Raw genomic sequence first — 72,089 nt, 5'->3', positions numbered from 1 at the left:
AAGCTGAATTAAGACTTTAATTTTAAAATAGTGACAGAATTCGTCGACCATCCTCAATCTTCGACCAGATCGGTGGCTAAAGGTTTTGGAGTTTCTCAAAGAAAAGTAATAAAACCATTGAAAAGTAACACATTCTATCCATATAAAATACATATTCACCAACAGTTAAATGAAGTCAATCGAGACCGGAGACTACAATTTTGAGAAAAAATTGAGGAACTAATATCATATTTAACCTGAAACTGTCAATAACCTATGTTTCTCGGATGAAAGTGCCCGTTTGCTTAATGGATTCGTAAACAAGCATAATTGTAGGTACTGGTACACTGAAAATCCACACATTATGCATGAAAGTGCTACCCAGTGCCCCCGATACATTCAACCTGTGGGTAGGAATATTACGTGACCACATTATTGGACCTATTTGTTCCAAAAGAATTGACAGGTTTAATGATCTTGAAAAGTTAAGAGAGCGAGTCATTACTTCCATCAAAAGAATCGTTTTAGAAAATGAAAATGAGTTCAATCTCAACGAAATGATATTCCAGCAGGATGGGCCCCGCCCCATTATCATCGGGACGTACGAGCGTTTGTTGAACAAAACTTCTCTGATATGTGAATAGGAAGAGCGGGTCAATCGAATGGCCTGCACGATCTCCAGATATGACCCCGTTGGACTTTTCCTTGTGGGGGCACTTGACGTCTGTATTGTACATAACTCCTTTAAGGACCCATGGGGAATTACAGAACCGGATAAAAGATGAATGCAGACGAAAGACCCAAGAACAGCTGAGGAATGTCAGACGGTCCTTCGAGGACAGGCTATTCTACTTTCTTGTGGGGGCACTTACCTTATGTAGTGTACATAACTCTTTTGAAGACCCTTGAAGACTTACAGAACCGAATAGAAGATGAATGCAGACGAATGACTCCAGAACAGCTGAGGAATGTCATACGGTCCTTCGAGGACAGGCTATTCTACTTTCTTGTGGGGGCACTTAACGTATGTAGTGTACATAACTCCTTTGAAGACCCTTGAGGAGTTACAGAACCGGATAGAAGATGAATGCAGACGAATGACCCCAGAACAGCTGAGGAATGCCATACGGTCCTTCGAGGACAGGCTATTCTACTTTCTTGTGGGGGCACTTAACGTATGTAGTGTACAATGTACATAACTCCTTTGAAGACCCTTGAGGAGTTACAGAACCGGATAGAAGATGAATGCAGACGAATGACCCCAGAACAGCTGAGGAATGTCAGACGGTCCTTCGAGGACAGGCTATTCTACTTTCTTGTGGGGGCACTTAACGTATGTAGTGTACATAACTCCTTTGAAGACCCTTGAGGAGTTACAGAACCGGATAGAAGATGAATGCAGACGAATGACCCCAGAACAGCTGAGGAATGTCATACGGTCCTCCGAGGACAGGCTATTCTACTATTACAGGATGTTGAAGGACACCAGTCCGAACATTTACTAAACTGAAGGTATGCTTGGAGATATAAATACTTTTTCATGCGAAAGCAATAGTTATCCTTATTAATTAATTGTTGCAAAAGTTGGTTTATTTTATAATTTTACACCAATATTTTTTTTTATTTGACTTGAAAACCAAACAATTACTGTATTTATTTAGTATTGGCAATACATAGTTATTATACATAATCTGATAATTATTTTAAAAATATGAATATTATTTCTAAACCTAAAAAGGAAGTACATAATGGAATATAGCGTCGTTTTGGTAACAACGACCTGAGTTCAACTAGTGTATTGTAACGCAACACCTGTTGTATTTGAGTTTGAGTATTTAAACCTTTACTTTTAAAAACGCAATATTATTGCATTAAAATCAAAGATGGCGGCTGAAAATGTCCAATTTTTCAAAAGGAGAAAATATGTCCCGAAAATCTTGAGTGGTAGATTCCTGTCTTTTTCTAGCAAATTATTGTGAATATGAGCATATTTTAACATTAGGATATAAAAAAATTGGTTCAATAATTCATTTTTGAAAATTTGTTATAACTGTTCAACAGATCAATATTTTGAAAAGGGGATTGAGGCATTGTACTCAGTTCAAATTCAAGTGTGAAATCATGGGTCACAACCCTACCTTTACGCAACAAAAAACTTCGTCTCCAATGTGGTGGGTCCGAGATTGCGGCTAAAAATTGATTCCCAGTCAAAATGAAGTACTTACTATTCTTTAATGATCTGACGGTTGATATATTAGGAAATGTAGAAAAAAGTAGGGTAATTAATAGTTCTAAAAGTAGCTAGATATAGTAGTAGATATAGATACAGAAATTAAACGATTTTTTTAGGAATGTAAATATTAAAATGAAAAGTATTGTGATGGGAGGTGACTTTAGTATTGATGTTTTGAAGGAAGGTAAAAAGAAAAATGATTTTTTTGAATATTTTAAATATGAAAGGTTTATATTACACAGTCAATTTTCCCACTAGGGTAACTGAAACAGGAAAATCAGCTATTGATAATTTATCGCTCACATAGATTACAAAAGTTATAAAGTAGAATATTTTATCACTGCCTTGCCTGATCACGATGGGCAAATTTTCAAGTTTTTAATACCTTAAGTTACTACTTCTAAGAATTCAAAACTAACTATGGATAGTAGAAAATATAGCCAGGAAATTATGAAAATGTTTCTTGATGATCTTGCAAACGAATACCTTGATGTTTCTTGCTGTATCTTAGACCTGTGGAGGAAAATTTACGTATTTCTATGATATTTTAAAATATTACTTTAATTCACACTTTCAGAAAACTAAAATAGTTGAGTATGATAATTACAACCAATGGATTGACGATGAAGTTATTTATAAGCGAAGAAAAATAATTGATCAATACCATACTTGTAGATGCAACAAAAGTAATGTAGCATTGAAAAAGAATATTGAAGAGAACAAGACACAGTACAAACTAATGATTCGAATTAAGAAAAAATGTATTTTAACAATATAATTAAATGCTCTACTAATTTTAACAAAACTATATAGAGTATGGTGAATAAGGAAATTAAAAACAAAAGAGACAGGCAATTCTCAAATATTATACTAGAGCACAATGGTAGGAAGATTGTGGACCCTGATATTTTCAAATGTTTTGAATGATAACTTTGCTGATATGGTGGAAACTCAGGTTATTCTAAATTTAGAAACATACCCAATTAGGACTACAACAAATTCACACTATTCAGAAACCAAGTAAAATTGCAGAGCAATAGATGAGCAGATACTTAATAAATTGATTGATTCGTTGAAACCAAATTGGTCATCAGGATATGATAATATACCAATCAAAATTTTAAAAGAAGCTAAATCTGTTCTGTTAAAGCCATGTACATGTAATTAATTCATCCCCAATAACTGGTATATATCCTACTCAATAACAAATTTCCAAGATAATTGCTGTTTTTAAGAAGGGGAAACACAAGAAAGCCCCGAATTATAGGCCGTTAGCTTTACAACCGTCACTCTCTAAACTTTTTGAAAAAAGTATGCTTTATCAGTTGTTGGAATATTTTGAAGAAAATAATATATTATACTAAGATCATCATGGTTATAGAAAAGATAAGTCCACCATAACAGCATTGATATCTTTTATTGAAGATATTTTAGAGAATTTGGATGAATGCAACTGTATTATTTGTGCTTTTTAGACATTTCTAAAGCCTTTGATAGTGTTCACCATCCTACCTTAATAAGTAAGCTAAAAACATATGGTATTTTTGGTATTGAATTTAACTGGATAAGGTCTTATTTGGAAAAAAAGGCAGTGTAAGATTTATTGAGAAGCAAAATGTGTATAATATAAAATCCAAATTAAGGCAGGTAAAATATTCGATTCCTCAAGGATCGCTTCTTACACCGTTCCTATTCTTATGTTATCCGGGAGGTATGCAGGAACATATATCCAATAAAATTCAGAATATCAAACTACGTTTATATGCAGATGATATCATTATGTCAATTCATGACGAAAATACAAATAGTATAGAATCCAAAATAGAAGATGCCATTTCAATTTTTAACACTTTTCTCAAAGATAGAAATATTTTACCAAATAAAAACAAACTACTTTGGTTAAATTTTCTTATTTTCTTTAACAAATTTTAAAAAATATATTTTTTTAACAATTTTGAGAATAACACCAAGTTTTTAGGTCTTATAGTTGACAAAACGTTAACATGGTTCAAACATGTTGATCATATTTGTAATAAATAACCTCTAGAATATGTATAATTAAAAGACTTCCACCATTTTGCAATGAACGAACCCTTAAGAAAGTTTACTATGCCCATATTCACTCCCATGAATCCCATAGAATTGAAATTTATGGGGGCCCGAGTAATCGAAATTCAAAAAGAGTTTTATTACTACAGATGGAAGCTATAAGACAGTAAAAAATGCTAAATTTAGAAAGAACCTCCAGCAAAAGTTATTTAAAACAATACTTCAAAGAATTGGAAATTTTAACAGTTCCGTGTTTATATATTTATAAAACAAATCTTTATGTAAAGAATTATGAATCAAAATTATAGCGACAACAGAATATCCACAATTACAATACTAGATAAACAAAAATTCACAATTAAAAATCATAAAAAAGAAAAATTGTATAAAAATTTTATTAAAATCATATTGGCATTCAATTTATCCATTAACTCCCAGATGGCATAAGGGAGGAGCAGAGCACAAATAAATTTTAAAATGAACTGAAAACATTCTTATAGCAAATTCTTTTTACAGTCTGGATGACTTTTTTTTACTTGAGGTAATCTATTTATCTATTTTTTTACTGCTGTTATATCATATTTTTTTACTTAAGTAATATGCTTGTTTTACATAAAAAAAAAACAACATAATGATGATGCATTTCTCTACGATGTATCTGAACGTTCTGAATAAAAAATTGATTGATTGATTGATTGATTTTGGTAGAATACGACAAATAATTCAACTGTCAGTTCTTATATTTATCAGTTTCTAATTTTTTACAAATTTTGTATAAAATGCCTTTGCCACAACCGTAGTCTCAGAGCTTGTTCGTTGACAGCTCAATCTACATCGGTCCTCAGAGAGCGTTCCTCTCATAATTCATTTATTTAATTTTCAAGCTTCTAAAAGTATGTAGTTATTTTAGGTTAAAAGTTTGTTATATCAGATCTCGTCCAGGAATACAAACACCTACAACTGTTACGTACTTTTTTTTAATCTCTCATTTAATCTGTAAATAATTTTCAAATATGTGATTGAATTTACATTTCCAACGTGTAATTAAATTATGTGCCCTAATCATTATACTGAAAATTGTTTTTTTTACATTTAATTAAAGCAAAGTCTCAATGCATGATTCATAAGACGTTTATATTATATAGGTACTAATCTTCACTACTGTAAACGACAGGAACAAATTTAATGTTTGGTAAAAAATAAAACCTTTGTTGCAATAAAGCGAAAATAAAGAGTACCGTACAATTATAAAATAAAAGTGCACAATATTACGTGAACAAGTTTTGCCTCTAAGGAATCTGGCGTAAGCTATAATTCTGCGGATGTATTTAAATCTCTAAAGAAGAAAATATAAAGTAAACTGTTTTTGTCCTACAGAAACTAAATAAATTACCATTTTTGTATAATAATAAGTTGGCATTCTTTTCTCTAAAATGAACTCTCAATTTATGTTCATTGGTAAATACTTGCAAGAAATGTCAAGACTGTCCCAATACAATGTAGAGGTCCGGTGGGAAATACACACTCAAGATGTTTCAGTGGTCGTAGTGGAACATTGAACTGCCGAGGCATTGTCAATGTTAAACAACTGTAGAGAAATTGTTACTTTGACTGAGATTTTAAGGTAGTCTTAGGTTGGTTTCTCTTATTGTGGAAGAACCTTTAAATAGTATTAAAATCGTATTTGTGGATCTTTTGTGGTAAAGTCTTTATTTGTGGGGAAAGTCTGTTTGTTGATTAAGATGATCTTTTAGAAAAAGCAGATTTTATGATAAGATGCCAAAAACACGTTTATTGAAAATTTTTAATTCCCTATCAAACGATATTAAGTGCAAAAAGATCGAATAAGAAATATGGGAAATATTATGACGTTTAGTTGTAAAATGGGGAAGAATAAGGCAGAAGCTAGTCAGGTTTGCCCCATTTTACAACTTAAAATCGTAATATTTCCGCTATTTCTTATTTGATCCTTTTGCACTTGGTACCGTTTGATAGGTAATTAAAAATGCTAAATAAAAAAGTTCTTGACATTTTTTCACAAAAGTCGTTTTGTGTGGTTAAGGTTATAAAAAAATGGCCTCCATTAAAAAATTTTAAGTTGAATCGAATGTTTTTTTTTTTTCTAACATGGGTCTCCTTTACCTTAACATACATATCGAGTTTCATCAAGATTGGTCCAAAAAAATTCAAAGATAAAAATGTTTAAGTAGGAAAATATAAAAAAAATGACTGATCTGGTTAACAAAGCGGTTTTGGAACAAATGTTATTTTTGATTTTCTCTTTATCTTGACCCAAGGAATCAATACTTAAATTATGGCCCCATCTTTTTTGTACACCCTGTATAAGGATAGATAGATGGATAGGTATGGTTTTAATATTTCATATTGAATTTTAAGTAAAATGCAAAACAATTCAGCTTCTGTTTGAATTTTGGAAAACATTATATTCTACAGGTCCAAGGCTAATTGTTTGTCTTTTAAAAAATTATAAAAATACTGTTGATAGATCCTTATTTAAAAGAGATAATTTTGGCAATTACAGAAACTAATGTTTTCTACTTTGCAATACCCTTTATAATCCTGCAATAGTTGTATGTTTGATAACTATGTTAGCTAACACTATGGCTGTCAGTGAAAGTTAGATTGACCTGTCATCTATGTATGTAAGTCGATTGTATGTGTAATAAGTCAGGCAGAACAGATGTCAGTTATAACTGAAATGTTTACTTTATATTATAATATTCAAAATACTTATCTTAAATTATATTACTGGCTATATATGAAATAAAATAAATGAAATCACCATCATGCTAATTTAGGCAAAAAGGACAAACAGAAACAAGTTGAAAATAACGTTTAGAGTAAGCATACTCATTAAAAACTATGAATATAAAATTCGTCCTGAAACTCTCTTGGCTTTATGAAATTTGAGCATCAATCCTACGGGTCATACAGCTTTTATAGGCAACAGAGATTGAAAACAGATACTGGAAGTATGTGGATGGCACATACGAGCAACATGCAGCGATATTTGCTCAATCGTTCTGCTCTTTGATATCTAAACGGAAGAAAAATATGGCCATAACCAAATAACTAAATTCCAAACACTATTTATTGTTATCGTTACAGGGTTTATGTTAATTGAATCCAACCAGTTAGTACCCTACATTAAAAACCCTCAACTCTTGAACGCATGACATCTATTACAGGTTTTATGTAAATTAAACTCGCACCGGTCATAAAACCGTCACGCAGGTCTGACAAAGCTAATGGCTAATGGCTGCTGTGTGAAGAGAGTCGTCCATTCAAATTAGTCACTGGCTTTTTTCATCAGCTGCTTTGTTGGTTTTCATAATAAATGCGTGTAATAAATTCATCGTATGTTATCGGGAAAATGTAAACAAAACAATCGTATGCGTATTTGTATAAGTACCACACGGGACCCAGCTTTGCTCGGAGGGGTTTAATATGAGCGAGAATTAAACAATAAAAAGTATAAATTTATGATTTGCAATATATTTTGGTTTTTCACTAAAAACAATAATAGTTTATAAATAAATTACATGTAATAAAAGGAATTTAAATACAACATTTAATCATACTCAAGAATTGGTGCTATTTATGCAACATTTCTTTTATTAATCTTTTAATCGAAAATAATTAAAACCACTTTAAATAAATTAACATTAATTTCACAGTCGTCGAAAAATACCAAAATAAAAATTTCAGAATTTGAAAACAACATGTCAAAAGAAATAGTTTGTGAAATGGCTCTCTTAAATTTGCATATCTATCAATCTAATTATGGTGTTATTTTAGTAACACCCTTAAATTAAAATGGCTTGACGAGATTATGACAGTTCCTTACCAATTTTATTCGTGCAAGCGAATTAAAACCATGCACTGATTATAGTCTCAGATTTTACTTATGGTTTGTGTAAATTTTATTGCGTTAATTTCTCTTTGCTACAGTCTTGAAATTTGGCACAGTATTTTTCTTTTATTGTAACTGTTTCTTTTATAGAATCTGTAAAAAATGCAGGATGATGGTTTGGTCCACGCTCTGGTTTTCTCAAACTAATATTACTACCCATGTAGAATTTTATGATCGCACACTCCATTTGAGGACCTGTTAGCCGATAATGCTGGTTTGTGGTTTAGTTCTCGCACTGATTTTTTAAAACTGATTTACCTAGGTCAAATTTTACTATCGCAGATAGCTAAATAAGGGAATTGCCTTCATGCTATTTGTCTCCAATATTTCACTAACTTTGTTTAAGACATAAGGCAAACGAGCGGTTAGCAAACCGGCGAACTTAAAGTTGGGGAGACCATTTAAAAAGGTACGTTATTAGCTCGCTTTATCGTCCGCCACCACGTGGAACACGATTATAAAAAAAAAGCTGAGCTTTAAAAACAACCTTAAGTAATTAAGTAAAGTCAAATAAAATGTCATTACAAAAGGTCCAGTGCTATGACTAATAAGTTTACGATCACGTCATTTCCTTTCAAACAATAAACGTTGGACTATATACGACCTAGAAACTTCTGTGACAGTCCTTTAAAAGATAATATACCAGGTTTACCACCCACTCTGCTCTTTGCCTGGAGGTGGTTTGTTAAAGTTCCTATGTTTCATGCAATATCTAAAGGAGAGAGTTAAACAAGAACCTGGTAGTTTAAGTCTTTAGAGGGAATATCTGTTTTAGATTATATTACATTGTTACCTATGTTTGCTTGTAATATTTTCTGTAGATTGTATGAAAACCATTTTGGGAAAGGCATTGGTTTTAACTGATTGTTCTCTCAACATTTTATGATTAAATAAATTTTAATATTACAAGAATATTACAACTTGATAAGAAGCTCATGCCATAAATATACAAATTTAAAACATTCACTCCATACATTCTGCTTCATAGACCAGTATTAGTTTAGATTTTGATGATACTCTTTGCATCATACAATCCAATTAAGATACTGTACTTACATTAGCCCAGTCAATAAATGTTTTTTATCGCAACTAAATGGTGGAAAGCTGGATTTTTTATATGTGATAGAACCACATGAGAGGTGTATTTTCCCAAAAGTCCCCACTTCTACCCCTTGAGCTTTTCCCCCCACCCCCCTCCAAACATAGAAATTGCAGTGATTTACTTAATTGATCATAATTCGAATTTTATGTAAGCTATCGAGCTGCAATTTGTTTTATTTTATTTCTGATTAGTTTTCCTACAACTTTTGTATTTATAACATTTTTCTAAAACCAATACTTAGGGAGATATAAAATTTAAACTTCGTTAAAAGCTTTGTTTCAGAGTGCAAAATCTTGTTTTTCTCTATGTATACTTTTAAATATAAATAATACGCAAATATGGTTCAAACAAAAGTTTTAGTACGTTTTTCAAGGTTTACAAATATATTATTGGTTAGTCATCTAGGTGACCGGGTGAAATGCTGAGCGTCGGCAAAGTGAGCGCATGCGCGCTAGTTGAACACCTCTGCGCTGCGTCATCGCATCTAGCCCAGCCAATAAACGTACCAACTGCCTTTTTTCGTCGCAAAATAGTGGAAAGCTGAGTTTGTTATATGTGATAGAACCACTTAAGACGTGTAATTTGCAAAAAGTTTCTGAATCTCCCCCCCACCCCCTCCAACCCCCTCCAAACCTGGAAATATCGGTTAGCACTTAACTTAATATCGGAAAGCACTTAACTTTACTGGATATAATTCAAATTCTACGCATGCCATTTAGTGTAATTTGGTCAGCATCCGCGCAGCCCCGCCCGTCGATACATAGACCGGCACCGCTAAGTTCTCAACGGTTTTATATAAATTCTAAGACTTCCTAATTTGTAGCCTACATTACTACGAAAACAATCTGTTTCCAAGCTAAACCGTGACTAAATTAATCACCTCACGGTCAGTAAAATTTTTTCGTCGACTCACTAATCCTTGATACAAACTGCGTCCTATCGTTGATATGTCCCTCTCTTCACGCTTCCCGCTAGCAAATAAAATATGGCTGCTCTGCAATGAGTTGTAAGCCTGTGTTAAAATAATATCACGAACAACGTAGAAAACTGTCGGTAGTATTTATAAGCCATTTTTAATCATGGTAAGGAACACAAATTAAAACCAGTCAATGTTAAAACTAACTTTTTTATTTTAAAACACTTAATAAGCGCCTTCATCTTTATTAGCGATGTTAAACGTTTGCATAATGTATACCAAAAACCAATAAAGAACTATTATGCTGACTAATTTTTTGGATAACATGAAAACAATAAAATATTAGAGAACAGAACCTCGCCAAGATTCACAGTATAGAGTCTCTAAAAATTATTGATCTGGACCACGTATTAGTGCCGTAAAGCAGATTCGTAATATATTGCTGCCAATTTTTACGAAAAAAACCTCAATTTGATTGACACATCTACACAATATGTTAAGAAATTTGAATAATCTGCCTGTATGTATCCCGTAAATAGTCTTGCCTGCATGTATGGGGACACAAATAGTTTTTTACTTACTTATTTATAAATTTTGGATATATGACTTATTACATAAATTAATTGGAAAGTAAATAAAAGAAAATACGTATAATAGTCTAACACTTAAAACATTAATTTACACTTATAATGTTACTGACAATACTGTAAATATACATAAAAGATGGTAAGTGGTCGTCGATTTCGATTCGACACTCCAATCATCCTCAGACCCATAGGCGAATTGGATCATCTCATCATTGGGTTCAGTATGTTTCTTACCCAGCTTTATGTAATGTAATATATGTATCCATGGCAATAGGTTTAGCCATTGACAGAAATAATTAAATACATTATTATTTTAAATGATAAACGAGTTAAAACCAACAATAAATTTAAGAAATGTACAAATGATTAAGTTTCATCTAATTAGTATTTTTTTCAGTTTACTATTTAGATCTTTACTGACCGCGAGGCGCAGTTAGTATAAATCTTGCGGAGAACAAAGCGAGTCCCATTGGTGGTAGATAATGGAAAGCACATTGTAACGTAAGGAAGAGCAAAGAGTATGTTTATAGTGATTTTTAAAGTGTTTATAAAGACCTAGTGTTCTATACCTCAATCTATCAAACTTTCGTTGGTCAAATATGAAGAAATCAAGTATTAAAAGTTTTGCAAGTATGACAAGTAAGTAGGTAGAGATTAATTTACCTGAACCAAAACTGGTTATAAAAAAATTATTGGGTTCCATCTAAATAATAATTGTTTTTACTGTTAACGGTTAAGCTTGGATACAGATTGTTTTGGTAGTAAACTAAAAAGTACAAGGTCATAGCATTTGTATAAAACCTTTGAGAACTTAGCGATGTCGGTGCCTATGACGCGACGCATCGACGGGCGGTGCTGCGCTGCGCGGAAGCCTGCACCCGGTGTCTTTGCCGACAATGCCGACGCCCCACACTACATCAGATTTTTTCAGATGACTAATCAAATATATATTTATAAACCTTAAGAAACATACTTAAGTTTTTGTTTGAAACATTTTGCGTATTTTATTTGGGAAAAAATATAAAGAGGGTAAAACAAAATTGTGTACTCTTAAACATAAACATTGTAAAAAAGTTTAAATGTTATATCTCTGTGGATATAGTTTTATAAGAAAATCTTTAGTACAACAGTTGTAGATAAACTAATTATAAAAAATATAAACCAAATTTCACTACGATGGCATGCGTAGAATTTGAATTATATCCAGTATAACAGTATATTATACAGTGAGCGACTGTAATTTCCAGGTTTTGAGGGGGTTTTTTGGGGGGGGGAGGTTGGGGGGGGGAGGTTGGGGGGGGGAGGTTGGGGGGGGGAGGTTGGGGGGGGGAGAATCGGGAACTTTTAGAAAATACACGTCTTAAGTGGTTCCATCACATATAACAAACTCAGCTTTCCACTATTTAGCGACGAAAAAAGGCAGTTGGTGCGTTTATTGGCTGGGCTAGATGCGATGACGCAGCGCAGAGGTGTTCAACTAGCGCGCACGCGCTCACTTTGCCGACGCTCAGCTCTTCACCCGGTCACCTAGATGACTAACCAATAATATATTTGTAAACCTTGAAAAACGTACTAAAACTTTTGTTTGAACCATATTTGCGTATTATTTATATTAAAAAGTATACATAGAGAAAAACAAGATTTTGCACTCTGAAACAAAGCTTTTAACGAAGTTTAAATTTTATATCTCCCTAAGTATTGGTTTTAGAAAAATGTTATAAATACAAAAGTTGTAGGAAAACTAATCAGAAATAAAATAAAACAAATTGCAGCTCGATGGCTTACATAAAATTCGAATTATGATCAATTAAGTAAATCACTGCAATTTCTATGTTTGGAGGGGGGTGGGGGGGAAAGCTCAAGGGGTAGAAGCGGGGACTTTTGGGAAAATACGCCTCTCATGTGGTTCTATCACATATAAAAAATCCAGCTTTCCACCATTTAGTTGCGAAAAAGGCTGTTTTATTGCATTCATTGACTGGGCTACATCCTTTGTAAAAGCTTTCTTGGAAAGGTTAAGTTTTTAAGTTTTTGTGATCTCAATATCAATACTGGATGTTGTACTGGATGCTCCTCCTTTGTTGGGTTAAAAATTTATGGGGTTGGCTCTTGGCAGGAGCGTTGTGGATTGGTTGTGTTTGCTAAGGATGACATGACTGACTATTCGACGAGGAGGCTGGTGACGGCTCTGGGGTGGGTGCAGGGGCTGAGGAAGAAACTACTCGACGAGGAGGCTGGTGACAGCTCTGGGGTGGGTGCAGGGGCTGAGGAAGAAACTACTCGACGAGGAGGCTGGTGACAGCTCTGAGGTGGGTGCAGGGGCTGAGGAAGAAACTACTCGAGGAGGAGGCTGGTGACAGCTCTGAGATGGGTGCAGGGGCGTCCGGTCGCGAGGAATACTGCCTGAGCAATCAGGTAGGTCAGGGCACCAGAACAGCCGACAACAAGAAGGGTCAAGAGTGGGTGGTCTCTGAAATTGTATTTTATTTCCTCTTGATTCAAGTTACAATTTGTTCTACATTCAGTAGCTAGATTTAAATGAGGGTACTTGAAAGTCCATAGGTCAACCAGTCACCAATAGAAAGATATACAAATACAAAGATTGTTAGGTACGATTCTTAAATTACCATACATTCTATGCCCAGTAATATCATTTATTATTATGGAGTATAAAGAGGCTTCACTAATAAAGTTTATCATACTTGAAACCTTTTAAAAATATAAAGTGCAAGGAAGGCCCGTATTCCCCCATGTATTTTTATATACAGTACTTATTTAGGCAAAATAAACAGTACTGAAACTGAATCAGCTGTTACCTTACAACAAACAGCAAACCACTTGATGTCAGAACGTAGCTATATAGTAACTGCTTTTCGGTTTCCAAAATTCTTATGATCACAGTAGTACAGTTAACTGAAAAAATGAAAATTCATAAACCATATGAAAAATAATATAAACTAAAGACAAAATACAGAATTACAAATACAAATACAAAATTAATCATCCAGCTGTAAATGTCTATGGCCAACCAAATTTGAGTAAACAAGAAAAATCTGTTGGCAAACTTTGTGTGAGGTTTTCTCATTTTGGCGTTTCATGTAGCATTTTTGGATATATATATGTAGCGTTTTTTGCAGTGAGAATGAAACCTTGTACCAGACACGTTCTGTAGAATATTTCTTCAGTTGGTGATCATCTTACAATTCCAAAGCTAATAGTGGAACCAGCTAAGTATAAACCATAGGTGAACTTACCTTTCTTTTCATTTTTTGAATTGAAAAAAGTAAAAAAACGACCACCCTCTTACCAAGTGTCGTATCGAATTTCCACTGACAGGCTAACTGTAGTCATTGGTTAATTTTACTAAGATTGAAGCCAGAGACATTTTTACATTGATTCTTTTAAGTCCTGACTCGCCAAGTCCTGATAAAGTAACTGGTGGTAAATTCAAGACGAAGTATGTCCCAATGGTGCGTTTTATCAACTTATCGACAAACTGTCACTATTAAACCCACACATCCACCCCGGGCTGTGAGATATAGGTACCGTCGGGTGACATCTAGGAATATTGAGTGAGGATATACTTGTGTGTATGTTGAACAACACCCGTGCATGAATGTAAACGACGTTAAACCTAATTTTATGACAAAAATACGTCCATTCTTATGTAAGAGGTATAGCAAGTTTTATAGTAGATTATAACCCTGTTTGATAGCGTTACTTCTGTAACTTAATGGTCCCCTTCTTGATAACCACCTTTTAATAATCCAGAAACTGAAAAAATCTACTTTTAGTCAATAAGTGCTTACTTTACATGTTATGTTATGAATGCCGAGACATGGACGCTTAACATGCATCTATGTAAAACATTTTAGTACATTAAGGTTGGATGACAACTTCTTTATTCTACAGAGTAAATAAAGGGTCAAGACCCCCCCCCTAATATTTTTCCAAGTAAATACACAGAGATATCCTTTTGGTAGTCGAGCAATCTTAGCAGGAAGTTTTATTTTATGATTTTGAAAATTTTGAGTGTCCCCCTAAGAGGGGGTATTGGGGGGGGGGCAAAAATTAGTAGTAGGGGGGCAACTCAAATATTTTAAATGTAAACCCCCTTAAAGTGACACCTCATTTTGAAGTGCTTTAAGAAAAACTAGAGGTCACTATCTCATCTCTATCCAAAATGGTAGCCCGTCAAATGTTGTGGAAAATCAATGGAAATATTGGTTCGTAATGGTAATATTGGCTACCAATTTGGATAGAGAAGAGATAGCGAACTCTGGATTTCACAATTCTTTAAGTTTTTGTAAACACTTAAAAATAAAGGTGTCACTTGATGGGAGTTTACATTCAAAAATGTTTAGTTGCTTCCAAACCCCTCCCCTTTTGGGGGGACACCCAAAGATTTTAAATGTAAACCCCCATTTAGTGACACTTCGTTTTTTCAGTTTGCAAAAACTTAAAGAATGGTGAAAACCATAGTTTACCACAATAATATTTTAAAATTATTTTATGTACCAGGTGCATTCTCTTTAAGATGAGCTATACAACAGCTTTATTCCCAACAAATTACCTGATTAATTTATAGGTTTTCTCATCTGAGATGATCGCTAAAGTAAAATAAAAATCATCTACTACGTTTACATCCATTGCGTTCAAGTACGTCAACATGAGTGAAGTTCAATCATATTTAATTTTCAATTAATTACTTTTTTTGATTTTATTTCAAGGTTTTAAAGGGATGGATGTGTATGAGAAATGGTAATATGATTAATGAAGCAACTGTTACCTATGATTTAGAAACGTTTTTGGGGATTTACTTTTCTTTTATCCTAAGTCTATTTGTAGCATGTTATTTTAAAGTAGAATCGCAAAACAAAATCTTGTAATATAATGGATTACGTGTGATGAATTAAATTGTTTCAAAATAATTCTGGCTCAGTTGGCTGTGTAAGACAGCATTATACAGGGTGGAACGAAGTTAGTGTTAAAAAATTTTATCTGTTAAACTACTAAGTATTTGTGACAAAATGGCACCAATTTAAGTTTCCATACCCTCACAGGTAGAGAATAACGGACAATTTAAGATTTTTTCAAAATATTTGTATTTGCTTACATAAAATAGCCATAAGTGCACTAAACATTGTTTTTATTCCAAATTCATTGTCATTTTTAGAATTCTCGTTAAATTTCCAATATTAATAGTACAAATTCATTGGGATAAAACATCTGTATAAGCCCTTATTTGGCAATGGAAGTTTCAATTTGTGATTTTTTAGAAAAAAGTAATAACTTTTTCCAAGGTTTTTCTATACTACACTGGACTCTAGAGAGTGTCAATTATTACTAAAAACTTTGACAGTTAATAACCTTTAAAATGATGTATAAACATCTACTGTTCGTTTGATTTGTCGTTCTCAAATTTAAGAGTTTTTCTTGAAAAACACGGAACGGCTAATGTTTAATTTCCTGTAAAAAAACATGTATTGGCTTCAATGATATGGCAGCAGCTGCTTTAAAAATCATGTTTAAATGGACATTATTGCAATTTTCAGAATCCTTGTAAAATTCCTAATATATTGAGGTATTGTTAGGATTAACGCCTTATGAACCTATGTTTTGTGATGTATCTTCATTTAGGGTTTTTTCTTTTTTATTGGCATAACTTAAATATCGTTTACGGTGTTAGTTCTATGGTACATTCAACCTATGTGCGAGATTGACTTAATGCAAAATACACAACTTGAACAATGATAACAATGATAAAGATGGGTCATATGGTGTGATATGCTGGCATGCCAGGTCGCCAGACTTTAAGTCCACTGGACTTGTTTTGTGTGGCTATGTGGAGTACTTGGTCTCCTCATCTTTAGTGGAAGATAATAAGGAAATTTAAAACTGGATAATGAATGCAGATGTGCTTGTCAGAGGAACGTTGTATTTTAATGTTACTGTTGGTGCCACTTGCAAAAAACTTGGCTGTATATCAGGGAAAGTAAAGGAGATTTTGAAAAAAAATTAAACTCAAGTAGTTGGCATCAAATAGAAGGCAACTATTAAAACGTTAAGGAAGTAAGGAACAGTTATTTAAGTTTCGAATATTGTGTGTTTTAGAATTAACTTTTATATTTTGTGTAAATAAGTTAAACTACGTATTTCTGAGGTTTTAACAATAATTTTAGTAAAGAAATAAATCACTTGGCTGATTTTCATTAGCATGTGTATAAGCACTACAATCTAATTGCTATACTTTACTTAGATTAATTTTGGGTTTTCGGTGAACATATTGACAACATTGTAAATTGTAGTATCTACATAATTTTAGAGGTTACTCCATTTATTTGCTTATGCTTAGAAAATAATCTTAAGTTAAATGTACTATGTGTAACTTTAAACAATATTCAATGTATTCAAAAAATTGAAATAAATAAAAGTTTAACATGTTTTCACAAAACATACGTTTATATGGATGTTAATCCTAATAGATCTTTAATATTCTTATAATAAATCTCACAAGGATTATAAAAATTACAATAAACCCAATTCAAATATAATTGTTATTGCAGCTATTGCCATATTATTTAAGCAAATACATGTTATTTTAAAGGGAGGCGATTTTGCCCATTCCGTGTTTTTTAAGAGAAACTCTTAAATTTGAGATCGACAAATCAAACGAACAGTAGATGTTTATACATCATTTTAAAGGTTATTAATTACAGAAGTTTTTAGTAATATTTGACACTCTCTAGGGTCCAGTGTAGTATAGAAACACTTTGGAGAAATGTATTACTTTTTTCTAAAAAATCACAAATTCAAACTTCCACTGCCAAATAAGGGCTTATGCAGATGTCTCATCTCAGTGAATTTGTACTATTAATATTGGAAAATTGAAGAGGATTCTAAAAATGACAATGGATTTAGAATAAAAACAATTTTTAGTGCACTTATGGCCATTTTATGTAAGCAGTTACAAATATTTTGAAAAATACTTAAATTGTCTGTTATTCCCTACCTGTGAGGATATGGAAACTTAAATTGGTACCATTTTGTCACCAATACTTAGTAGTTAAACACATAAAATTTTTTAACACTAACTTCGTTCCACCCTGTATATCTCGTATAGGCATCTGAGGTTTATCGATTTTAACGAATTTCCCTATAGGGAAGTAGCTATTACCGTAGGTCTCATGGTAACACTTAGGCCCGGGACCGATATACTTTTTCATTTTGATGTCCCCAGAGGTCAAAAACACCATTCGTTAAAATTTTTATATAAGTATATATATATATGTATGTATATATATATGTATATATATATGTATATATACATATATGTATATATATATGTATATATATATATATGTATGTATATATGTATATATATATGTATATATATATATATATATATATATGTGTGTCCGTGAACACGATAACTTGAGTAATTTTTATCCGATTTTGATGAAATTTGGTTTAAAGGTGTAAGGCGGGATAAACTTGAATGAGTTCGCGATCCAGCATGATCGGACCATGGGAACAGGGTTTTATGGGGTAAAAATTGGTTTTTCTCACTTTTGACCCTCAAAACACAAAATTTTCCAATTTTCCTCTAATCCATCTTAAAGAGCTTAAAAAAACAAACAATTCAGTATATCAAAGTGTTTTTGTACGGTTATTGGTTACGGAGAAAACTAAAAAAATTGTCAATTTAAAATTCCCATGTTATTCTTATGGAGAATATTGTAAAATGTTGTAGTTTGCTTGTTTATGGATATCTTTTGATCAAACTTGGCAAATATATTCATTTTATACTAAGCAATAATTATTTTACTTACTTAAAACATACACTTTATTAGTTTCCTTGTAGCAGCAAACCTACTCGTAGCTAAGGTACTCGTTAATGTTATTTAAATAGATCAATTGAAAATCAATTCAGCCAAATTGAAATTCGCTAAGACGACAGGTTTGCTGCGGCGGGGGTATTTATGTATTGTTTTGTCTTGTTTTTAGTTTAAATATGACAAGTAACTATGTTTAGCTGAACTAAAACACAACTATGCTAACTTATTTAAATACTGATATTGACTTATGGTTGAGAGACACCTTGTATAAGACACCATAAGCAAACATTACATAGTAAATTTACTAAAAGATTACCCTTTTTAGATATATTTTTACATATGCTAAAACAGAATTATGGTACTATTTAGATAAGATTAAATAATATTTTTAACTAATATCTTAGTTAAAGGTCTTTTGCATTTATATTTAGAAAAAGATCGAAACAAAGAAAACACTAAATGTACATGACAATACGTTTACATTTCATAGTAAGTTGACTATAAATTTGATTTCATTCTTTAAATTATATTTTACATAATACTGAAAAAACAATATGTTGCAATTTAGGTTACATTAAACATTTGAATACCAAAACGCGTTTTTAATGTACATAAATAAAAAAAAAAAACTATAAAACAGCGTAAAAAATAAATTTAGTATGTAAAATGGAACTTTCCTAAAGTTTATACCCATCGAAGGTCATAAATTTCGTCTCTAGCACTAATGGCTTGAATAGCGGAAATAGATAAATTAATCATACAACCTAAGGTAGCCATAAGCAACGGAAGTCAAGGATATTTCCGGAAATGCCAACGTAGATCCAGTAACGACTCAGTAACGATATGATCAGTTGCAGATTTTATCTTCTCTAATGTAGTCTAATAACCACTAGCATGGAAATGATACTAGTTAATATACTTGTTAATTTTCTACTCTTTTCCTCTTTTTTTGGACAATAATTCGTAATAATGTTGCTTTTTCGTATGCTAACCTAATACTAAGAAGTTAAAATGTTCTACATTTATGAAACCCTTTACCAAGAAAAGTCTATAAATTATTTCGTCAGATTAACGATTTAACTAATTTTGTAGTAAACGTTTTAAATTTCAATTATTTAAAAAACTTGGATTTAAGAATATCCTTTAATACTGAGTTTACACTTGTTTCAAAACTACTAGAATAACATACTTTCTCTGTAGCTTCTCTGATGATAGAGTTAATTATTTCTTTGCCTAAAGCTTTAATCGTCAAGTTTACAAAGAAGAGTACTACAATCGTGGGTGGAAGTCTTTAAATTAGAGAAGTTTGGCGATATAAGTGATTTAACGTTTATGGTAGGATATAACACCACGAGTTGAAGTAATGTGCATAGCTTTAGCACATTCTATGAAAATTCAAAGAATAATAAACTTTGGTCTCGTTTTATACATTTACTATTCTCAAAAACTTTAAACAGGGTGTTTCCAAATTGTCTGGACATATGTTGTGTACTTGATCATTGTACAAACATAAAATGCCATATAAGTATGGGTCTAAAATGTCTAGATTTCTGTATGTCGGTCCGTTGGCATTTTAAAAGATTTTTTTCTATCTTGGGCTTTTATCAAGATAGAAATTTCAAAAGTGCTATAAATGTGCAGTTTAGGGTAAAAAAGGTTAAAAGAGCTTTAGCATTACACATTAAATGGCCGCCATATTAAAATTGTGTGAGATATCGAAATAAAATTGTTTAGCTCTTTTTACCTTCTTAACTACTCATTTATAACCGTTTTAACATTTCTAACTTGAAAATGCCTCAAATATTAAATAATAAAAAAAATCACAAACAGATCGACAGAACTAGGCATATTAGAACGATACTTATGTGACATTTTATGTTTGTCTTTGCCTGAAGAACAATTCCACAAATGGAAACAGAATTTGGAAACACGCTATATTATATTATTGCCCCTTGGGCAGTTAGGAACATGGAGTAAGGAAACTGTACTATTTGACTATGAAAAACCTGAACCAAGAGACAGAAATATAACTTCTTTTATCGTTGATTCATAAAATCATCCATATTTAAAGGGTAACTTTTTCTAAACTCAATGGGTATCAGAAGTCAACCTAACGAATTTATCTGACGCAGTTTGGAACCTATTATTAATCAGTGGTTGTGTACAAAACTGAAAAGCGAGGCAAATAAATACAGCTTAAACAACCAATTACACACAGGGAAATAAATCAACGGTTTGATGCGAGAATTCCAGTGACGCGTGTTAGATTTATATCCGGGATTATTTTATTATTTACAAAGCCGATATATCCTAAATTTCTGTTGAACTTTTTTGAAAATAAGATAAAAAACGACCTTAGGGATGACAACTAGAACTAAAAGAGGTGTGTGCTTTTTTTACCAATATCAACGTTCCATTTATTATGAATGATAGTCCCTACATATCGCGGCATAATTATATGCACTACATTTGTCTATACGTATACAAATGCAACTAAATTAAAAATGTAATTTGAAATCCTTTTGACATTGTGGTTGAAAAATAATATGTTCCTAACATAAATTCAATGGTCACAAATTGTCATAGTAAAGCTTTACGATGTTGAAGAAGTTGAACAAAGTGTACATCATTGAAAATGGCGTCCGCAAAAGTAATATTTTGTTAAAGGTAAAAAATTTGAATTTTAATGTAGTCGTAAATTATAAACCAATGTATGAAATATTACTAAAAGAATCCGCGTCCATTAACATCTTACTTGATGAAAAATATAGATTTCTGTGAGTGATGTTTGAATACCTATATAGTTACTTATAACTTTCCTTGTCCTTAGACAATATTAATTGAAATAATTAGATGCAGTCAGTTGATTGCGTCAACTTGATAAATTAATATAAAGGTTGAGATATTGATGGAGCAGATTAGAGTTAAATGGAGATTCCTTGTCAGATGAGTGAAGCTGTCAAATTAACGTCAAACACATTAAGCTGTGTTTTCTAAATTTGTCGGTCGATTCTATTTGTTTGCCTGAGAATATATAAATAATTTTTGTGTGTAATAGTTTCTTTGAATCAACCAACATAATTTTATGACCTTATAATAGCCTTGGTAAATACAGTAATTAAGGTACTAATATAATTTGTGATTTGGTATGCGTAAGATATATTCTTCTTGTATCTTTAGAACTGTCGTCTTAAGTATAACTGTTTAAGAACGTGAATCACCACTTGGTTTGAAAGTTTAAAAGGATTCTTCTCTATCCAAAATGGTGGCCAATATTACCATTACGAACCAATTTTACCATTGTTTTTCCACAACATTTGACGGGCTACCATTTTGGATAGAGAAGAGATAGCGACCTCTAGTTTTCACCATTCTTTAAAGTTTTGTAAACACTTTAAAATGTGGTGTCAATTGTAGGGGGTTTACATTTAAAATATTTGAGTTGCCCCCTAAATCCCCCCTTTTGGGGGGACACTCAACAATTTCAAAATCATAAAATGAATCTTCCTGCTAAGATTGCACGACCACCAAAAGGATACCTTTGCATATTTACTTGGAAAAATATTAGAGGGGGGGTCTTGACTTTTTATTCACCCTGTATAACATGGGGTTCCTTGCAATTTAAATGTTAAGTTAAAGGTAGGGGGTGAATGGGAACTTAACTTTGAATTCACAGAAATAGTGGCCCCTACGTCATTAGATGATTCCCGAAAACTGCTTATTTCTACCTGTTTAAGTTTTTACATAAATTAAGAAGCAACTTAAAAAAAACTCTTTATACTGTAGTAACTACAATAAAATGAAAACCTACTCTGAACTACGGAAACTAACGGTAATTATTAAAGACAGACCACGTCAAGCTAAAAAAAAAAACCTGAATTATAAAGTGTTTTGCAGTCCAAGTCTCACCAACCGGGATGTTGCTGTCTTCATTTTACCGTCTTGCAATTTTATGGTTAATGAATCTTAATTTGAAACGAGACTGTAATCAAACTCGGTTGTAATCTTGCAATTTTAATCTCACTCTAGTTAGTTGAAAAGCAAGTTATTTTACGTTTCCAATTCTTAAATTTCTGTAATGAGCATTTAATTTATTTCCTATGAAAAGAAGTAAGAATGTAAATTATTATGTGTTTTCCAGTCCGAAAGTCACCAACTGTTGCCTTCCTAATTTCCCCGTTTTCACAATTCCATAGTCAATAAATGCACTAACTGGTGCACGCTGCGAGAATGCAAGCTCTACAAACACATACAAAGCTGAAACGTTAGCAACTAGTGTTCTCCTAATATTCTGATGCGGTCGTACCCAAAAGACCAAGTACTAAATGTATACTTTACTTTGTGAAACAACTAATACGTTTTCCAAATAAAAAGATGTATACGGTAAAAATGTACTAGACTTGTGCTTGTTTCTAAAATGGTTTACCTTAGTTTCAGTAATGAAAGTATTGCATGTCAAGAGTATTTTTTTTTATCAGTCGGTATCTTTGCAGCGGCTGCAGACTGTAAAACCAAAACAGCGATGTCGTGGGTCCGAGTCCTGATGCCAACTCTGAATAATTTTTGTGAAGTATTTGCTCATCCCCTGCTTTGGCATTGTGCATGTCTGGGTCTCTAAAGCCCAATATGACGATATGACGGAGAGATACATTTTTATTTTGCAAGTACTAAATAAAGCTGGTAATGTAGCAAAACATTATAGTGATGTTCAGTATGTTACAATCTTGAATACGTGTAGTGTTCAAAATATTTTCGATAAGTAAGGATAAACATAAGAGACATGGAAGGTGCTTAACTAATCACACAATAATTAATTTAGTTAAATTATAAACATCTGGCACTTTATAGTTCTTAATAAGTTGACAAACATGCTAATGTAGAGCATAAAATTGCGTAAAAGTTAATAAACCCCAGTTAGTTAGTGACTTATACAAATTATGTTCCTCAAGTTGAGCGATTACAATTTCAAAGTTGTGACAATATCAGATTATGATAAGTGACGACGCAGGAGACTACATTTACATCACACTTGTCGCCTGGGACTGGCTGTGAACACTGTTGTTGAAGTGGTTTATACAAATTATGTTCCTCAAGTTGAGCGATTACAACTACAAAGTTGTGACAATATCAGATAATGATAAGCGATGACACAGGAGACTTCATTTACATGAGACTTGTCACCTGGGACTAGCTGTGAACACTGTTGTTGAAGTGATTTATACAAATTATGTTCCTCAAGTTGAGCGATTACAATTACAAAGTTGTGACAATATCAGATTATGATAAGTGACGACGCAGGAGACTACATTTACATCATACTTGTCGCCTGGGACTGGCTTTCAACACTCTCTTTTAAGATTAATCTGTAATCTAATCAAATATTAGGATAATGTACATTTACATTTAGCGTATTAGTAAAGCTACCTAATTCCCAGTAAGTGTTAAGTAGGCAGATGCACTAAATTTATTTTTGTTCCGTATGCAAAAAATAGTGCACTTAAAAATTACGGGTATTTAAAATCTCTGCGTCTTACATTGTATAGATCGATTGCAGAGCATTATAGATTTTCACTCGACTTTGTCTCGCGCGGAAACACCATCATCCAGTAAACACATTTTTACAAGACAAGTAAAGCAATAGACTATGATCGAGCAGAAATTTTATATTGTTATATTATGCGCATGTGCAATACAATAAATATATTTATTTCCATTCATCAGTAGTACACATAATTTTGTCCGTCACTTTATCCTCGGCTAGAAGAGTAAAAAGGATTTACTGATATAAAATTACGAGACGAAGAGATAAGTGGTTAGATGACATTAAAGTGACGCTAAGATCTCGAGACATTAATCACGTCAGCAGAGGATAAGACTGACAGATTTTTTCACTATAACCAGACTTTATAGCTTAAAAAATTGATTCTTAAATTGTGAAAAGAAGCTGGAACGCAGTTAACAAAGTCGCTGGCAACTTACCATTGTATTTTAATCGAGTTAAGCCTCCGAATCACTGATCAATACGTGTACTGGTGAAATCACTTGCTGTCAAGTGATTCTTGAGACCTTGAGGATCAAAACCTCAAGATCACAAGAATTACTATTTTAATAAATCAGTTTAGAATATATATATTTAAGTTGCTTATACAAGGTAAAAAAATCAAGACCCACCATATAATATTAGCAAATTTCCCTATAGGGAAGTAGCTATTACCGTAGGTGGCATGGTAAGACCTAGGCCCGGGACCGATTTATTTTTTCGTTTTATGTCCCCAGAGGCCAAAAACACCATTCATTGAAATTTATATATATGCGTGTGTGTGTGTGTGTGTGTGTGTGTGTGTGTGTCCGTGAGCGCGATAACTTGAGTAATGTTTGTCCGATTTTGATGAAATTTGGTTTAAAGGTGCAAGGCAGGATAAATTAGAATGAGTTCGTGAACCAGCATGATCGGACCATGGGAACGGGGTTTTACGGGGTGTTTTATGGGGTAAAAATTGGGTTTTCTCGTTTTTGACCCTCAAAACACAAAATTTCATAATTTCGCTCTTGACCTTTTTAAAGAGCTTAAAAAACTAATAATTTAGTATGCAAACGTGTTTTTGTTCGGTTATAGGTAAGGGAGAAAATCCAAAAAATTGAAAATTGAACATTCCCATGTTATTCTTATGGAGAATATTGTAAAAATTGTAGTTTGCTTGTTTATGGATATATTTTGATAAAACTTGGCAAATTAATTTATTTTACACTAAGCTATTAATATTTGACTAAAAACACACTATTGGTTTTCTTGTAGCAGCAAACCTAGGTACTCGTTAAACCTTGTGTTATTTAAATATATTTAATGAAAGTCAATTCAGACAAATGGAAATTCGCTTAGTCGGCAGGTTTGCTGCGGCGGGGGTATTTTATAAGTAAATATTCAAAGATATCCTTTTAGTGGTCGTGCAAACATAGCAGGAAGTTCTATTTCATGAGTGTCATCCAATAATGGTGGATGTAGAGGGCAACTCAAAATCTTGAAACTTAAATACCGTTCAAGTAACACCTCATTGGGTTTACAAAAACTTAAAGAATTGTGAAAACCAGAGTTCGATATCTCTTCTCAATCAAAAATTGTAGCCAGTGAAATGATTAATGACGTCTACATCTCATATAATTTTTGTGTGAAAAAAACATAATTTTCCCTCCCCTCTAATATGTTCCTAAGTATATACAGTATTACAGAGTTATCTTTTGGGTGGTCATGCAGAAGGCTGAAAGTTTCATTTATAAATTTTATAATTAATTGTGAGTGTCCCCTAAAAAGGGGAGATTATGGGGGCAATTCAAAAATTTTAAAAGTAAACCCCCTTCAAGTGAAACCTTATTTTGAAGTGTCTTGACTTTTTATCCACCCTTTAGTTGCAAGTTAGTATCAAACCTAACACAAGTGTGTTAGGTTACAATAACATAACCAAACTTACACTGTACACTTTGGACAAGGCTTAGACATTGCCAATAGTTCTAAACTGTCCAGATTCTAGTGTTTACTTGCACAATATACAGATCATTAAAAAAGAGGTAAACTAACAGATTTTTTTGTTAGGTTGAAAATAACAGTTTAAAACATTGCTACGCAAAAATATTTCATATATTTAAAATAAATTAAGTAATGATTACAGCGCATGAGAATAGGTTGAGGGAATCTTTGGAATTTTAGTTACATAAAAATATATTTCTTCTATAATAAATCTTAAACTAAATTAACTCAAGTCATCATCTTCATCACAGGAAGATAAGTCGTCATATTCTTTAGGGGAAAAAAACATTGAAAATAGACGTTCCTAATAATATTGTATCATAATTTAATGTATACAAATGCCCTACGTAATTATTTTAACGCTTAATTGGAATGTTAAAAACTTAAATCAAGCAAACATATGATTTAGCAAAAATCGATAACGCGTTACTAAAATTTTTCATTTGAATACAAATAACTCTTTGAATTAGTGTTTTAATTCGTTAGTCGAAATGTGTGGTATCAAGAAAGAGTTTATAAATTTAAACTAAGGTTATACTTTCTATTTCCGACTAAAGTAAGGTAGCCAGAAAACTTTATTTTAAATATTTTAGATACCAACCCTAATTAATCCCTTTAGGAATCTCAAATAACCTATCACAAGAATTAATTATCTTATTTTAATCTTTTGCTCACATTCTACAAAATCCCATGTCAGAAAAAAAATAAAAAAAATAATTATTAAAAGACAAGCGAATTAAAGTGATGAATTATACACGAGATAGTATTACTAGGAGGAATCTCAAATAACCTATCACAAGAATAAATTCTCTTTTTTTAATATTTTGCTCACATTCTACAAAACCCCATGTCAGAAGTTTAAAAAGAAATTAATCATTAAAGGACAAGCTAATTAAAGTGATGAATTATACACGAGATAGTATTACTAGGCAATTCATACAGGTAGGTTAACGCAAAGTCATACTGGATGGAGAATCATTATTTGTAGTAAAATTATGAATAAGATTGCACTTACAAATTGCCCGATTTTCTAATTCTTGAAACAATTTTATTCGTTAAACAGGCTATGAACATATATTCTTTGAGTTTGATGTCAACCAGATATTCTATTAAAGCAATGCTATTTTCACTAAACCTTAAAAATATTACTTTTGGATTTCAGTTTGGTCACCATTATAATATCTAGATATTAAAAAGAGGAGTCCTTAAACATAGTATAAATAAGGGAGAAAACTAAAGCATTTCTTTTATTGATTGTTTCTTAAATTATACTAGTCGGTATAAAGTTGTTTAACTTAACGACAACTTTAAATTTTCCTTCAGCAAAATTACTAGATTCGTATTTGTATAACAAATGCAGTCACAACCCCGAAAGCTATTTACAATCACAAATCAGTCAAAACATTTTACAACCTACGAAGACTGGTGCAGTAGTCAATAAACTGTAGTTGCAGTTTTGAATTATCAACCTAATGGAGATAAATTAGTGACAATTAGGCCTAATTCAATCCACTGTATACGTCAACGCCAATGTATTTACACTTATCACCGAAAACCTATTGCTGATTAATTCAGCTTAAGTATTTTGTAAATAAATGAAATAATACTGTCCTATTATTGTTTAACGATCAGTAACTTTATATTTCATTTTATACTCAAAATAATATGTGTTTTGTTATAACATTTGTGAAAACGTGTAATTATATATCCAATTCCAACGTTGCAAAATGAAAACTCCATTAGATATAGTTAAGAACTGTTAACAGGATCCAAGCCGTGTCCAAAGTGTAGAAGACCAAAGTTTGGTTATGTTAGTGACTTGTGGCTTCACATCAATGGTTTGATACAAAATGTGCAACAAGAACAAACTTCGTTATGCATTCAACCTCTGTCAAACACCAGGGGCCCTATTTTTGAAATGGTTGACTGTTGAGTTGAGTGTCGAGTCATTCTATTTCCAATCGTTTCGTATTTTTGAAACAAAAAAAATTACTCTTTTTGAGTCGACGCCATATTGTTTTGTTATTGCTTTAATTTACTAATTGCGATTTAGAGGTTATGTATTTGTTGTCAATGTCTTAGCACCCAATACTTTATGCGATTGTTAATTTTATTTACTGTGTCAATACTAGACTATTTAATCTATATAATTTGTTTGAAATACACTAGGCATACTAATTGAATTTATTAAAAGATAATTATTGTTATTAGACCTATGATTTAAGGTATTAAAGATTGTGGTAGAGAGAAACAATATCATAGTTTGTTTCAATACCATTCACCTAATAAAGGAATCAAATTAATTTTAAGTTACGATAAGCTTTCAGTGCAATGGCAAATAGCCATAAGCTTTAACCTAAATAAAAACACAATAAAAAATAACATGAAACAAAACGATGAAGAAAACTAAAATAAGGTGATGTGTTCTGAAATAGATATGAAGAAAGCAAATAATAATGTATTTAGGATATGCCTAAACTTATAATGAGCTACACCGTAAAACAAACAAACATCCATAATAAATTTTATTGTTAATACTTATAAGTTTATATAAGGTACTTTTGCAATCACTAAGATTAAGCAAGACATAACCTCACAATCTCTCAAGAACGGAGTTGACAGTTTACCTCAGTATCTCGAAATATGGTAGATTGAGATTAGCTGATCCAGATTTTAGAGTAAGAAGAGGTAAAATTGAAGATAAAAAAACTCTGCATTGTGATTGGGTTAAAATGACGTCATCTGAATTTCGGGCGGTCGTATGCTCTATATTTCCAAAACGAGTCACTCAACTAGTGATTTCCAACTCACTTCCAAACTGTTGGATTTCAAAAATACCAAATCCTGTTGTTGGTTGAGTTGAGTGTTGACTGTAGAGTCAACTGTCAACCATTTCAAAAATATGGCCCCAGTTGAGGGGAAAAATGGTATGAATTTTTGCTTATTGACTACTACTATTTAGACAAGTGTTCAGTAAAGAGTCCCCGCCCCTATTTATTTAATTTTTATTTACTTTTTTTTTGTAAATTCTTAAAATGCATTATTGCCTGGCCTTTAACGTGTTGTTTTAATCATTGTATTTTACAAGGTGTTTTTCCAGCTTGCCTGAAGAAATCGAAGGTCGTGCCTGTCTATAAGAAAGGTGCGTGGGACGAGCCTGGTAGATTCAGGCCTATCTCTCTTGTTCCTATCCTGTCTAATGTGTTTTGAGTCCTTGTTGAAAACACAGTTGTGTTCACATTTTAAAGTCAACGGGTTGTTCTCTGCCACCCATTATGGTTTCCGGGCCGGTCTATCCACTGTGGATGCGGTGGACAGCCTGATCCAGCATGTCTTGAACTCCTTTGAGTCGGGTGGCTTTGCTGGGGCCACCTTGTGTGACCTCAGTAAGGCTTTCGATACTGTGGATCATGACGTGCTGCTCTGTAAGTTAAATCATTACGGAATCGGAGGTGTCGAACTGCAACTGCTCCGGTCATACTTGGGGGGACGTGAGCAGCTGGTGGTTGTGTATGGCCAGTGCTCTCGTTTTTCGTCCTGTTGCTCATGGTGTTCCGCAGGGGTCTGTCCTCGGGCGAGCGTTTCAAGGCAGGAATTGGACTAGCCTACTGCGCATGCGCAAACCATAAAATTGAGCTGATCTCAAATGAACGACTCTCATACAATTGAAGCAAAAGAGTTGTTTACTGTTCTGTCGTTCTGTCATTTGTCTGCCCCTGCCGTGCCCCATACCATAGCGAGTTTTCAAAGTCTTAAGTGTTTAAGTTGTGTGTTTTTTTTTTTTATAATTTGAGGTTTTATCGAAGTATCGTATGTTTTTAAGTCGGATTTGAGTCAAGGCCCGACTTGAGTGTATAAAAGATTGTTTATTGTTATGCGTTCTACCGTGCCAGCCCCGTGCACCCTTGTAAGTTAGTTTTTATAGTCTTTTCTTTAAAAGTGTTTGTTGTGTTTTGTTCCAAGTGTTGTCCAAATAAAACAATAAGCATTAGCTGTTATTATGCTATTGTATTGCATTTACTTAGTTTAGTAGCTCTTAAGTAAAATTTTATTGCTGTATCATCACACAGTTAGGACATGGTTAGGACTACCTACCGACATTTCCCATAAACATTGCAAAAGGATGAATCTTATAATGATATAAGAACTGTCTAGGCTGTGTGGTAAAAGGCACTTACAAAATAAGTTACCAAGCGGTGTAACTTTCATATTAGAAACCCTTGGGTGAGTTGTAGGCTGCACTTTACTTGACGTCCTACACTCATTCGAATGAAAATATCGATCGATATATCGATTAATCAATTGCTTCATTCGATATATCGTTTGGTTAGTTAGGTAAGGTTAACCCAACCTAACTAACCAAACGATAAATCGAATGAAACAATCGAATGAAAATATCGAATAGAAAAACAATCGAATGAGTGTAGGACGTCAAGTAAAGTGCAGCCGACTTGTATAAAGGCCTAATCTTTAGGTTGACACATTTAACCCTATAGGCCTAGCCTGTAAACCATTAACTGTTTGGAAAAAAGTCTATGCCTTAGGCTAAATATGGTCCTTTAGCCAATTAAATGGCTGCACTTTACTTGACGTCCTACACTCATTCGATTGTTTTTTTTCGATTCGATATTTTCATTCGATATATCGTTTGGTTAGTTAGGTTAGGTTAACTAACCAAACGATATATCGAATGAAGCAATCGATTAATCGATATATCGATCGATATTTTCATTCGAATGAGTGTAGGACGTCAAGTAAAGTGCAGCCAATTAAATGTTTAGGCTAACTAACATTAAAATAACTTAGGCCTTGGCTAGTCTTTGCATTACGCTGGCGTAGGGCTAGGCTAGGTTCCGCTATCAATAGACAGGCCTACACTATAGTACCCTACTAGGTTACTATATTAGACTTATTGGGTATCTCATTCTTTGGCGTTTCCTGTTAAAGGGAACATTCATTATTATCGATAATTTCTTTTCGATATAAGCTTATAAATATTTTTGTTTTACTTCACGATCCATAACTTATTCCTTCTGTTATCTTCAAACACATTTAAATGATCTAGGCCTACTAATTTAGAAGTAGGCCGAACCTTGTTTAGCAAACATTTAATAGCCTCTTTTATTGGATCAAACTAAGCTAAACTAACCTATAACATAACTAACCAAACTTGCTGTATGATCTACGTTACCGTTTCAAAATTTTGTTTAATAACAGAAAAGGCATGGGGAATGGCTGTCAAACGGAATTTTGAAACGTTTGGCCTAAGTTACAGCAAGTTTAGGCCTAGTTGGTTTTGGTTGGTTTAGAACATTATCAATTCAATAAATTCTTATAGTTTAATTAACCTTATTTGTTTAGTTGTTTGTTGATAGGCTACTAAACAATATTTATTTAATCCTTATCGAAGTTGTCAAACTGATATGTTTTAATTGGTATTAGGCTATCAATATAACGGACAGAAAAATAAAATTTCGATATTCGAAAAGAAATTATCTATAATAATGAATGGTGGAATTTATATTTTATATTTAAGTATTCCCTTTAACAGGAAAGTACCCATTCTTTACATTATACTTAGCCTTTATAAAGGCTACTCATACACACATATAGGCTCTAACTTAATAACTTAGAATGCTGTAACCTTTTGAAAGAGGCATTTCCTCGCGCTGTTGTAATAGTCAGAATATTAAAACATTGTTTGTTTAATTTAAATGGCGGTTTGTTTGAAATTATTTAGAGTAACATGGCCATGAGAAACGTGCTATTTAAAACTCCAACGAAAGAAAAATATACGTTAAGTTAAAAACTATTAAATTGTAGTTATTTGTAGCGCCCAAAAACTTTTGTGCCGTTACCTACTTTTAAGAAAAAACAGTCTGCCATCTACTTAGTGATGTAAATTTTTGTAAATACAATTTTTTCTTTAGTTGGGGTAATTTTGATGAAACAATACATTTACAGTCTTCATTTTATGCTAGAATGTTCTACTATAAACAATGTAGGCTATTAAGTAAAGTCCTTTAGAGAACCTGCAATCATTATTGGGTGAAATAGCAGTTCGTTGTACAAATCGTAGGCTACTTGATATTATTCCCTGCGATATAAATTCCGATTTTTGTTTTGAGTATTAAAGGTATCGTGATATGAATATTTAAAGCCATAGAGTCTTTTCAAATAGACTTTCACACTGTGCTGTGGTGGTTAAACAAGGTTAGTTCAGTTTGGTTTAGTTTATGTTAATAAAAACCAGGTAACACCTAAATACAGTAAATCCAAATTGTTCCAATAGCATCCTCATTGGGTTGGGTTAGTGTTGTACAGTTTTGTATCAAAACTGATTGTCAAAAGCGCCAAATTATACCTAGTCGTGTCTTTCATGAGTAACTTAGCTTATAGAAAAAAGCTAAAAATTTTGTTAATGATACCTTGTTTGTTTATAAACTATAGGCCTACCACTTTCAAAAGAAGCGGCGCAGAACCATGGCTGTCTCGCGCACGTAGGGGTGAAGGGTGATGGTGGGGAAGGGCCTGGAGCAGTGGTGGCCCGGATAAGTCGTTGGGGTGAGGTGTCTTTCCCCATCACTCTGACTCTCCTGCTGTCCTGCATGCACGACTCAAACAGGTGCGTGGTTTTTTTCTATGTGGTAGGCCTATAAGCTAACATAACCTAAACGCCGCAATGGTCTGTAAAAGATTGGCGGGTGGTCCTCTTTTTAAAAAGACCCATAGGCTAACAGATTAATACTGTTAATACTGTTCTATGAAATGGCGACCATACAATGTAGGTATTTTAAGCCAAGTATGGATGGAGATGAGTGTAGGATGAGTGGCGCAATCTTGTAGTCTTGTTAGTGACTAAGGCCGACATGTTCCTTAGACACAGCTGTTAATAGCCCATACAGCTAATGACAACTAAGGGACCTACAGTTTATTGTGGAATCCGAACCACATTTTTTCCTCGTGATTAACGAATTGGTCTAATCATTAGGATAGTACTGCGGATTGTCGTAGTACTCACTAGCGCGGACGTTAACCCACACTGTTGCAGTGCAATGTAATTTTCAGAATCAGTCTTCTTCGCTTTGTATTTAGGCTAAGTAAAATTGATTTTCCTTGCTGCATATTAGGGAACATTATTATAGCTCGGCCGCTTAGAAAACGACCTGCGCGCTAATGCTAAACCAATGCTGGAGGAGGTCGTTTTCTAAGCGGCCGAACTATACCATGTTTAATAGCCATGATAAGGTACAATAGACTCCCTCTTATTCGGACACCTTTTAACTGGACATCGGTTAAACCAGACAACACTCAGTGGAAATTATATCTCTTTAACCAGGCAATTTTATCAGCACATCGGTTTAACCGGACTAGGTCGGCAGGAAGTGGGAGGTAAGCGTTACTGAAACGACTGTTCTTGTGTTAAGGATATGAGTGTTAAGGAGATATAAGGATATAACAGTGATTACTAGTCTAAATACAATGCTCTACTACATTTTAGTCAAATACTGTATATACAGTATGCATTTAAACGGTCACTTTTAATGAGTTTTTGGGACGTCAGTTTAACCAGAAAACCCATTATCCGGACTGGCCTCGGTCCTGAGAGTCTGGATAAGAGAGGGAGTCTATTGTACTGTATTGTTGTGTGTCCTTATGGTTATTATTGTAGCAAGTGGGGCTTAATTAAAACTTCACATATTAATATAACATACATTTATTAGGAGCTCTATTAAAGATTTAACAATTCGGTTCTATGTCCATTTTGCAGAGAGCGAGTCTCCTTCTTAATCAAAGTGAGCTGGTGCTACCAGTGCTGCCAACATAGCACTTTCAAACTAAACTAACAAAACTTTACTATATATAACAAAACAACTCACAACACCTCCCCCTTAAATCTTTTATCCTCTAACAATTTAACAAAGTTTCAAAATTATGAGCATTAGCACTTTTATAATCTTACCAGACAAAGACTTCTGAAATTTTAAACAATCATTTCCTAACCTATCAAACAACATAAGAATTTTCAACCATAAACTAAACATAATACTTTTCATCTTCAAAAATTACCAAAACTTGTAGGCTATTATTATTTCAAACGTTATTTACCAAGTAGTGCCTAAACAAACCCTTTATTATCTATAACATCTCAAATATAAAAACAACAATCAATATAGAGAAATACAATCATATTAAAGATACCTCAAACTGAGGTTTACTCAAAACTTAAACAGTCCCAACAAAAACCTATTAGGCTACACTATTAAACATAACTGACTTCCTAACCCTTTTCTTGGTTAGGCCTATACAATGTAAATTCCATTTTTTGTACAACTTCTTTACTTAAGCACCTCAAATAACACAATACAGGACAGTTAATCAGTGTCATAATCCTCTAGCCTTCTTGGAGGCCTAATTACACGACCAAACCTAGTTTTATAAGCACTTCTTACATTAGGCGTACCATTGTGGTTTACACTACTATGCATTGGCGTTAAAGCGACACCACGACTTACATCTAGTGATTGAGATTGTGAAAATGGGGACACAACTTGAGTTTGTGGGGTTAAAGTCTCGCTAATACGAGTATTTGTCAAGTTATTTGAACTTGGTGTTACATTTACAGTAATAGGCCTACTAGGATTTGTAACCGGAGTTTGTGATTGATCTGATTCTACATCATAATACACTTCATTTCTCTGATCATCAATAGGCCTATTTAAATTACGTCCAATTTCAGACCTCAACCTTAAATGAAAACTATTCCTTCTCAGCACTCGTCCATTACTCATCTTAACCATATAAGATCTAGAACTACCTGTTAGAGCTACAATTTGACCTGGTTCCCATACCCTTTTAACAAGATTGTACACATAAACTGGATCCCTTAACTGAAACTCAGCTTTAGGCTTAGTTGTTCGATCATACACTTGAGCAGACTTAGCTTGATTGTTTACGATAGCTTGTTTGACATTACTAAGACTAGATAAACTTGGCTGAAGCAACCTTTTTGTGATAGGCACTTTAGTACGCAACCTGCGACCCATAAGAATTTGAGACGGTGACAACCCATTAACAACAGGCGTATTACGATATTCTAAAATAGCTAACTGAACATCTGACCTAACTTCATGACATTTTTTCAGAATTTTCTTTATTGTCTGAATGGTTCTCTCAACTTGTCCATTTGACCTGGGATATAATGGACTTGTATTAACTACTTCGAAACACCATTCTTTAGCAAACTCTTTAAATGCAAATGACCCAAAAGGATTGTTGTCTCCGACAACCTTCAATGGTATACCGTGACAAGCAAAAATCGGTTTTAAGCATCTCACTACCTCTAAAGTAGTCTTGTTACACATTTGTACACATTCAACCCATTTCGACAAATAATCTACAACAACTAAATAGATGTTAGGGCCTATTTCAGCTATGTCCACACCTACTTTGCTAAATGGTAGGTCAGGTATTTCATGAGAAATTAATGACTCTTTTGCCTGTGCATTCATATACTTATTACAACTAGCGCAATTTACCACAAGATTCTCAATATCTCTAGTTATACCTGGCCAATATATCAACTCTCTAGCCCTGGCCTTAGTTTTCTCAATACCAAAATGATGTTGATGTAACAACTTGAGCATACTTGTTCTTAGGCTACAAGGTACTACTATTTTATCATTTAAGAATACAATACCATCATTTACATACAGGTCACACCTTTGATTATAAAATAACTTTACATGTTCTGGAACTTTTGACTTATCTGGCCAACCCTGAGCATAATATTGACAAATAATGTTCAATGCAGGATCATCTTTTGTTGCTACCCTAAACTCACACTTTTTAGATTAAGAAATTGCTAATTCATTAGGAACAACTTTATCAGTAGGCCTATCTGATTCACTGTTTTCTTTTACACTATTATTAGACCTACTTACATTTGCAACTTGTCTAGTTCGGGACAACATATCTGCAACAACCATACTACTTCCTGGTCTATATTTAATCGTTACATCATACTTCAACAGTTTTAACTTAAAACGTTGTAGCCTAGTTGACATAATCTTATGTATAGGCTTTTGCATAATTGATTCAATATGCTTGCTATCATTATAAACAGTGACATTCCTACCATACACAAGATTGTGATACTTATTAACTGCTACTACAATGCTCAACATCTCTTTTTCTACTTGTGCATACTGACATTCTACTTGAGTTAGGCTACGTGATCCAAAACTTACCGGTCTACCTTCTTGGATCAGACAGAAACCAACTGCATCTTTACTGCTATCTGCATGAATTTCTATGGGCTTACTACAATCAAAAGGTGCCAAAACTGGTGCTGACGTTAATGAAACTTTAAGCTTTTCAATGCAGTCATTATGAATTGGCAGCCATTGCCATTGCACATCTTTCTTTAGCAACTCTCTAAGTGGACCGATAAGACTAGACATATTTGGAATATAATCCCTAAAATAATTAAACGTACCCAGGACTCGTTGGAGTTCTTTCTTACTAGTTGGAGTAGAAAGATTAACTATAGATTCGATGTGACTTTCATCAACACCTATACCTTTAGCTGAAAACACATGACCAACAAACTTTACAGAATTCAATCTAAACTGCAACTTTCTGGGGTTAAACTTAACACCATTCAACCTTGCTTTCTCTAAAACTTTAGCCATTATTATGTCATGAGCCTCTTCAGAGGGTGCTGCAATTAGTATGTCATCAAAATATACTGTTACACCTTCAATATTGGAAAAAATGCTAGAATTAAGTCTATGAAACAATTGGGGAGCAACCGACAAGCCAAATGGCAATCTTGTAAAAGAATAACACCCAAACGGTGAACTGAAAGAACAAATATCCGCTGACTCTTTGTCTAGACTTACATGGAAAAACCCATTTTTTAAATCAAGAACGCTGAAACAAGTCTTACCAGTTAAGTTAGTCTTAATTTCATCCATTGTAGGTATCAAATATGGCTCAGGTTTGATATCTTGATTTAGAACCTGAGGATCTAAGCAAAGCCTAAGTGACTTGTCAGGCTTTTCAACTATTACCAAATTGCTCACATAGCTACTAGGACTATTATTTTTACAAATGATTCCTAATTGTTCAAGATTATCCAAAGTTTCTTTAAGTTTACTCAAGATTGCATTGGGAACTCTACGTGGCGGTTTTACAATAGGATTAGCATTTTCTTTAAGTTTAATTTTGTACTCTGTAGGGAAACACCCAATACCATTAAACACATCATTATGTTTATTAATGAACTCTTCCCTAGAGGTTACCTGCACATTATGTACTCTAGATATTAGTCCTATTTTTACACAAGTTTTAAGTCCCAAAATTGGTATACACTTATCATTCGAACTTATTACAACAAATTCCTCTGTAGTTAATAGGCCTACCTTGATCAATTCACATTTCAACGTTACTTTACCAACAGTATCTAGCCTAAACCCACCATAAGATTCAAGTTTAACATTACAGTTTTCATCAACAAATGGCTTAGGTTTACACTTGTTTAAAATATCAAGGGGTATTAAGTTAATTTCAGCCCCAGTGTCAAGCTTAAACACCACATTAACACCATTAATGGAAATTGTTTCTGACCAACAATTTTGACCTGCAATTTCACAAACATTTTTGATATTTACATCATCAATTCGAAACCCAGAGCTCAACTCGTCTACATGAATTTCTTCTTGCGATCTGGCATTAGGCCTATTATCTGCAAGCGATCTGGCATTAGGCCTGTTATCTGCAACCTTAGGATTGTGTTTGTTAAACTTATTTTTCGGCTTAAGGCAACCTACGGCAAAGTGATTTAGCTCACCACAATTTAAACACTTTTTATTGTGTGCGGGACAAGCAGCCCTAGCATGATTAGTATTACACTTCCTGCACAAATACGTACGGTTGAAAGTAGGGTTTTTACTAGGCCTACCTTGTTTACCTCGATAGTGTTCAACAGCATGCACCATATCTTCTTTCACTTCACTCTTAACCACTGGCGTGAGGGAATTTAAGTCACTTGACATCGGCATGGAATTAATTTTATCTTTACTAACAACTTGAAATTGTTCTTTACTTTGCTCGGCCAACTGGCAATGTTTGATAGCATCTGAGAGTTTAAGATCAGGGACCCGCAAAAGTCCTTCTTGCAATCCTTCATCTGATATACATAGTACTAGTTTATCTCTAATGAGACTATCTTCTTGGCCTTCAAAATTACAATACGATGCAAGTTTTTTCACATCAGTTAAGAAGTTAATGAAAGGTTCACCTTCTTTTTGAACTCTTTTGAAGAAAAGAAATCTTTGATAGGTTATATTACGAGTCGGGGAAAAATGTTTGTCAAACTCCCTAATCACATCCTCAAGTTTTAAACTTTTTAAATCACCCAACTTAAATGTATGATATATGCTTAAGGCTTCTCTTCCAATTACGTTCAGCAATTGTGCAATTTTCACTTCCTCAGATTTAGAGTCTGATTCAGTGGCTATTAAAAATAGCTTAAACTGCTCCTTAAATAGAACCCAGTCCTGAGCAACATTATTTGAAATTAATAAACAGTCTGGTGGCTTGAAGAGCCCGGACATCGCCATTTTCCTTACTGCAATCGCACACCAAGCCTACCTTACCTTTCACATCCAGTTACGGAATTATTACTTTATATATTTCACATTATCTTCACCCACTTGCTTTAAATTTGACTGCGCCATGTTGTGTGTCCTTATGGTTATTATTGTAGCAAGTGGGGCTTAATTAAAACTTCACATATTAATATAACATACATTTATTAGGAGCTCTATTAAAGATTTAACAATTCGGTTCTATGTCCATTTTGCAGAGAGCGAGTCTCCTTCTTAATCAAAGTGAGCTGGTGCTACCAGTGCTGCCAACATAGCACTTTCAAACTAAACTAACAAAACTTTACTATATATAACAAAACAACTCACAACAGTATATTTTACTACGTTATAGTGACACGAATAAAAAAATAACAGCCAAAACTTCATGCAATAACCCCATAGTACCACAACAATATGTTTACTACGATGTAGGCTTCACATTGAATGTGTTTTATTAAATTAAAGCTAAAACAGAGTTTTTTGTTACAGAGTCATTGATTGAGGTGCTGGTGAACTGATCGAAGACTTAAAAATGTTTTGCTATAGTGTGAGGTGTGATAGTACGGACTGTTGTGATAAATTACCACTGTTTATGATTTACTTTATATGTTTTAAAATAAATGTTCTACATAAACTATTAAAATTGAATGATCATTTACAATGCCATTATTTCCAGCTGTAATATTTGTTTATACTTCTTTTAATTAATTTTTTTACTTTGTTTCTAAACATAAGTTCTGATGTAGTCAATATTTGCATAATCCCAATGTGTAATCACTTGCACTTTCAAAAATATAAAATAGTAAACACAACAGATTTTTATATACCATTGTTATTATTTATTGGTGTTTTTGTATTGCAATCGTTAAGTTGCATGTGTAGTTGCAGATGCATTGGTCTGTTTAAATGTAAAAAGGAACTAAAATAAAATCTGAAAATTCCAGACTAACAAAGATTATTCAAACAAAGGAGTTGAAGTATGTAAAAAATTCCTAAAACTCTTATTTTAAGTTTGGTAAGTTTAATTTGATACAAATATCGGTACTTTCCTGTTAAAGGGAACATTCATTATTATCGATGATTTTTTTTCGATATATCGATATTTTTGTTTACCGATCCATTACATATTGACAACTGATCTTGTTTAGGCTAAAATATTCTATTATATGGATTAAGAAATGAAACAGTTCTAAGCTAACCTAACATAACCAACCAAACTTGCTGTACCATTTAAAAATTGCTTTTGAAAACAGAAAAGGCAAGTTAAACATGGAATGTTACACAGCAAGTTTGGTTAGTTATGTTAGGTTATTTTTTAGAACAGTTTAATTTTAATATTGTTTGTTGATACTGAACAATATTTATCGTAGTTGTCAGCTGATATGTTTCAATTTGTTAATATCGATATATCGAGAAAAAATCATCGATAATAATGAATGTTCCCTTTAACAGGAAAGTACCCAAATATCAAGTGTTGACCTTATTTCCTATATTTTCTCTGGATGGTATTTCAATTTATTTTATAATTGCAATGATTCTGCTTCACTCAAATTCCAGGGCATGGACTGCAATCAACATCAGCCAACATCAAATTCGATAAAATCTAAAAATTTGTTAACTCACTTGTATATACTGTTGTAAGAAAGACTTAGTAAACCAAAAGTATGGCTTTTAATCATTAAAAATTACAATCATGTTTTAGTTAAGAACAAATACAATATTTACAAACAAATCAAATAATAAATATTATCAGGTGATAATGTTCACATCACCACATATAGCCTACCGTATAACATTTAAATACAACATGAAAAATAATAGGATTTCCTGGAATTTTCCAAAATGTTTAAGATCATTCTAAACATGCCAGGCAATTTCCTTGAATATAGCCTACTCAGATAACTCAACAAAAATATTCTAAGAAAATTTGTATATAGAAATCTGGAGAACATTCTCGGAATATTCTGGAAAAGTACTCTGGAATATTCATGGTATATTCTGAACATAAGTTTAAATTATTAATTTTGTCAAGTACCACAAAATAACTTGAAAAATACAAAAAAAAAACAATGTTTTTAGGGCAAAAAATGGGAAAACCCAATTTTTAGTCCATTCCCATAGTCAGTATTAAAGTACCGAATACTTCAAATCGTCATGGAGGTAGCCAACAGCAGCAGAACTGAACTGAACTAGTAAGTTATGACTCATGAGTCGACTCGTTGAAGACCAAATACAACTGAGCTGGTTCTTTCTGGCGCATGCGCAGTAGGCTAGTCCAATTCCTGCCCTGAAACGCTCGCGTCCTCGGGCCTCTGCTATTTATATTAATGATAAATGATTTGCCCAGTCATGTTGAAGGTGGTGTGGTCTGTTATGCAGATGACACAACACTGGTTCATAGATCAAAAAATTGTCAAAATCCTGAGGAACTCATGGAGCGATCCCTTGTACAGGCATCGGTTTGGTTCCATGCTAACTTTTTGTCTCTCGATGAAACCAAAACATAATCTTTGGTCTTTACGCTGAAAAACATTTAACAAGATGTGACCTCTGTTAAGCTCTTGGGTATATTTGCATTGATACAAAACTGACTTGGAGTCCTCATATAACCTTGGTTTGCAGTAAACTTTCCAGAGTTATCTTCCTTTTGAGTAGTCTAAAAGTTGTCTAAATAAAAACTGCAAAAAAACCTATGTAGCTTTTTTTCAAGGAGTTCTTTTGTATGGGCTCAGACTCTGGGGTGGGTCTGCTGAAATTAATGATGTACTGCTAATACAAAAAAGAGCTGTAAGAATCCTAGCAAACGCTGAGTATGATGCCCCTTGCAGACCTCTCTTTGTAAATGAAGAAATCATGACTTTATAGTTTGTATGTTTTTGTTTCAGTTGTGCATGTAAAAAATGATCTCCAGTCACTTAGTCGTAGGGGTGATTATCATATGTACAATACCAGAAATAAAAACAATATTTATGTACCTTATGTTAGGTTAAGTGAAACAAAAAGAAATTCCAGTCAGTTAAGCATAAGGCTTCTTAACCAGATTTCTTGTACAGCTTGGAACCAAACCAACAGAAAATTCAAAAACAATCTCCGGGTATTTTATTGGCTTTCCCACTTTATAAGACCAGCGATTTCTTCGACATTCCCAAGGAGACTGCGAGAGAGTTTTTCCTATGTACGTAAGTAACAGATTGTTTTGTTTTGACATTAGTTTTGTGCATGGTTTGTTTTTGGTTTTGTTTGCTGCGTGATTTTTGCATTTTAGTTTTAATTTTATGAAAATTGTATATTTTTACCATATTTGTTCTGACGATGCCTATTGCATTTCATGCTTAATGGAAAATAAAGCATTTAATTTCATTTCATTCAAGAGTCCCCGCCCCTACCCCCTTCCTATTTTCTGTACCACGGTCTCCGTAATTCGGTTGTCTGTCCATATGTAGCAGGTAACTTCGTTATGCATTCAACCTCTGTCAAACACCAGTTGAGGGGGAAAATTGTATGAATTTTTGCTTATTGACTACTACCATTTAGACAAGTGTTCGGTCAAGAGACCCCGCCCCTACTCCCTTCCTATTCCCCTTATTTCGGTTGTCTGCCCATATGCTACCTGATGCAAGTAACCCGTCCCCCAACAGTTCTCGTCGCCAGACGTGGCTTAACTGATATTACTACCCATGTCGAATTCTACAGACTGTCCCAAAAGTCCCGGACCGGTTTAATATATCCTAAACGACAACAGATAAATCAATAAAATTTTGCACATTAACACCACACTAAAAAATCTACTTTTTTAAGGAACTATCAGTTTTCTGTCATATCATGGGGACGTCCCACGAGGAGTCAGAAGGAAATCTTAAATAGGAGCATAGGTCAATATGCACATCAGTTTAAAGGGCTTAGCTAGCAGAGTTCAATGCCGGAAACCGCGCCTCGAAAGGATCACCCGTTACAAAATGGCGGCCGTTCAAAGATTTCTTGAACCTGCCATTTTGAATCTTTGAACGACTGCCATTTTTTACTCAGGCGTTCTTTTGAGCTTGAATTTACGGCATTGTAATCTACTAGTGAAGACCTTTAATTTGATGTGCATATCGACCTATGCTTACGCTAACAAAAATGTTCTGACTCCTAGGGCTCTGCCCCCAAATGCAAATTAAATGAATCTTTGAACCACTGTTACTCTTGACTTGGTTGTCCGTTTGAGTTTAAATTTGCAGCATTATATTCTGCTAGTAAAGACCTTTAATCTGATGTACATGTCAACCTATGCTTCTATTTAAGATTTCCTTCTGACTCCTTGCGGGACGTCCCCATGATGTGACAGAAAATTTATATTTCCATAAAAAAGTAGATTTTTAGGTGTGATGTTGATGTACCAAATCTTGTTGATTTATCTGTTGTCGTTTAGAAAATATTAAACCGGTCCGGGACTTTTGGGACAGTCTGTATGATCACAAACTCCGACTAAGGACCAGTTAGCCGATAATTCTGGTTTGTGGTTTGGTTCTCGCTCTGATTTTTGTAACTAATTTACCTAGATCAAATTTTATGATCGTTAACTGTATAAGGAGATAATGGGAGGAGATGATTGATAGACATAGGCTAATACTGGGTCAATTACCTTATATTTAGGTTTACCTTCATTATAATTAAAGATAAGTAAAATAACCTACAGAAGTAGTCCTTTATGAGCTAATATTTTAACCTGTTAGACTAGCCTACCACCCAACCTTGATACAACAATAGTCATCATGGTCTAGGAAGGTTGCCCTTTAGGTCCGAACGGTTTAATTTGTTGCAAGTAAAATACTTGTAGCTTAACAATTAACCCTAATCTACTTACTTTTCTACAAAAGATTCACATAAGTATCCGAAGTTAAGTACTCTTAGATATTGTTGAATTAAGTATTAGTTTGTTCGATAAGAGCTCAATTAATCGTTATTTTAAACAAAATAAGGTGCAAGTTAAACGATTATACAGCATACACCAAGCACGCTGCACAATGATCAATTAAATAATGAATCAAAGTAAAGTATTACAATTTAATAAATTGTTTGTATAAAATAAAATTCGTATTCATTTTTTAATAAAATACTAAACACTTTCATGAAATGGAATGTTTGCAGGTAAATCTCATGGTCATGGCGTTCCTGCTCTTCCCCAATATCCATAGCATTAGGGAGTTCCTCATATTTAATTTACCTTTTGATTGGAGTCCCAGCAGTTGTTTAAATTTCGATCAGCCATGTTGATTTATTTCGAGACAACCGTTAGTTTCTAGATTTCCCGGAGATTCAAGTTCATCAGGGTGTTATGAAACTTCAATGTTTTCAAGTAGATCTCATGGTCGTGGCGATCCTGCTCTTCCCCAATATCCATCGCATTAGGGAGTTCCTCATATTTTAATTTACCTTTTGATTGGAGTCTCAGCAGTTATTTACATTTCGATTAGCCATGTTGATTTATTTCGAGACAACCGTTAGTTTCTAGATTTCCCGGAGATTAAAGTTCATCAGGGTGTTAAGGAACTTTATAAAATGTAATGTTTTCCGGTAGATCTACATGGTCGTGGCGTTCTTGCTCATCTCCAATATCCATAGCATTGGGTAGTTCCTCATCTTAATTGACCTTTTGATTGGAGTCTCCACTGTTAGTTTCATTTCGATCAGCCATGTTGATTACTTATTAGCAATCATAGAGATCAGAGAAAGTTGAACATTATCACAAATATGAGATATTATGATTTATTCTTAAGTTAGCAACCCTTAAAACTATGTACATAAACCTCTTATTAAATGCATCCGATTTTCTTTGATGAGAACTTGTTAATTACAACACATTAATAACTACACAGGGAAGATATGTTCTGATAAGCATTAAAAGTGAAATTGCAAATAACGTGGATAATTACAGCTAAATATCATCAGGCGTGATGATCTTGAGACATTGCCTATTTTCTTTTATTTTGAGAACATACAAAAGGTCATGTAGTTTTGTTTTTTGTATGTTGTTAGGACCTATACCAAGAGAAAGAAACCAAGTGTGCAGCTTCAGAAGACCTGTGCTACCGGCGTAGTAGCCTAAATAAACGTTTACAAAAAATAATGAATATCTGCTTAAAAAGCTAACCTTCTCGTTCTCAAACCATGTGATTTAGAAGTTGTTTTTAAATATAAATCAGCTGTTTATTTAACAATCACTTGTAAACATGGCTCGGATTTTTTTGTTTATTGTGTTATAGGTTTAGGTTATGTGCAATGCTCAAAGGTTGCTAAGCTGTGTGAATTGCCACATTTTTATTGACATTTTTTAGAGAAATTTCATTACAAAACAAACATTAACCTTGATGAGCTAGTCCTCGTGTAAAGTTAAAATGTATTATAGTCGACAATATTGTCATGGTTTCAGTTGTTGATAGTTATTTGACAAGAGAAGTACCTTGTTAGAGATTTCCACTGCCACTTCGATGCAGCTATATTGTTAATTAGTAGGCCTACAGGTGTATAGACAATCATACTACAGACCTCTGTTAAAATGTTGTATGTATATTGTTTTCTTGTAAATGAATTATGTCTTTTACTCTCCCCTCCTTGGCCTTCCACGGCCCGGGCGACGACACCTTCGTTGTACAGACGCCATTATGTTCTGCAACTCGAACTCCAAATTCCGTATTACAGCAGGCGAGATTCTCCCCTGCCCTTGGCGACTTGAGGCAAATCTCCTTTGGGCAGCAAGACGCTGAGATACGGCCCTAAGTCTTAACAGCAATGACCTAGGCATAGTCTGATTCTGTTGTCGACGAACACTCTGTGGGGCCCAATAACCTTACTGGTCTTAAATTGCCAGGCGGAATTTATTTATTTATTTATTTATTACACACGGCGATACACCAATACAAAAGTAATACAAATGTAAATATGATGGGTTGAAAACATGTCCAGTTTCACAGTTTGATTTAACACAGAATGAATTGAAAACAACTACATCCAACAAACAATCAAATTTTCAAATTAATTCAAAAAAGGCAAGGTCGTAACATTTCATTTTTAGTAAGCAATAACAAGTGAAGAATAAAGACTCCGAAAAAAGAATAACAATAACTTAAACTTTTACAAAAAAGATAACAATAATAGACTTCAACAAATAGTAACAATAACAAGACGACAACAAAACCTATAATGACATAATTCTATAAGATCAGCAACAATTTCTTTCAACAAGAATATAACTATACAAAAATGACAATAACAACGATATGATAACAGTACTAACAATATAATAACAATAACAATGGCCATGAATTAACGACAGATTAGATTTACAGCTTTCTTCTTAAAGGATTCAATGGTGCAAGCAAAAAAGTCCAAGTCAGCGCAAACCTCATTCCCAACTCTCATAATCCTTATTGTGCTCTGGTAGGTATAGTTCGTTGGTATGAAGTGCTTGCAGAACAGCTGATGTCGGCGAGCATGATGGGGAACGTTGAAGTCCAATTGATGGAGGATCTCAGGACAGTCGATCTGGCTGTTAACTATCTTGAAAAGGAACAGCAGGTCAAGTAGCATTCTTCGGGCAGATAATGATGGAAGGTTCAGACGGTGTGCCATTTCATTCAAGTCAACATCCCAATAACGTTGTCCCTGTTTAGCTCCAACTAGCCGCAAGAATCTTTTCTGTACTGCCTCGAGCTGAGAACAGTGACCAATCTGATGAGGGGTCCAAACTACAGCAGCAAACTCCAAGACCGGCCTTACCAACGTGACGTAGAGTGTGCGTAATGATGAAATTGGAAAGTCCTGTCGACATGTCCGGTTGATAAGGCCCAATACACGGCTCGCATTGCTACAGACGTTCAAGATGTGGTCACTAGGGTTTAGATCTGGTGTCATGAGCACCCCAATAGAATAGAAGGTGTCCCGATGGGTAATGCCTGCGGCGACCCTGGTACAATATTTCCAATATTTTTTTTTATAGTATAATGTTATTACTATGGTATTCAAAAATAATAGAAGTATTTTTAACCAAGCAAAAAAAAAAAAAAATTTTATGTTTTGTTTTGTTTTTTCGAAACATGATGAATGATATGCTTTGTATTTTTGAAACAGGGTTTCAATGGCTTATCCCGTTGACTACTATCATGTCCAATAAACTTTATAAATTATATTACGGAATAATATTACAAATATCAATTGCATTAACAATTAGTACCTTACAAATTTTTGGAACCTAATAAACAAATTTAGCAAACAAAACTGACAATTTACTTTCTTTTTCGCTAATAAACCTTAAGTCCTCGACTTTATGAATATATGGCTTCATTGATTAACTTCGACGAAACCTGAATGTCTTTACACTGAATTAAAGGAAAATACATTCGTTAGAATATACTTTTTTATTTCGAAGTTACTAAACCATTAGAACAGTTAAAATGAAGATAAAAACGCTAGATAAAAAGTTAAAGGCTGAATAGCTTAAACAGTTATGTTGGCTGTAGTTGTAGAGGAAGATATTAGGCTTTCATAATGTTTCATTTTTCTTTCTTTCATATTTCACTTTCGATTGTAGTTACACAGTTTCATTACATATTTATTTTATAAAAAATGTGCTATTGTTTCGTTTATTTCTTATGACACAGTCGTATCTTTGAAATGAAAGGTTATCCATAATTTTTTCGTGCAACTTACTTTGCTCGAAATTTTCTTTCACTTTTGTGCTATATTAAATTGACCCCTTTGCAATATAAAGTTAATTTATGTAATAAAATAACAATTCTGGATCTTATCTTTCAATTGGTATACAAATAAATCAACATTTCAATAATTTTTTACTATTTGTTTGGAGTTTAAAAGCCCAACTTACAACAACAACAATTCAAACTTTGATTAATTGACAACAGTCAATTCCAAAAGTTTGAAGCTGATACTGCACATACTGTTCACAAATGGCGCAAAGTGTTACATTTAATGATGTAAACTGTCAATGACATCCGTCGCGCTTTATTAATTTTAAAGCAATCGTATTGCAAACAGTAATTTTGTCACGGGCTAGAAACTAAAATGGTGGTTGTTGTTCTATATAATTATAAATCATTTTATTAATCCTTTTTCGTGAAATTTTCTTTTTATTTAGATTTTCTTTGACTTACAATGCATTTACGTGCAAAAGCTGATGTGTCGATTAAATAAAAAAAGAGATAAACCGTAAATAATAACGTTCTAATAGTGTTTTCTATCATCAAAGAGAAATAAAATAACAAAAGTAAATTTGATAAAAATATTATCATAAGGTTTTTTGAGTTTATACTTTGGGGTATTACTGTTACTGCCATAGTGAGAATCACACAGGTATAGAACTGACTTTATTTCAACAATAAAATATTAGTTAAACTCTGGTCCATGAATCATAAGCTCAAGAACCAAAATACACAAACTATCTTGTTGCTAGGCAACAACTTGCAACGTGCAAATTCATTTCAATTTAAACCATATTATGTTTATGTGAAGTCCAAATGTAAAAATATTTCTTGACACCCTCTCGTAACTTTTACATTTTGATTATTTAAATTTTAATTGATAAAAGAAATGGAAAATGCTAGGTACATATTGTCCATACAGAACTTCCACTTATCACATGAAAAAAAACTTCTTATTTAATTAATGTTTCCTTTCTTTTTACAACTTCTTCCTGCAAGTTTAGTTGTATACTTTTCACTCTCTTTCTTCACAAACACCCATTTGTTTGATAGTTGCAATATGCTCATCTTTGACTCAAACCTCTTTAAAGGCTTTATTTATCTTGAAGATCTTTTCCTTATTTCTTTTACATTTACCTACTCATTTTCTCCACTCTCTGTTCTCTGATACTCTTGATTTTCTTGATGCATTTTTATTATATTTACTTTGACAATTTAATCTGTTTTCTCATTTTCACCGATGTCTGTTTCTTCGCCGTTTACAGCATTTTTAATTATATTTACTTTGACCATTTGATCGGGTTTCTTACTTTCATCAATGCCTGTTTCTTTGCCGTTTACAGTCTTCTTTATTTTCTTCACATTCTGTTATTGTCTGCCCCTCTTGATTTTTGTATAGATTTCCAAACGCTAGCATGGAACTATTCTTTTAGACTCACCAAAAAAATCCATCGGATTGTATATTTCCCTCACATACAACAAAATTGTTTTTACTTATAGTAAAAACCTTTTCCATAGAAAACTGGACTTCTCCATTTTCTGTTATTGTATTTACTGATAATAAATTATCTGACGGATCAGAAACATAAAAAACTTCTTTTAAATTGAACTCGGAACCATCAATTATTTCCTTACCGACAGACTTCATTGATTTCTTGCTTTTCGCAACCATTATATTACTTTTATTAAACTCTAGGTCGCTTAACAATGAACAATCATTTGTCATGTAAGACTTACATCCTGAGTCTACAACAAAGATACTCTCACGTAAGGTCTCCTCAATATCATTATTACATGTCAAAAATGACATTTTTTCTTGATCTTTTGTAATATTTCGAAAATAGCAGTCCTTTTCTGTGTGATCCCTCTTTTTACAAATAGAACAACCAGCTATCTTTTTACTATGACATATATTATCAAGATGTCCTGGCTTAATACAATGAAACATCTCCTCTCAGTGTTGGGTTGTCTCAAATCAGTTTTACTTTTTTTTGTTTTAATTGTGGAATTTATAATTATGGTATCCCTTTACTTCTTTACATTTACTTTTGAAAGCTACCGTATCCTCAGTGTCACTGTTTTTACATCTTATTACCTCTGCTAGTAACCGTGAAGTTAAATTTGACAGGGTTCTATCTGTTTTAGCTGTAGATTCCCAGGCTGTTACAAGATCTATGAACTTATCTGGCAAGGATGCCAAAATCTTAGACATCAACATGTCATCATCAATGTTTTGATTTAAGCTTTTCAATTTAACTGCCATGTTTTGCAAGCTAGCAATGAAACTAGCCACATCTGAATTTTGTTCTAATTATTTGAAATTGAAAAACTCTTGCAGTAAGTTACATTTTTGTTGTTCAGCCTGTCTTTCGAATATATAGCATAGCTTAGTATACAAACCTTGTGAAGTATCATCATTCAAAATGTGAACCAAATACTTTTTGTCTATGGATGTAACAATAAGTTTTTGTGCCGTTGCGTCTTTCTTCTTCCACTTTGTCCTTTTATCTTCATTGTCTTGGTCTTCATACTTTTATTCTCCTGTTACTAGTTCATGTATGCCATAGATTTAAAGATAACTGTTGTTTGAAATGTCCAAAATTTAAATGATTCTTGATCAACTAATTTGTCTATATTTCATGCCCATATATAGCCTTTCCTGATTTAAACTCTTCTCACTTTTAAAATTAGCAAAATTTTTCTTTCAGACAATTCTTGAATAAAACATTTTATCAAATAAGTTATCAACTGATATTACAAACAACAATCCCTTTCTTGATTTATTTTTAATATGTTTTAAGCCTCACATTTATTCCTGCCTGGGCCCATAACCTGTTGAGATTTTACTTTAGGGGGGGGGGCGGGATAGTAATCACTATTTGGATGTGGGGGTGAATTAAAAAATACCCCCAAAAAGTACTTTACATAACCCTAATAACGTGTATGAAAGCTCGTTTGAATATATGCAGCCTTAAAAAATAATCAATCGGGGGGGGGGGGGGGGGGTATAATGTGTAAAGTTCTTTATTAGTCTATAGGTGTTGGTAAATAAATATATGTCCAGAGTTTACAATAATGAACACATATAAACCTTTATTTATCAAATTGTATTTTTTTAAAATATGGTTATAAATTTAGATGAAACTTATCTCAGGGTTCTAGGAGTATTGTGCCAGCTCAAAGTAGGCTTATGTGATTTTGGATAGGCATAAGCCTAATGTTCATCAAAAGTTAATGTTCAATTAGGTATACACTTTTGAAAATATGAAAGTTCAAATTTTGAATTAAGTAAAATGATAATTTAGGTTAAAGTTAAAAACGGCAAAGACAATAGAAATTTTGCAATGTGAGTATTTTAGCAAAGTAGGCCTAAGTCAAGTTCAGTTTGATCTCACCCAAAAGTTTATAGTAGTCTTCACCACAAAATATTTCTTCATATAGAAATGATAGGTATTAAGTAATTGAGATAGATCTTGAGGTTTAAATATTGTTAAGTTAAATCACAAATTAAAATTTTCAAATCAGATTCCTTACCTTGCTTCTTCATCACTTACTATGCAATTGAAATCTTGATGTTAAATTTCATACATCTGTTGCAACAATTGGTTATCACTGGTTTCTTGATCTCACTCACTATTCACTGTTACGGTATTATATCGAGTATTTTAATTATATTTTTGAAAGTGAAAGAGAAGAATGATTTTGTAAAATAATTCAAACTGTATGAATAACTTCCAGTGATTACAAATTTCAGCTTATTAAATAATAAAAAGATAGTGTTTGATGAGAATGAGAAATATGGTAATTTAAAATAGGTGAAACCTTTTGCCCTTTTACTGTATGTAAACATGTGATAATTTGGAGGTATTAATAGTACATCTCAAATGAGACACCTAGTAGTATAAACAAATGTAGGTCTTCATTTCTTGTTGTTCGATTGCTTCTGATTTATTAGATTTACACTTTTCTGTAAATACTCGCATTCCAATGTTAGCATATTTGGACTAACTCATTAAAGTACGATACACATTTGTTAGCACACTTTTAAATTGCTCGTAACATTATTAGTAGGAAACTCGTATATAAGTGGTAAGAACTATTTTTTTTTTTTACTAGAAATCTAACATACAGTGTGTAAATTAAGTATGGAAACAAATCTGTATTTTTTAAACCAAAATAGATAGAAATATTGGGTTTGTGGCATTGACTGTTAACCAAGGTTCCGCAATTTTTTGCATCAGAAAAAATTTTTCACCCCCTCAGGGGGGGTAGGGGTAGGGGGTAACTTAATTTTTTTAAATAGCAACCCCTATTGAGTGACCTCTCATTTTGAAGGGTTTGTCAAAAGAAATACAATGCCGTAAACCCGAGGTCGATATCTTACCCCTAACCAGAATGGCGGCCATTTTAAATTTCGAGATGGGCAAACGAAATCCAGTGTGGATACCCATAATTTACCTTTTAAATGGGTTACATTGGGTAAGCCGAACTCCAGATACCATTATTAGATTGAAAAGTGGATGTTTTTATCGTATTCAAAATTTTGCCCCAGCCCCCAAAATAGGGGATTTTGGGGGCAGCCCCAAATTTTTTGACGCAAACCCCTATTGAGTGACCCCTCGTTTTGAAGGGTTTGTCAAGACAAAAGCAGTGGCACAAATCTTAGGTCGATATGTCATCCCTAGACGAAATGGCAGGCATTCAACATTTTTAATTGGTGAAATGGGCGCTTTTTTACCCAATCAAGTTTTTGAATGCCTGCCATTTCGTCTAGGGATGACATATCGACCTAAGATTTGTGCCACTGCTTTTGTCTTGACAAACCCTTCAAAACGAGGGGTCACTCAATAGGGGTTTGCGTCTAAAAATTTGGGGCTGCCCCCAAAATCCCCTATTTTGGGGGCTGGGGCAAAATTTTGAATACGATAAAAACATCCACTTTTCAATCTAATAATGGTATCTGGAGTTCGGCTTACCCAATGTAACCCATTTAAAAGGTAAATTATGGGTATCCACACTGGATTTCGTTTGCCCATCTCGAAATTTAAAATGGCCGCCATTCTGGTTAGGGGTAAGATATCGACCTCGGGTTTACGGCATTGTATTTTTTTTGACAAACCCTTCAAAATGAGAGGTCACTCAATAGGGGTTGCTATTAAAAAAAATTAAGTTACCCCCTACCCCTACCCCCCCTGAGGGGGTGAAAATTTTTTCTGATGCAAAAAATTGCGGAACCTTGGTTAACAGTCAATGCCACAAACCCAATATTTCTATCTATTTTGGTTTAAAAAATACAGATTTGTTTCCATACTTAATTTACACACTGTATAAAAAGTAAACTACTTATTTACTAAAATGTCTATGCAATGCATTTAGACATTGCATTGCATACAGTGTTTGTTTTTTTGTTTTTTGTTTTTACAGTAAAGTATTAATAAAAACCAATTAAAAAACATTTCTAAAAAAATACAAAAACCCTGGCAGATTCCCGAAATATTCACTATCGTTGTATCGAACAAAGTTAATGAATTCACGAGAAGAGATAATTAAATAGGAATGCGGCAGATGTTAGGTCATTTGTTGTTAATTGACTACAACATGTGAATTGTATTTATTTGTTTACTTGTATCCGCTTTACCATTTGAAATGCCGTTTATTAATTATAGGTATTTACGAAAAAAAAACGATATTTTTATTAGTTAATGAAATATGCTTAATTGAGGTTTAAATTTCGTCTCATACTTTACAAGAAGTTGAAAGGTATATTTGTTTAAATTTAATTAATAAGCTTATAAGTGTATCACGGCCGTCGATAGTTTTCGTGACAATAATAATTAGGAATGAACTAAATTAATAAAATTTTATTCAAACAGGTCTTTTGTAAGAAGTCTATAACAACAACAATATTTGTTTACATCTCATCATCATAGGCCTAATCTAAATAAAACGCATAAAAATTCATCAATCTTTAATTGACAGCAAATGTCATTTGTTCCACGCGTAATTATTATAAAATCATTTTTATCCATACTTTTTTTATTATAGTCAAAACTGTTTTCAGTACTTAAAATTTGGACTATTTTTCCAATTGGTGTTACAGAACTATGAACTTCAAATGACTCGTCATGTTCATCAATATTTTTGTTTAGCAAGTCTCTTATGCTTCTTCCATGAATGTTTGATGAAATTCTTATTTTATTTTTTATTAATGAGGTAGGATTCAATTTTGTTTTCTCTTTTTAAGAGTATTGTTATTTTCAATCTTTTCATTTAAACCATATACATTGTGATAGTGACGAAATAAGTATTATTAATTTTACTGCACACCGATAAACTCCAATGGCTTCCAATGTTTCCATTGCTATTTTGAGTTTTTGGAGAATTATTGTTGACAGAAAAGAAATATATTTTGCATCATTGAAATGTAAAGATGTTAGTGTTATATTCTGAAATACATTGAAAGTTAGACTATAACTGTATAGCGATGTTTAATCTGTATGAATTAATTTCACCACTATATGAACGAATATTTGATAAGTTTTATTTACAAACGAATGATGAAGTGTGTTGTATCATAACATAGTCAAAACTAAATGTTTTTACAAAACTAGCAACAGCTGTTAAATAATAAATATTAAATAAGTATAGACCAAAGGCATCACAGATGTGGCTAAGTTGACGCCACATCAGCCCCCCGCAGAGACTGGAAGTCCAGGAAGCTTGAGCTTAACATTTCGTCCATACCGAGTCGTATAGCTTCTGAATGATGTCGGGTTTGGAGGGTTGAGGGATGTGTTTGAAGGATGTATATTTTGAGGCTCTTTGATTGTTGGATGATTGCACTTTTCGGGTAACACATATGCAGGCTTTACCCTGTCTAAGCTCACTCGCACTTGTTTGCCATTCTGTGATATTACTAAGGATTTTTCATCACGAGAAATTACAGGATATGGTCCGTTGTAGGGAGGCTGTAGAGCACGTTTCACAGAGTCATCTCTTAGGAAAACTTCGGTGCACTTTTTAAGATCCTGAAATATAAAAGTTTTGGGATTGACGTGGCGGGATGCTTGGACAGGTCTGATTGAAGACATGTGTTGACGGAGTCGTACAACATAATCAGTAGGATCTTCATGCCTGGGTCCGTCAACAGGGAGATCCAACAATTCTCCTTGAAGTCTCAACTGTTGTCCGAAAACAATTTCTGCCGTTGATGCTTGAAGATCCTCGCGGTACGCACTTCTTATACCTAGGAGGACAATCGGAAGAGCTTCCAGCCAGGATGAATCGTGATGACATCACATCAATGAAGCTATGAGATGCCGATGGAATCTCTCCACCAATCCATTGGCACAGGGATGGTAACTGCAAGTCCTGATTCTTTCAGAGCCGAAAGTTTTTCCAAGGGACTTGAAAAGTGATGATTCGAATTGGCGGCCTTGATCAGTAGTTATTCTTGAAGGAGCGCCATAACGTGAAAACCAGCACGAGACTAGACCTTCGGCGACTTCTTCTGCAGTAATCCCCTTTAAAGGATGAACCTCAGGCCACCTAGTGTAACGGTCTATTACTGTAAGACAGTATTTGTATGGTCCTGCTGGTGGTAAAGGCCCAATTATGTCAACATGGATGTGCTCAAAACGTGATGATGGCAAAAAAAATGATCCTAGAGGAGTATGAACATGTCGCGTTACCTTGCAACGTTGGCATCGCTCACAAGTACGAGCCCAGTTACGACAATCCTTTTGAATACTTGGCCAGACAAATCGATCTGCTACAAGCTTTGCAGTAGCTTTAATGCCTGGGTGGCTGAGGTCATGTAGCGAATGAAATACCCTCTTCCGTAGTTCAACTGGAATATAAGGTCTTTGGGTCCCTGTAGAAGTGTCACAAAAGATGAATGAGTTTGTTCCAGGAATTTGGATCTTCTGTATTTTGAGAGATGAATTGTTGTTGTTTATGAGGTTGATGAGTTCGTCATCTGAGCTTTGTGCTTTGGCAATTGACTCAGTATCCAATGAACATGAAATAGCCTCTACACGTGATAAAGCATCGGCAACAATGTTTTCTGAACCTCCGATGTGTTTTATGTCTGTAGAAAACTCGGATATGAATGAAAGCTGACGTAGTTGAACGGGTGGAAGTTTCTCACGACGTTGATGAAAAGCAAAGATGAGTGGCTTATGATCCGTAAAAATGGTAAATGCCGTGGTTTCCAAAAAATGACGAAAATGCTATACTGCTTCATACACAGCAAGAAGTTCACGGTAGTACGCTGGCCAAGAGCTTTGCTTTGGTGAAAGTTTCTTAGAGAAGAATCCAAGTGGCTGCCAGGAATTGTCAACAAATTGTTGAAGGGAAGCTCCTACACTAATGTCAGAGGCATCTGTAAACAGTCCAAGAGGGGCGTCATGTTTCGGATGAAATAGGAGTGTCACTGACGACAAACTAGACTTGCAAGCTTGAAACGCTTCCTCAGTCTCTGGGGTCCAAGGCACAGGAAGTGATCCCTTGCTATTTGCACCACCAAGCATAGAGTGTAAAGGTGCTTGGAGTTCTGCGGCTTTAGGTAAGAATCTACGATAGAAATTGATCATACCTAGGAACCGTCGAAGACCTCGCATTGTCTTAGGTAGTTGGTACTCCTGAAGAGCAGATATTCGGTCTTGTGGAGGGTAGACACCTGATGCTGAAACTTTGTACCCTAAAAACGTCACTTCAGGCATTGCAAAAACACACTTGGACGAGTTTACAATAACGCCATAGGAATGGAGTCTTTTGAACAAAGTCCTAAGATGTTGCTCATGCTCTTCAATTGATCGGGAAAACACTAAGATATCGTCAATGTAGCTGAACGTAAAATCTAGGTTTTGGGTTACTTCATCTATGAAACGCTGGAATGTTTGGCCAGCATTACGTAACCCAACAGTCATGAATGGAAACTCGAAAAGGCCGAATGGAGTTGTGATAGCAGTTTTGCATATGTCATCTGGGTGTACAGGGATTTGTTGGTATGCTTTTACTAGATCTATGACAGAAAATACGCTACAGCCTGAAAGATTATTAGAAAAATCATGAATGTGTCGAACAGGATAACTGTCAGGAGTGGTGCGTGCGTTCAATGCACGGTAGTCTCCACACGGTCTCCATCCATTTTCTCCTTTTGGCACCAGATGCAGGGGTGAAGCCCACGGACTGTCTGATGGACGTGCAGTACCACATTTTACCATGTCGGCAAATTCACTCTTTGCAATGCTGAGCTTTTCAGGGGCCAGTCGTCGTGGTCGGCAGAATACAGGGGGCCCTGAAGTCGTGTGTATATGATGTACTGTCTGGTGCTTCACTTCTCGAGGCAATCCTGGAGGGCGAGTAATTTCAGGAAATTCATGCAAGATTTTAGAGAGGCGAGAAGTAGTGACTACGGATTTTACGCTACCTTGAGTCGTACCGGAGAGTTGTCCTCCTGTAACAAGACCAGTTGTGGCATCGTGAAGTCGCAACAATCGACAGTCAGGAAGCAAATGATAGTAACTGAGGAAGTCTGAGCCAATGATTGGAACACTGACATCTGCAACTGTGAACTGCCATGCAAAACTACGGCGAAGGCCTGGTCCAATGTCATAGAACAGGTTCCGTAAGTCTTGATAGTACTACCGTTGGCGGCACTTAGTTCAAAGTCTGTAGATGTGCGACGGTCCCGTAGAAGACGTTTGGGATAACATGATACGTCAGAGCCGGTGTCGATCAAGAACCGGAGATTAGACTTTTGATCCGAGACAAAGATTCTGCGGCTGGGTGCTTGACAGTCAGTCGCCGCTGTTACTGGCCGTCCTTGGAGTTTCCCATGTAAGAACAAGGAGAAGTACATTTTGACGCGTGCTCACCAAATTTGGCATGATACCAGCAAATTTGGCTTGTAGATTTGTGCTGATCTTGATTCGGGTTCTTTGATGTTTTCTTGTCGTGATTGGTCGAACGATCGTGCCGGAGGAATACTTCGAGTGCGTCAAGCCTTTGCGTCAGTCTCGTAATAGCAGCAGTGAGGTCGTCATTAGAATGAGTGTGTTCACGAGTTGTCGTAGCATTTACTAATACTTGTGGCGTTCTTGTACAAACTTCAATGACTTTGTCGGCTATATCTGCAAGTTTATCAAGCGAAAGTTCATTTTGAGCTGTGATAATCGCTTGAATGTTAATAGGGAGACGACGAAGCCAGAGTGCTCGAAGGATGTTGTCCTGTAGTTGGGCTGGACCGATTAGAGTACGTAGGTGGCGTAAGAACTGCGATGGCTTGCGATCTCCGATATCTTCGTCGCTGATCAACTGGCGAACGCATTCTTCTTCACTAGTAGACAGTCTTTCTATAAGCTTCGAACGAAGTACCGCGTAGCGATTCGTTGCAGGCGGATTTGTGATGATGTCCTCTACTTCCACAGCGTAACGTGTTTCAAGCTGAGAAACGACGTAGTGGAACCGAGTGTCATCACTTGTGATGCCTGAGATGGCGAACTGGGAATCTACCTGAGCAAACCATAGACTAGGTCGATCAGCCCAGAATGGTGGAAGCTTTACTGCAACTCGATTCACTGATACGTTACCAGGGTCGTTGCGTTGCTGAACGTTGGTGGATAGTTCATCTTGTTGCTCCCGGGTAGATTCGCCAATTGAGCATCGATTTCTTCTAGCGACATTGGTAATATTGATGAAGGAATGTCGTGCTTTTTGTTGTCGTTGTTCGGGGTCACCAATATATAGCGATGTTTAATCTGTATGAATTAATTTCACCACTATATGAACGAATATTTGATAAGTTTTATTTACAAACGAATGATGAAGTGTGTTGTATCATAACATAGTCAAAACTAAATGTTTTTACAAAACTAGCAACAGCTGTTAAATAATAAATATTAAATAACTATAGACCAAAGGCATCACAGATGTGGCTAAGTTGACGCCACAACTGTATGTCATTTAAGTAATTATCTTCATCATTATTTTTATATATTAGTAAATATTTTATGCTTGTTCTTTACAGGTTTTGCTCATAAATCGTTCATTTTCTCTTCCTGTAAAGTTTGAATTTTTTGTTTAGATTTTTTTTGTATTCTAAGATTTGTTAATTCTTCTTTTAATGTATTAATTTTATCACTGAGATCATTCACAGCATCTCGAGATAGACATTTGTCTTTGGAAAGATTGTTTATTAGTGTTTGTTGTTTTCTAGTCTGAATTATAGATTTCATATTTTGACACAAAATAGTATAGTAAACAAAAAAAATAATGCAGCTGACTATGAAATTTTTAGTTTACGTTGTTTATAGGTTATGGATATTGTGGGTTGGTTTTCCAGTGAATTAGAATTATAAATTAATAGAATAATGGTTTGAAAGTAAATAATTTTGAAATATAATCCTATTAAAAACTAATTCTAATGTAATATTCACTAGATATAATAAATTATTTTCAGAATGATGAATTTCTTGGAGTGCAAAATTGAATAGACCAAACACAAAAAAATATCAGCTGTATACATACAAACGTCCAACGCACATACATGAACATTAACTTTGCTTTTACTCTCCATTTTCTCCATCTCCACTGATAGACTCCTTCTCTAGTCGTGCATTTTTTTAATTACTAGGTGTGTATATTTTTGTCGACTTTTAGTAGGTTCTATTATGGTGCCTTCCCTGGCTCCCTGACCTTTTGTTACTATTGATACATTTGTTTAAATATTTAATTGTGTTTTCCAATGTTTTTTTGTTTTCTGAAATCAACAAAGAAATTTTTGATAAATGTTATCAATTACAATGCCTCTGTCTCAGGAGATCTGTGTAGTTAGCAGATTTACATTGTGTTTTCCAATTTGTTTAAGACTAATAATAATTGTTTTTTTTTATCTGAATTTCACTGTTATACATAAATGAGGTTATGAAAATATTGTACATTATCGATAGGATTCATAGTAATTGTCCATGTATGCTTTGGTAGACTTAAATTAAATTTTGAACTATGTCCTAAGTTGACATTACATACATTATTACATTTTTTTACATTTCTACATTAATTACATTTTACTATCTAATTGTAATATTAGCACTTACTCAGTAGAGCGGGCAACAATGATGCTCTCACTTGAGGATACATAACAGTGAGAATCCTCATAATTGTATACTCCTCTTCTCTTTCTTTCTTAAGAGAGTTGATCATATGTTTATAGATGGACATCTAAAAACAGAATAACAAATATCTATAATGATAGAATATAATCTGGTATAGTTAACCATAAAATGCTAAAGCATGGTGTAAGTTTTCTTAAGGCACCATTAAAATATAAAATAAAGTATGTAAACAGGCACGCCATTGCTTCCATCCTTTAAGTACCTTCCAGTTTTGAAAAAAAATCGCGCGTATTTTATTGATCAAAACCAATAACTGTAAGGTCCTATATTTTAGCGATAGGCGCAAGAAGTTTTATAGTTATATAAAAAACAGTAGACAATAAGTCCATAATTCCAAAAATAGTCGAAATCCTTCCGCTATAATTTTAGATATAATATTACAAACGGACAAATAGACAAAGCTCGTATTAGAGTTTAGGAAAGTATACGATCACCTGAGAACGTAGAATTTATTGTGTGTAGATATCAATAATATAAGACGACTATATTCTTTGCATATTTAAAACTACTAGTGAACCTGTGCGGCTCAATGCCCCGCAAAAACATATAAATTTAGAAAACAAATTCATCGTGTAATAGCCTATATTGACTCGTCAAAAATTAAATACAGTAATAATAAAGCATTAGAAGGGAAGCAATCCAGCCATTTTCTAGCTGTATGCGTATTATATTTAGTAAATTAATAAGTGTTCAAGTTCAAGTATGTTACAGGGTAGTTATTTTTTAAGACTTTTAAAAACACATTTAACAAAACATTTTATCATATCAAACCAATAGGCAGTGAAGGTAGCATATACCTATGTAGCATATTTTGAGGGTCATAAAATGCTGCTTGAAGAAAACACTTTTAAAAATAAACACTAAAAAACAATATTTTTTTTTTCACAAAAGCACTTTCATAAACACTACGATTTTAGTCTTAAAGTTACCTTCAAGAATATTACCCTGGTCAGAATTTTCCGTAATGAATATGCTTATCCTACTATTAAAACAACATATAGGCCTACATGTACAGTATACTGTATAGTTGCTCATGACTGAAATTAGTCTGGCTAAGAACAGTGCTGCTCTTTCATTAAAGTGCTTGTGCTGCAAATGACAAAGATAACGGAAATTAGCATCTTTCCATTTTAAAAGGTAACTTTGTTTCAGACGGGCAAATTTGTTATCCTCGAAATCAAAATATGTCCTTACTCACTTGTTCCATGTTAGGACTTTACATTCTACTTTACATTGTTGTTAACCGTTCTGATCACATGAAGCCTTGTGCCATTAATGAGGCCCTTTTTGATGTATTAATATCAATAAAACCACTGTCTCCTTTTATTTGTATAATCTGTGTCTTGGCAATCCACTGACCTCTATATTTAAAAACTCAGTTGGATTTTCTAGATGGGTGCCTCTGCCTTCGACTGACAATTAATTACCTAACTTGTAAAGTTCATGTAGTAATTCATTAATACTGTTAGTTTATAAAGAAAATTAGATAAAAGGTACTTGGCTTGGTGCTTTCATAACTGCAAACTCAAAATACACCCACAAGTAAAAGATAATCATGTTATTGGTAAAAAAAAAAAACTATGTTTGTGTAAAAACATTATTCACATGAAGTAGATGATTTGTTTGATTTCTCGATCAGCTGTTTCGTTTATAATGAATTAATAATGTCAAAGATTTGTGATTTTAAATACATCGATTATTATAGTAAAATTTTCTAAATATGGTAACTTATTCTCAACTAAATTTTACTATTCCCAGCATGAAAATAAAGTAGTGAGATCCATTATGAGTTAAGTTTAAGGCACACAATCCTTGATTGAAATGTGCAGTCATAATACACAGCAATTATTATGTAGTAGACTTTGACTATTTTCAAGTAACAAACATATGTTTCTGTAAATAAAAATTATCTCCCTTGTTATCCTTATGGAGAAATACAAAAATTTAAAGGGCCCCAGGGCCTCACTCTCTAATTATCTCCTTAAAAAGAAGGTTTCCTGCACAACTTCACGTTACGCTCTTTCCAATGACACCAAAAACATGTCAATCGGTTCAGTAGTTTCGGAGGAGTAATTGTCACAAAAATCGTGCTTGCGTATTAAATAAGTAATATAGATATAGATATATAAATTCTGTAAATAAATAAAAAAGTAAACTTTATCAAACTAAGACAATTTGCAGTACATTTATATTAAATGAAAGACTATTACAGAAGACTGCGTTATTTACTGTACAACTGGGAGTTGTAACGTTTTGTGTCACTAAAGACGTTTCTTTTAGCCGTTCAAACACCGTAACTTCCTACAATTATTGGATACGAAGGAAATAACGTGATCATAAACTGCCTCTAACACCCTCCTTTCACAGAAATACCACTGTCCAATGGCCTCTTCGTTCCTTAACGTTTGTTTTCATCTAAAAAAAAAAAAAATATATGTTCGTTGAAACTCTTTACTTTATTCAAACAAATTCCAATATTTAAAGTAACGCACAATACGTAGTCCAAAACAATTTGAAACTAACCTATACAATCAAGTAAATTTTACATATTCTGTGGTGAACGTAGAATTGGTCTGTCCAGCACCCATAAATTTATAAAATACATTTATAATAATCATCTCTCGCCTTACCGCAACCAAATAAATACTGGTGAGCAAGACACGCAACCCCATAACTATAAACCAACAAGTTACACCTTTCAGACATTTTGTAGCGAACGACTCCTAATTGTAGGTTTGGACTATGCGCTGTTGTGGTCATCGTAAACAATAAGTGTGTAACACTTACTTTTTACTCCAAGTAACGAAGAACTAGTTGTCTCAAAAAGGTGTTATGATTTGTTGGTTAATCTTAATAAGGTTTTGCTTTATAACTTTTTTTTTATTTTGTAAAGCTCATAAAACCGATCCTATTTCTCGATGCGTATTCATAAGAAGGTTTTTTTCATAACTAAGTTGATGATGGGATAATGGATTTAATTTTGGTTACAAATATAATGTTATGGAATTTTTGTTTTTACTACACATGAAGTTCTGATTCGAAGGTCTGGTAGAGGACTGGATGTATATGAGTATGGCCATACGTTTTCTTATGATGAAAAGATGACTTCTTTAAAGTACAGTTTTTATAGTTCAAAGTTCATAATTTAAATTAAAATTAAAGGGGTTAATAGGATGTATATGCACAAAAGAAAGAGTTAATTGAATGAAACAAAATAAGATGAGAAAAAAATGAAATCGTTACACAAAAATGACACGAAGATGGTAAAAGCATAGTTTTAAAGAAGGGAATGTTTACATTTCACGTCTCAAACTCTTTTCTTGTTTTATAAAAAAAAAAAATACTACTGTACTAGGTATTTGGATTCTTCAATTAACTATAAGAAAGAACCTAGGCTACATTCGAAGTCTTAACAAATCATGACAGAGCTCTTAGATAGGCTAAATAATTGAAAACTTGATCATACAGTTAGTGTGATTTTAATGTTAACATTACATTTATTTAACACTTACGATATACACGAGAGTTATTATATGTGGTTGGCCCTCGAAGCAACCTTTTTTACAAAAGCCTTTAAGTCACAGTGTTTCAAGCTATGAGCATTTCAACACCGCATGTTACACAAATGAGGTCAAATTCAGCTCCAACTCTCAGTGTCGCGTGTGTTGGTAGACTTACAATCAACTCTGGAGTTGTCGTTGACCTAAACACAGATTTGACATTCATGTCTGGCCAAGAGTTTGTAATGACTGAGTGTTTACTGGTTATAGTTCGTGTTTCTGTCTACTAATTTAAAGCTAATTTCCTGAACACGTAAAATCGTGACAAACGCAATATATACAAATAATATGAGTACTTTGTTATGCCTACGACAGAACTGCTGTGTTTTAGTGTTTTTTTGGTTTTTTTTTTCAGAAACTTTCCTAATTATGGTATTTATTGTACAAAATAAAATAATCACACACTTTTCAAAAAAATTCTATATTTAAAAACAAGTCTATCAATACGAGCAAAGACCTTTGTTCTGAAAACCGTGATTACCAAAATTGTATTGAAAGACTCAGCAATTCACTTAACAGAAGAGGTTATCCTAACAATTAAATAGAATGTGGTGATATTCTAAGTACTGTACAAAATGTCAGCTGAAATTCTTAATGTTTTAGTCAGATTTGTTTATTTATTTTGTTTAATTCTTGTATTCAGTTTTGCTTAATAAAACCTAAGTTTTATTCTCTATACTTTGTGGTTGGCTGACCAGGATTTGCTTTTTAAATAATATAAATCTAAGACTTACCGTCTTGAAGCAATCCAATTTTTGTACTCAGTGTACAGCTGTTTCGGCTTTATAAAGCCATCTTCAGCACATTCTTGTAGAGGTCAATTCATTATAAATATGCAAACATTCTGGTTCTTGTCAACTTTTTACAATACATTATACACAACACAAAAGACGAAAACATAAACTTTGGTAGGCCTACCCTACTTGTATGTCACGACATAACCTCACTTTTGACAGGTGAGGTACACAATTAGGTACACAATACAAGTAGGGTAGGCCTACCAAAGTTTATGTTTTCGTCTTTTGTGTTGTGTATAATGTATGGTAAAAAGTTGACAAGAACCAGAATGTTTGCATATTTATAATGAATTGACCTCTAAAAGAATGTGCTGAAGATGGCTTTATAAAGCCGAAACAGCTGTACACTGAGTACAAAAATTGGATTGCTTCAAGACGGTAAGTCTTAGATTTATATTATTTTATTCTCTAAAGGTTTATTACAACAGTAAAAAAAGTTCAAAAATCCTAACACAGATAATTTCAAAAATATCAAAAATTCATCACCACATTTCCTGGCCTTTACAAAGTCAATAATCTTTTAAGAGTTGCACATAATATCCTTTCGAATTCACCTCTGACCCATAGTTTGTTTTCCAAACCCCCAAGACTAATATACAAAAGAAATCTCCTAACTTGAAATACATTCTTTCAAAACCCTTCACCATACCTCCCATTTCCTAATCATCAGCAAAACCTTCGGGCTGTAATCAATGCCACAAACCACTATGTGCCACTTGTAAATCAATCATCCCAACTAAACCTTCACTAGCAGCCAAACTTAAAGATCTTATAACATAAATAGTAATATCACTTGTGATTCTACCAATGTCATTTACCAAATTTCCTGCATAATTGTCCCGCTTGAACTCAAACGGGTAGTTGCTTGGAATTAATGGAATTCTTGGGATGAATACCAATTCCCCAGCACCACAACCCGAGAGAATCTCCGCTCCAATGATGTTTCGATGAAGACTGCGAATACGGAGACGCGTTCCATTACACAGTTTAGGTGGACGTAAGTTTCTCAGCAGCATCACTGGAGCTCCAACCTTCAGAGTGAGTTCATGATCAGGCAAGCCGGGTGCTGAAACTGAGTCGAGAAACTCTGCCGGGTAGTTTACAGCATCGTCTTCTCTCAGGACGGTGTTCACAGATGTATACGTGCGTTCTTCGCTGTGGAAGAGAGCCATCACCTTCATGTTTATCTGTTTTGCTTGGTCGTTTTTGGGAGTGAGAATCGCACGATCACAGAGCCATGCACTCTCCTTCTTAAGTAAGTCATGAACTCCTGGAAAGACATTGGTTATCAGTTCATCTTGTGCTGACAACAACACCAAGTGAAGGGGGAATCATTATTATACCATTTATATTATCTAAAGTTCCGTCTCCAAGCCTCATTAGAATTTCTGAGAATTCCTCATCTAGTTGTTGATCAATAGAAACAGCTCTCATATTCAATGTCAGTGAGAGGCGTTCAACGGTTGGCCACAATGTGGATCGCTTCAGAGATGCATTGATCTCATCAGCCCTCGTTCCCCGCACCACAACAGGCAGAGTTTGTCTGAAGTCACCAGAAAACATTACAGTTACTCCCCCCATGGTGGTTTGGCTGTTTCTAATGTCTTTCAATGTACGGTCCAATGCTTCAATGGCAGCTTTGTGGGCCATGGTGCATTCGTCCCATACAATTAGGGAACAATCTTGAAGTACTCGAGCCATTGGGGAGTTCCTTGAAACAAAGCAAACTGGAAATTCAGTGTGATCGACATTAAGATGGATTTTAAACATTGAATGAGCAGTCCACCCACCTGGTAGTAGTGTAGCTGCAATCCCTGATGAGGCAATCCCAGATCAAGGGGATTGCTCAAGTTACAAAACACCAACATTACACTAAAGAGATCTCTCAATTTCTGAGGGCTGTGAGAAACAGATGCCTCTCTTAGTGTATCCTCCCAACAGGAGTCGTCCTCCAGGAGGCCAAGTGCCTGGCATGCAGACTGGAAAGTAGGATGGTATTCACCGTTAACCGTCTTTATATATTCAAATGAGGTCGGACCCCGAACAGAGTGTAGGAGAAGGCGGAGGTAGTAACGTTCATTGCAGCTAGGATGAACGGTGTAAACTCTTCCTATGCAAGAGTCTTGTCGTATATCTGGATGGCCTGCCACTGATTGCCCTCTCAGTCTCCTTGTCCAGCCTCTTTGTCTGGAGTAAGTATAGTAGGAAGGTAATTCATTGTAGAGAAGAGTCCGGGAAAACGCATCTGTTTGGCAGAGGTCAAAGAATGGCATTAGTGTGGTTTTTCTCTCAATTTGCTCTCTGACATTATCTGGCTGAAAGTAGATTCTCTGTTCATCTGGTAGGTGGACTTCAAGATGACAGACAACAGGGAACCTCTCATGTATAGGGAAATATAGTATTCGCCAAACCGCCTCTGACGTGCAAATGTATCGCCCACTCTGGTACGTTTGGATTTCATCAGCGTTATTATTCACTACAAAAGTTGCCTGGTCTGTACCCTTATTTATATACTTACATATATACTTTATTGACTTTACGCTGCTACAGTACTCTAAGTTAACATGGGTCTTGAAAGTTCTAGATAAAACAGGAGAATAGGGTACAACCCATCGGTTGTCTACAGGAACCTGCTCGCTACCGACTTTAATAAGCACTTGATGGCCACCGTCTTGTGGTGCACGCCTCCTGTAGGTGGGATAGCCATTATCTCCTGTTATAGTTTCATTTACAAAAGGTCTAGGGTACCTTTTACTGCAATGTCCATCCTTCATACAGGGAAATTGGCGACGCCTTACCCTGAAAACACCGCAAGGACCGTGCAACATGTGATTTTTAACTATGCTGAAAAACTCAGTATCACCTTCAGGGTCAGGTATTTCTGCACAAATGGTTTCGTCTATTCTGTTTGGGGGAATGGACTCTTCCAACCAAATTAAAATATGTGCATGAGGCAACCCACGCTTCTGCCATTCCACCGAGTACATGAAGCAGCGAACTGCGCCATAAATCTGACCTTTGGTGAGAAGCCCCTTGAGACACTTTTAGTTTAAGGTAAAAAACCCGAGACACTATGTCATGGCGATCCATAGCAGATTGTCGTTCTCTAATAACAGTTGTGATTTCTTGCAATTTTGGGTTGGTTGTGATCGTTAAGAAGAGATCAGGACATCCAAACTTCCGAACGTAGCAGAAAGCATCCTGGGTTCGGGAATGCATTTATCTAGGTTCCCCAGTGAAGGTGGAGGGTAAAATAATCTTTTGACCCATCTGTTCTACGCTGTCTTCTCTTCCTAAAGCGTCTTGAAGATGTACATAGTTTTCCGATCATAGTTCTTTCTGAGTTCTTGATGAGTTCTCAAGTACAACAATCTCTCACTCTCCACCTTCGCATACATATCTACCATGAATTGGTTCAAAAGCTGCTTGAAGTGATGGATGTGGTTTGAATCACCTTCTCTGACCATTATACGAAAGGCGTAAAACTCCCGGCAGCTGGTCTTCTTAGTAGTTGCCTGCCCAGTAGTGGGGTTTACATGGTTTATGTTAAAGTGATACCCATCCTCGCCTCTAAAAAACATGAGGGGGTATTGGAGGGCATCATACGATCGGTGGGTCTCATAAATTCGCTTCAGACCATCTTGTCTGGAATTTGAAATAATGTTTCGTCGGTCACTGGGTTCTCCGACCGTCAACACTGCAATCTCATTGACCGTGTGTTCGTTAAATCTTCCTGGGTGTTCTCCGGCTGGGCGTTTATCAGCCCTAATTACAATTTGATATCCAGGAGTGTCTGGAGGCAAAGTTTCCATTGCAGTTTTGAAGTTCTGTAAATAGGCGTTGTTGTGATGTAGCATTGTCTGTAGGAAGGACAAAATGTTAGCATCAAGGTCGTTAAACAAATTAGACCTAATTTCAAGCTGGGTCTGACTATCTCCAGAAAAATAAATCTGAAGAAATGATGCAGGTTGTCCAGCAGGTGGCAAAATAGATCCAATAAGATGATAAACTTGGCCTTGAACCTTAAATGTCGGCATGTACGGTCCTTCGCGTATTTCATTTCCTCCAAATGAAGTCATCTGAAATGCACTGAGGAAAATGATGATTGCCAGCATAGTATTCCTAACCTTTTGCAATTGATGATAAATATATCAGGCAGGAACCAGGTTTATGAAATGAAGTACTTCAAAACATTATTACTAAATAACTTGGTGAAAGACTACGAACATAAAAATAAATCCTCCAAAGTTTGTTTAATAATAGATAGGGTGGACAAGATTTTATCTAAAACTTGGTACTCTTAAAATAAAAGGCATAACGATGATAAGATTAAGAGAATAGTTTCTACAGCTGCGGCTTTGATAAGACGAGAAATTTAAAACCGAGTGTATGATGACTCGCCTTACCCCAGTGTTGAAAATATAAGAGCAGGGGGGAAAGAAGTTGTAAGGGAAAAATTGCAATTCGATGTATGAGTAATTCTTAACTTCAAATCATGATAATGCAATTATTTTGTTCAAAAATAACATCCCATAAAATTATTACGTACATATAAAATGGTTTTATGCTCTTAAAATACAAAGGATAGAAATAAATTGCATTAACTGTATATTATATGGGTTTCGTTTCGGTTGCTTTTTAGCTAATTCCTCATATAGGAAATAAGCTATTACCGCAGGTCTTATGGTAAGACCTAGACCCAGGCCCGATTTACTTTTTCGTTTTGAGGCCCTCAGAGGCCGAAAACACCCTCCGCCGTTCAAATTCATAAATAAAATGTAAAATTTAAGATTATATATACATATGAATCCGTTAGCGTGATAAGTCAAGCAAAAATGATCCGATTTTGATGAAATTTAGTACAAACGTATCAATTTACGTTTATTGAAACGAGTTTGCGAACCAGCATGATCGAACTATGGGAATAGGGGTTTATGGGAGTTTTTATGGGGTAAAAGTTGGTTTTTCCCATTTCCCCCCTAAAACCACAAAATATTACAATTTCTTTCCAAACCATTTTGTAGAGCTTAAAAAATAAATATTTTTTATTATAACGGTTACGGAGATAATTCATAAAATTTAAATTTAAAATTCCCATTTTATTCTTTTGGAGAATAAAAAAAAACCGTTGGAGTTTGCTTGTTTATAGATATATTTTAATCGTATTCATTTATTTCATTATAAGCTATCAACATTTCAATAAAAGAACACTCTTCAAGAACTTGGCTGTAGCAGCAAACCTAATTATTCATTAAAATAATCTGATCAGGAAATAGTTTTAAAGATTTTAAGGGAATGTTTTAGTAATTATCCAGCCAGGTAAAGTGAAAATTTGCTTAGTTCAAGGTTTTCTGCGGTAGGGTATGGAGATAATGCAATAGCGTACTTTAAATAAAAAAAATTACTCTCCATATTACAACAATGATTGTATTGCAACGCCGTGCCAACCCCACTTAACTCACTGATTGAGTACGCATACTGCATTACACCGGCTGAATCTCGCAGGATTCTCATTAAATTAAGTACTATTATACACAATTTTAAAGCTAATGAAAACAGCTACAACTTTTGTATGAAATATATTTTCATAAAACGTCAGCGAAAAAAGTTAAGGCGAAAATAAAATTATATGTTCAAAAATATATAAATCTTTACATTTTTATACAAATAACGAACAAACGGTAAGAGCTACGAAGAAAGTTAACTGGACAGGATTGTAGGAAATTTTATAACAAAGACAATAAAACTAATTGCAATACAATACGTTGTTTAACAATCGAGAAAAACGTGATTTACGAAACCCTTGCACTTTATATGTTTAGGGGGGGCGTAGGGGGGAAGCAAGTTGGGTAGGGGTGGGGACTTTTGGCTGAACACTTCTCTAAATGGTAGTAGTCGATGGTAAAAAAATCTGCCTGTTACTAATTTTTACCTTCAACCGGTGTTTTACGACACAGGTTGACTGGGCTATAACTTAAAGATAACTCTTACGTGCAGGTCTCAATTATTGGACTTGATACTATAAAGTGGTTTCTCTATTAGTAGGACGTAAGGGTTTTTTGTATAGTGACTCGATTTTAAGGCTGCGGCAATAGTAATTAAATTTAAGACACTATTCGACAATCCTATAACACCATTGATGTCATCCTCTTTAGAATTTTTGGGGGATAAAGGTTCGTTGTTCTATGAAATTGCTTTCAAAATCAATCTGCGTCTACCAAGCCGCATTTGTTGAGTAGAAATGATGTGTTAATTCTTACCAAAAACCATTTTCAAAAAATTCCGTACTCAGATAAGATTGACCTCCACATTAAAATCTGCAATGTAACTCGAAAAAAATTATCTAATTCAGTTACAATAATATTTTTATAATAAGTGTCAACAAATTATAAGCTAGATGAAGGCTAGACGAATTATGAAGTTTGTGAACTTTTGTTGGATTGACAGGCTAAATCTGTCAATCATTTCAATTTTGGAATTGTTAACTCAATTTTTCAACTATGTTATTTCGGTCCAATTAACTGAACAGGTTGTTAAAAAAGCTAATTGAAAGGTTATAAATTGTTATTTCTCTAGTAATGATAATTATTCGACAAACTATTCTTGTAGTTTGTAAATCATGAAATATTTAATTGTCGGACTAGTTAAGGTCAATTGCAAATCAAATCGGTCTACTATTGATTTTTTGGAGAGCAAATAATCATTTGGTTGGAAACAGAAACTAATAAGTTTCACTTATTAGAAACAGAAACTGATTTTATTTTTTCGTTCGAGACACATTAATTGATAATCAAATAATTAAGTATTTAATTAATTTTATATGTTTTTTCTTAAAAAAGTAATTAAGCTATCATATTTTAAACACATACAGTGTGTAAATTAAGTATGGAAACAAATCTGTATTTTTAAAACCGAAATAGATAGAAATATTCTATTTGTGGCAATAATAGTTAACAAAGATTCCGCAATTTTTCACATGAAAAATATTTTTTTACCCCCCTAACAGGGTAGGTGGTAGGGGGTGACTTATTTTTTTCAAATAGCAACCCCTATTGAGTGACCCCTCATTTTGAAGAGTTTGTCAAAAGAAACACAATGACGCAAATCCGAGGTGAATATCTCACTCCTAGCCCAAATGGCGGATATTCCAAAATTTGATTTATTGTACGTGAAAAACACCAATTTCACAAATAATGGAAAGAAATCTGTATTTTTAAAACCGAAATAGATAGAAATATTCTGTTTGTGGAATTGATTGTTGACATAGGTTCCGCAATTTTTTTAATTAACAATATTTTTTCAACCCCTTTAACAGGGTAGGGGGTGGGAGTGACTTATTTTTTTCAACAACAACCCCTATTGAGTGACCCCTCATTTTGAAGGGTTTTTTAAAAGAAAAAGAATGACGCAAACCCGAGGTAGATATTTCACCCCTAGCCTAAATGGTGGGTAATGAAAAATTTAATTTAAAAAAAAAGCCCATTTTGGAATATCCGCCATGTTAGCTAGGAGTGAGATATTCACCTCGGATTTGCGTCATTGTGTTTCTTTTGACAAACCCTTCAAAATGAGGGGTCACTCAATAGGGGTTGCTATTTGAAAAAAATAAGTCACCCCCTACCACCTACCCTGTTAGGGGGGTAAAAAAATATTTTTCATGTGAAAAATTGCGGAATCTTTGTTAACTATTATTGCCACAAATAGAATATTTCTATCTATTTCGGTTTTAAAAATACAGATTTGTTTCCATACTTAATTTACACACGTATATTAAAAAGAGTTTTTAATCGAAGTAAAATAGTACACAAACGTAAGGTATCACAAAATACACACAAACATACGATTAAATTGTTTACTCAAACGTATGAGCTTAAAATCATAGCGATCAATTTAGAATAATTATACGTATTATATGCACTCTAATGCAGTCAGTTTTAATTCTTGAAAACTTGTAAAAAAATGCACATTAACGATTTTTGAAGGTGACGGTACTCAAACTTAAGTAAGGTTTAGCGACCGCCAAGCTGCAAAAATCTACCCTAGT

General features: G+C 34.0%; 1 protein-coding gene and 1 long non-coding RNA gene across 2 annotated transcripts; one reads left to right on the top strand and one right to left on the bottom strand.

The window, feature by feature from the left end:
* Positions 1-29,776: 29,776 nt before the first annotated feature.
* Positions 29,777-39,450, top strand: LOC128987483 (uncharacterized). Its single transcript, XR_008490244.1, has 3 exons — positions 29,777-30,067; positions 32,611-32,785; positions 39,303-39,450. It is a non-coding gene; the product is annotated as an uncharacterized LOC128987483 (long non-coding RNA).
* A 14,745-nt stretch (positions 39,451-54,195) lies between these two features.
* On the bottom strand, positions 54,196-55,216 carry LOC128984693 (uncharacterized). Its single transcript, XM_054404033.1, has 2 exons — positions 55,201-55,216; positions 54,196-54,755 (listed from the first exon to the last, which is right to left on the bottom strand). Exons 1-2 carry the CDS (start codon positions 55,214-55,216, stop codon positions 54,196-54,198), a joined length of 576 nt encoding a protein of 191 aa, XP_054260008.1.
* Between the last annotated feature and the right edge of the window lie 16,873 nt (positions 55,217-72,089).

The sequence above is a fragment of the Macrosteles quadrilineatus genome, unplaced genomic scaffold, assembly GCF_028750875.1.
Source record: "Macrosteles quadrilineatus isolate MER2022 unplaced genomic scaffold, UCM_ALF_1.0 Scaffold_2__2_contigs__length_208266976, whole genome shotgun sequence".
In the NCBI taxonomy this organism is placed as follows: domain Eukaryota; kingdom Metazoa; phylum Arthropoda; class Insecta; order Hemiptera; family Cicadellidae; genus Macrosteles; species Macrosteles quadrilineatus.
Note: the sequence above shows the minus strand (reverse complement) of the source record. Positions and strands in the feature narration are given on the sequence as shown.